At 40.6% G+C, this 72,089-nt stretch overlaps 4 protein-coding genes across 4 annotated transcripts; 3 read left to right on the forward strand and 1 right to left on the reverse strand.

Annotated features, from left to right (window-relative positions):
- Positions 1–25,309: 25,309 nt before the first annotated feature.
- Positions 25,310–36,329, forward strand: nexmifb (neurite extension and migration factor b; the record flags this gene model as incomplete). The annotated part of the gene is made up of 2 exons (XM_083890929.1): positions 25,310–25,391; positions 32,113–36,329. 2 exons carry the CDS (start codon positions 25,310–25,312, stop codon positions 36,327–36,329), a joined length of 4,299 nt encoding a protein of 1,432 aa, XP_083747055.1.
- Positions 36,330–42,754: 6,425 nt separating this feature from the next.
- On the forward strand, positions 42,755–49,294 carry rlim (ring finger protein, LIM domain interacting). The gene is made up of 5 exons (XM_083890606.1): positions 42,755–42,857; positions 44,001–44,226; positions 45,516–45,620; positions 45,710–46,453; positions 46,529–49,294. The coding sequence occupies exons 2-5, from the start codon at positions 44,058–44,060 to the stop codon at positions 47,509–47,511; spliced, it is 2,001 nt and encodes a 666-aa protein (XP_083746732.1). The 5' UTR covers positions 42,755–42,857; positions 44,001–44,057; the 3' UTR covers positions 47,512–49,294.
- A 1,760-nt stretch (positions 49,295–51,054) lies between these two features.
- Positions 51,055–55,539, forward strand: glod5 (glyoxalase domain containing 5). Its single transcript, XM_083891808.1, has 4 exons — positions 51,055–51,126; positions 52,356–52,511; positions 54,665–54,820; positions 54,984–55,539. Exons 1-4 carry the CDS (start codon positions 51,070–51,072, stop codon positions 55,125–55,127), a joined length of 513 nt encoding a protein of 170 aa, XP_083747934.1. The 5' UTR covers positions 51,055–51,069; the 3' UTR covers positions 55,128–55,539.
- A 3,696-nt stretch (positions 55,540–59,235) lies between these two features.
- Positions 59,236–62,300, reverse strand: irg1l (immunoresponsive gene 1, like; the record flags this gene model as incomplete). Its single annotated transcript, XM_083891182.1, has 5 exons — positions 62,246–62,300; positions 61,965–62,152; positions 61,590–61,682; positions 61,063–61,268; positions 59,236–60,163 (listed from the first exon to the last, which is right to left on the reverse strand). The coding sequence occupies exons 1-5, from the start codon at positions 62,283–62,285 to the stop codon at positions 59,236–59,238; spliced, it is 1,455 nt and encodes a 484-aa protein (XP_083747308.1). The 5' UTR covers positions 62,286–62,300.
- Positions 62,301–72,089: the final 9,789 nt, after the last annotated feature.

Raw genomic sequence — 72,089 nt, forward strand, 5'->3', positions numbered from 1 at the left:
ATAAATATCACCTTCTCTTAACATTGATTTTCTGACACTGACACAGACACTGGTTAATATAGTTAACTAATGAATAAAAGTATATTTTTAAATAAACTATAACTAACTGAAACTGAATCAAAACTAAGCATTTACAAAAAATAAAAACTGAAACTGAAACTAAAACTAATGAAAAATCCCAAACTATTATAACCTTGAGAGAGAGAGAGCGATAAAACCTGTATTCATGTGAGTTATTTAATGTTATGAAACACCTCGTGCCACAGCAGCAGCCTAACACATGCTGGACCGTTCAGTGGTTGGCAAAGGACCAGGCAGATGACAAATATGGACGGGTCAACAAAACATCACGGGATGCATTTATTTCATGCTTTTTAATCTACTAAAGGCTTTGTGACCTGCTGATGAGTGAGACTCATCAGAGAACGGCAGTATCTTGACCCATCCAACCACTTCGCCATCCAACTCTTGTTGTTCATATGATGTCACCAGACTTTCCCGATCGCTACAGCCGATAAAAAGTCACATAACTGTAAAATATCATTTTAGGTTGTTATGACCTGCAGTCCACGGATCTTTTCTCTCAGTTGGACTCTTTCGAATAGACATTCAGTGTGTTTATATGCACGTTTAAAGTCAGATTGGAGTCAGACTAAGACAATAATTGGGTTTTCTTAATGTCATGTAAAAACCTTAGTCTGACTTAAATGGAGCTAGTCTTAGTCGGACTAACATACGACGAGGTATGTTAGTCCACAAGAGCCCAAGAGCCATGCTCCATCTAATTTGTACATTTTTGCACGTGAAGGTCAACAGGAAACTAAGTCAATACGCACTAACTTATATAAAGATACAGCGCCACCTAAAGAGGCGGAGTCGGACATACTCGGCCAATAAATCGATTTTCTCCTTTCGAATGTATACTTGTCCAGTTGTCTGTCTTAGTGGGACTAGGGCCTTAGCTTGACTGTAAATGGACTAAGGCTGAACGATTTTGAATAAATATCTAATTGCGATTGCGATACGATTTGCGATATCCGTTTATAGTCTGATATTTGTGCAGATCTGTAATAAACAAACATGTTCTCTTCAGTCTGTAGAGTAAGATGTGCATAGATCGAGACAATAATGAATCTAAAGTGATATTTTGGCACACATTTTGGCTTTAACAGGTATCGCGCCCCCTGCGATTTGAAAATGGCAGTATTGCAATCTCAATATAATTTCGATTAATGGTGTCATTGCTTTTCCTCTTGAGGTTAAAATGGAGATGCATGAAAATGACTATTTTGGACACAAACATATATTGAGCGTAAGTAATGTGATCAGGAGATTGAACTGTTCCTGAGCGGAGCGTTCAGAAATTGTCCGTCATCCCAGCTGTCATTTCCTCCACATCTCTATCACCGTCTCTGAGCATGAGGAGAGAGAAAGTGAAATGGGATGTGTCCCTGTACGTACAGCCATTAATCACAGGCGCAAAGGTAATAAACACTCTTTGGTGGTCATTAGAAAACAGTTCTATTACAGAGGTTACCGTGTCTAGCAGTTAACCTTCTCTTCTTTGATGTATAGAAGCGTGGGGTTTTTTGTGTGGGGGAGGGGAGGGAGGGGGGGGCATCCTCACCTAGGCTGGAATGTCCCCTTTAGCAGCTTTTGAATCGTTGTGCAATGATTGTGCAACCTTTTGTTTCCCTCCCCTTAATGCTCTTGCACTGCCCCCCCACCCCCCCCTCCATCATTCCTCTTTTCCTCCCTCCCCCTTGTCATCTGAAATGTGCCCTGCATAAGTGGAGGCAGCTGCTTAAGTGCTGAGAGAGGGAGGAAAAGGGGAGAGTGGAAGTGGAGGGAGCGAGGTAAGGGCCGAAGAGAGAAAGAGAGAGTCTGACTCACAGTTAGATTTGCTTTCCCTCCCTGAATGCTGCAGCATCTACTCCTCCCATTGCTCTCAAGGTCTCTCTCTTTCTCTCTCTGTGTGTGTGTGTCTCGTTCTTTCTCTCTCTTACACAGACACATGTGCTCATGTATGCAGGCGCACTCACTTTTGCAAGCATAAATAAGCTGGGTTCAGTGTTTTGCTTCAAGTTGCTGTTGTTGTTGAAAATCTTTTTTTTTTTGGTATTCTGCTGCCTTGGTGCATTATTGACTAGAGAGACGTTATTGTCTTCTCTCTTTTTTTTATATGAAATTTTAATGCGGAGCTTCATAATTTTGCCCACTGTATTCGACCCAGTGTCGTGAGTCAGCAGCGATGGTATGCACGGGGCTACTGATGCAATAATGCACGCTTACAATAGTGACTATTGTCTCTGTCAGTAGAATGTCAGTATGAAATGTCTCTGGATCTTAAGGGCAATTTGGTGAGTTTGTGCCTTTGTCTTTAGTGCTCTTGTGGCACTGGGCTTCATAGCTAAAAGCACACTCCCCTGTAGTGGAATTACACTGTGGCTGCAACGCTAGCAAAAGCCTAAAGGCTTTTATCAGCTGTCATTCACACAGGAGGAGAAGGTGAATACAGGCGTCAAGGCCACCGCAGCATGGCACAGGACAAAAGCCGAATGCTGGGCTGTAATTGTCAGGGAAAAAAAAAAAAAAAAAAAGAGGCATCTTACAAGGTCAGAGAGGCACAGTGATGAAGTCGATGTTCCAATGACAAAATTGTACCGTAGCCTTGATTTGGATCAACAAAATGCACTCTCAGAGGAAATGCTGACGTTAACCTCACATCCATCACGTCCCTTGGACGATAATATGTGGAAACGCTTTAAAAAAAAATAAAAAATCCATTTCAGGCACTTTGAGATCCCTGCATAGCCTCATGCTCACTCTACATACACATGTTTTTTTTGGGGGGGAAATAACGTGTAAAATACAAAAAAAGGAAAGTAAATGTTTTGGGAAACAGGGGGAAATTAATAGCATCTGATTTAATATTGTTTGGCTTTTGTAATTCTCGTATAATAATGTTTATTTATGTATTGTGTAGGGAATTGTGGACATTTCGGGATGTCTCTTTCTCAATATGCTCAACTGGATACAGTTTCTCTCTCTGCTCTTACCCTGATTCATTGTCAGCGTTCATTGTTTTCACCACGTAGAAAACCTGTTGGAGTAAATGTGTAGAAATGACTCCTTCATTTGCCCTGAGGTTTATTTATCAGAAGAAAGGTTGTTTTTTTTAGTCATCATATAATATTCTGGTGTATTTGAAAACAGATCAGTCTGAGACCAGCATCGTGGATGTGACTGTGACTGATACGGAGTCAGTGAATCGTGTTAATGTACTGGTGAGGCATCGCTGTGCTCTGGAAGTGGCAATGTTGTTGATGTACATGTATTTTTTCTCTTTTTTGACCACACAAACATAAATTAAACATAGTGATGATTCATTTTGTTGCTGTGCTTTTAGCCCGTGTTGATTTTTCGGGGCTCGAGCTGAATTTAAATTGACATTAACATGAATATTTTGACCCCGTATTGATGAGGGTCAAGGTTTCTGACTTTGCATAAACTGAGAGGCTCTGATTGATATTACTGAACACGTCTTTAGGTCAGTGAGGTCTGTGAGGAAAATTCATAAAACAGACGGAGAAAACTGTAAATATACATTTGTTCTTTAATATTTTTACATGGCGTGGCCTGTGGCGTACATACACATGACATATTTTTATTTAAATTGAATGCCTGGTGGCATGAGCCAGGTTTCCATTAAAAATGTATTGCAGATCTTAATAGAATGTTCACAAAATGTGCACATTTATGTGTATTTCTATTCACAAATTCTGGGTCAACATATGTGGATGTGAAGCTGCATTGTGACCTAAATAAAGAGCGCCAGTCACTGTTGCATGGTGGCATTTTGTGGATGCTCCTGTCTGTTAGAAGTTAAGTAATGTTGTTGTGGTTTCCACAAAGCTCCTCTCAGCTGTTTCCTCTGTTATGCTATTTTTTCAGGAGCTGGAGGGACATCAACTTTTCTACCGCTCTTAAGCTTAAAAGATTTTTATGCAATATTTCAAGACTTTTTCAAAAATGTCTGTATCCGCTCAGTCTGTTTTTATGCACTGATTAAGTGCTTATTTTATAGAAAACGTAGTCTGCTTCAGATAGACCTGACATTTTAGAGTCCAAACAACGCAGACGTTTTCATTTCCAGACTCAAGCAGTCAAGTTTTACTCTTGATGGGCAAAAAACATAGACCTTTGAAAAAAGATGAAGCAGTTACCTTAAGGGTTCTTATCGGCCACAACTCGACTCTCAGCTCAGGAACCAAAATCTCTGTTAACACGAGTTTCATCCTGTTGTTGGTGTCATAACAGAAATCCTTGCTCTTACTTTTAACCGTAGTTGTTTCTCAAGCAAACAACTGTAGAGAAGAGAATTCCTCTTTATGCTGTGGCCGCACGTGCCACTTTGCGCCTGAATGGTCACATGACTCATGTTTTCAAAGGCTCATCTAGATGCAGATTGTTATTCAATGAAAACACCGTTTTCAAATGAAGATGCAGACGCGTGGTTGTAACCTCAGTTTGGAATAATTTATCAGCAAAACAGCTTCAACACTGCCAATCAAATCCCCAAAACTCATCCCAGTCAAGAGCAGATGATCATTTCCTGATATGGTTCGTGAACAGCACATATTCTCCTACAAGGAATAATATGTAGACAGGGGGATTCTATCACAGTGGTTGTCTGGATTTATTTATTTTAAATGCTAAGATGATTAATAAGCAGTTTGCATTTCGTTACTGGCATAATACTGTTATGTTTGTGTTTTTTAGATCTCATCAGCTGTTGTATCACATAATTAACAGCACTTTACACAAAACCTCATCATGACTCATTGTCCAACACTCGACAACGATGCCCATTACCTGCTGGAAAGCAGATACCTATTTTACTCTCCTTTTTTTTTTGCATTTCTGCAATTCCCATACACGTCCAAATATTTCTATATTTTTGTCATTTTGGAAAAGCTTTATGGTCAGAAAAAATGGTGGAAATGTGTATCACTGTGGTGCTGTAAAAGAAAATGTCCACATATAGCCGACCAGCTTTTGTGCCATAATAGTAGATATATAGGTACTAAATTAAAGCTTTCTAACAGTCACATATATATACATATATATATATATATATATATATATATATATATATATATGTATATATATATGCAGCGAAGGTGTCAAGTGAAACACTTCTCATTCACTTTGAATAGAGCAGTGTTACCGAACTGCACTGTGGGTGCTTTGCATCACTTTGCTCTCATTTACAGTTGGGCTACCAACTGTTCCCTAACATGAGGATTTGTTCCGTATTTGAAAGATAAAAGATGAGTTTCAGTATCGAACAGATAAGGAACACACTTTTTTTTTTTTTTTTTTTAAATAATCAAGTCAGTGCAAAACCATGACAGAAAAATGACAGATTAGTCCACTAATGAAGATTGTGCGATTTGTATGAGGGGGGAAATAAAATCCTCCTCCTGCTGCTGTCAGGCCCTTTCCATTACGATCCAACAGAAAATGGGCACTTTTAATTGGTCGATGCCAATTCATTGTGAGTCCTGTGTATCGTAGTAGATGCAAAGGATGTAAAGATAAAATGGCGATAGGAGGACACAGGACACAGTAAAATGCTTATGTCAATCTTTACTCACGCTTGATTGATAGAATGTTACGTACATAGAAATACTGGGTAACACTTTAAATTAGGGAACATATTCACCACTAGGTGCTTACTAACACGGATAGACGTCGCATACTAGCCCTTTATTAGTAAATATTAAGCATTTATTAACACCTTATGTAGGAAAAATCTTAATTCATGTCGTAATCGAGGTAGAATAAGGTGTTAATACGTGCTTAATGATTACTAATAAAGGGCTAGTATACTACTTATATGTTAATAAACACCTAGTTAATGGTGAATATGTCTTCCCTAATCTAAAGTGTTCCCAAAGACTGTTGTAAAACGATGCAACTGCATCTTTTACTCAACGGTGAAAGTGTCCAGTTGCTACCTCCAGCATCAAACCCGAGACCCGCCCACTGTCGAGCGTTAAAGCGCTGCATACAGTACATGTGTGCAGTAAATAGATGTGAGGGTCAGAGTGTGTCACTTGCTGTACAGACTGTGAAGCCCTTCGAGCTGTCAGACCGCATAAATAAAAACTTACTTGACTTGACTTGGGTGTGCCGCCCTCTAGTTAACCACAGCCGTGAAAGTGTGAAAGAATGACATGAAAGTACATAACTACGCCTGCACTAAAGTCCAAATCATTACCCAGGTATACACAGACGATTACCTGTCCACAGACATTATCGATTTACATACAGAATGCTTGATTATTGTCATTTTTAGAGAATACATTATTTCACAAGGAAGCGGTTTTAAAAACACCTTCTCTTCTCTCATGGTTTTTTCTTACATCTGCTTACAAAACAGCACAAAACACATAAACTCTTATTATAATAATAGCTAAGTACAGTTTCATGTCACAGTTGCTCGACATTGCTCACCTGACCATGTGTCACTGCTGCTTTGTGGTTTCCACTGATCTGTGACGTTATGAGTCGAGATGCTTCAGGATGAACTAGTGCTTTTATTTGACTCTTAGTCCATGCAGTCGTCACTCGTGCCACAGATTTGATTTACAAGGCTGTTGACCGTCTTCGACGGTGACTACATTTGTAAGAACTAAGATGTCTTGGGAAACAGTGGAATCAAAGTGTGATGCTCGGAGAAACTCCCATGACATTTAGAACATTCACATGTGGAAAAATGTTGATGTAGGCCCCGTCCCATTTCTCCCCCCTTAAAATTTCCACTTGGTCTGGAGTGCCCTCAACTGTAAATTCCCCTTGTTGAGGGAAGTGGCTTCGCTATGGAAACGGGACACCACTATATGCAAATTAGCGTAACGAACGTGCCAACCTAAGTCATATGTTGACAACTCTAGAGTTGGAGCGTGCTACTATTTTCATTCAGGAAAAAAAACAGCGGCAATAACTCGGCAAATAGCCGCTAGCTAGCTAGTTAGCTAGTTAGCTGCTTTCATAAATCGTCAGTTTTTTTTTGATATCAGTGTTCAAAGCTCAACGGCCCTTTGGATGTATATCAAACCAACATATTCCAACACATTTCAACATTGTAACATGCTTATTTTGTGAAAATACTCACAACAGAATGTGGCCGCCATCTTTTTTTTAATCAGCCAGCTTGCTGAATTCGCAAAGCATCATGGGTCATTTAATCTTCCACTTCGTTTTTAGCCCGCATCAGAGCTCACTACATTTTGAGGGTTGATTATAAGGGCAGAATTGCACTCCCCCTTACAAGAACGCACAAAATTTAGGGTTAGGGCAAAAATTGAGGGTTAGGGGAGGTATTTGGAAAGGGCCTTTTATTTCAGGAAAAGATTTATTCCCTGATCTGAGTTAAGTAAGAGATTGTTTGTTTGACTTCTATCCTGTATATTCTGTGCTTGTTGTTAAGTTCCAGGCCTTGGGTCAGTTTCTTACACCACAGCTAAGTTACTACTATTACCACGACTATTATTAGAATAGAGAATAGATGAGCACGTACTATTTTTTGGCAGGTAGTTAACAAACGGAAGGTGAGACACAAAAACACCATTTCACATAATGCTGACACATGCATCGTGGATAACACTATTTATATTACTACCTGCCAGAACTTCAAACACCACATACTGTTGTTACCACAACATTATCTCTACATTACTGGTGTATTAACACTGCCCCAGTCTGTTGTACCTGGCTGACACTGTATCACTGCACCTGCTTACCAAATACATTCAAAATAGAACAAAAGTCTGCATATTCATGCACAAATAACTGAAATACACTGTGTTCACCTTGATCCTTTTCTGGGTGCCGCCTCTCTCTCTCTATGTCAGTGTTCATGCATAGAAAGTCACTTTAACATTCGTCTTCAGAATTTAAACACAGACAGCGGTTTAACTAAGCCGCATTATGTGACAGTAATTTACAAGATTGACTACCGATCTGGGTTAATCAGGTTATTCCTACCTTAATTTGACAAACATGAGCCTGGATGTCAACGTGACAGTTGAGGTAATTGCAGTATTGCCTTAATCTGGTTATAATGATAATGGAAGGAGGCTACAGAGGTGTAATTACCTACTACCCTACATTTTAACATTAGAAAGAATAATAGCAAAAACACTGTATCTTACAATAGAAAAGACAGTTGCTCTAAAAGGGGTCTGCCTCTAATGAAATATAATGTCGCGGTGATGAAAACCATGAGCCTCCTTGACTTTATTTACTCTGCGTGGTTTTAAAAGGGCTCGTCGGCAGTGCTGCTGTTCTCGTGCAGGACCTGTGTGAGTTTATGCTGTGCTGTTACTGGGGGGGCGGGGGGGGGGGGGGGGGGGGGGACGTCTCTGAATGGCTGTCCAGGGCTTCGAGGCAAAAACAACGCAACACAGAGTGAGCTGCTGCTGCAAGCTGGTCTGGAAAAACAGCAACACTAGCAGTCACAGAACATTGTGTGTACATCTGTAATCTTACCTACCCCCTGGGTTCACAGCAGAACCCCCCCCACCACCAACACCACCCGCCCCCTTCCCTTTCTCTGCCATCATCACCATGTTCTCTCTGCCTCTCATTTGCTCTCAGTCCACATGTCCATTTCCCCCCCCCCGTTCTCTCCTTTTCACTCATTCACTCACTCACTCACTCACAGTCTCATCATCACGTCATTCCCCTTTTTTCTTTTACACAAAGATATAGTCAGGCAAATACACCCACACACTTTCTCACATTGACACCCATACACAAACACACCAAGGGCCTTGAAGACACATGCATGTGTGAAGATCACAGTCTTAATGTGTCACAGCCACTACAGCCTGCTCGAGATTTTCCTATTAATTAAAATGTGGCAATGATGTAAATAAAAATGTTTTCCATTTTTGGGGTCATCTGCGGCACCGTCTTCATATATATATATATATATATATATATATATAATTTAGATGTTTGTACTGTGTTGAGAAAGCATGCATTTTTTGTTGAATTGAAGCAGAGTTGCGAGTGTTTAAATATACATGAAGCAGAGGCTACATGAATGTGATCCTGTCCTGGATAGTGAGCAGTTATGAGCTGTGTCATGTGTCGGTGCTTTCGACTGCTCTGTGCAGGGCTTTCATCAGCCTCTGCCTCTGTCACTGAGACGTTCCCTCTTCCCTCCCTGCTCACAGCTCCACTTTACACGCAGTTATAAGGCATTCATACTCTCTCTCTCTCTCTCTCTTTCTGTTGCCTCGAATGTTTTGCCGCACCACTACATTGCAGTCCAAGTGTGAAAGCCTGCTTGTGTCAGTGAATGTGAACGTGTGCAGCTCTTTGATGTGCACCGATGTTGTTTTAGCCTCAATCTCTCTCTCTCTCTGTGTGTGTGTAGGGTATTTAAAAACTATGTGAATTTTAATGATTTAAGGAAATGAAAGCTAATTTAGCTTTGTTTATCTCTCACTCCCTTGTCTTTTCTCTGACACTCCAGCTGTGCAGAGTGATCACCTTGTAGCAACAAGGATATCTTGTGCATTGACATGTTGTGATAATCCACGTGATATATTGTCAATTGCCGGTTAATGCCTGCCGCAGTTTCTTTGGGGATTAGACATGGCTGTCATGCTCCACTTGAAGATATCACGAGAGCAAGCTGTCGTCTGAACTTTAATAAATCTTTATTGTTTCCATCGCATTACCAATCAATCATCCTTTGATGCAATTACAATTTCACTGTTAACTGTTTGTCTGGTTTCAAGAGTTCTGTGTTAGACCTCTAATGGAAGGCATTATAAAACACATCTTTCAAGCTCCCACAGAGTTCAAAACAACAGGAATGTATTTTTCTCACTTCTTTTTCTTTTCTCCGAGAGCAGCAGCTTTCACAATTGAATTTGAATGCCATGCTTTTAGCACCAGGGTTGTTTGATTATCTACAGACAGGGAGCTGTGCTGGATTCCATTCCTTTCATCATGCTTTAACCAGTGTGAGCCGGCTCCCCTGTTGTATTTTATGAGAGGTGATTTTAGTGCCTCTCCCTTATGTAGATGATTTTGGCTGCCTCTCCTCACTCCAGTCTTCAAGACACGGATATTGGTTTTGACAAGAGAGCTAACCCTGCTACCTTCGCTCTCACTAGTCTGTCTTCCTGACTGGATATCATGGGCCACATGCTAATGGGAGCTACACAGATTCGAGGATGCTGGGTGTTTTAAGAATGAGGCTCAGTGACAGGAACACTGGAAACCTCATTGACCCCTCACGTTCCCACGGGGTATATGGTCTGTAATATTCTCAGTTAATATCCACATCCGATGACAGCGGTCCAATATATTCATTGAAATAATATGAATTACAGGAGGGAAAAGAGCCTCAAGCTCTGTTTACAGTAGCGCAAGGCACCTCAGCCTGGACTTCACGCAGATGACGTGTGTGAGCAGGCACAGTGTGCATCAATGTGGCATACAAAGAACCTAATCTGCAGATTAGCTAAATTACAGCTTACAATGTGTAGAGGTTACATTATCTTGGCTGCTTGGCTGTAAAGATTATTTTCGTAATTGATTAATCTATCGATTTTTTTCTCAATTAATCGCTTGGTCCATAAAATGTCAGAAAATGCTAAAAAAAAACGTAGATCAGTGTTTATCAAACCTGGAAATTACGATGTCGTCGAACATCTTGTTTTTTTCCACAAACCAAAATAATTCAGTTTTAATGATTTCTTTGCTATGTGGAGCAAAGAAACGAAGAAAATATTCACATTTAAAAAGCTAAAACAAAAAGAAATCTTGTGCTCTCGCTCTGTGCGGTGTTTATCATTTTACCTGCTGGTCAGTAGAAAATAAAGCAGTAAAAGGAATGTTTGATTAATGTGGGTAAGTCCCTGTATCTGACTTATAGTGCTTTCATACGGCAAGCACCTGCATGGTTCCCGTTCAGACTCTAGTTCCATTCAGAACCTGGATATTCCACGTTCACTCTATTTAATCGATTTAATCAGAACTAAGTAAACAACACAGAGGTAACATTGTTGACTGTATTCAGCCACTTCTTTCTGTTAATTCAGATATTTGGAGATATTTTTGGAGACCACTGCATGTGCTTTGTTTCCATCACCAGCTTGCATTGACACATACGCTGATGACATAATGATTTGCTAGGTATTTCCTGCTGGGAACCAACTTTTCAAGTTCCAAAACAATTTATTTTCAGTGTGAACACGGCGGATGGTTACAAATTTGGTTCGGAAATACAAGGAGCTGTGCTGGTGTGAAAGCCTGAGCAGTGTTTGATGCGGGTTACATTTGACTCTTTTCCCTCTTTGACTTAATTACGCCATTAAAAGTTCCTCTCCAAGAATCCAGAACCATGTGATTATCTCTCTGGCCCAGTAGAGCTGCCTAAAAGCTCGGCCAGTTTTCCCTTGGACGTGTCCATTGCATGCGCAGTGCTAGCATAGTTACAAATATTTAAGAGGTCTGCGTCCAAGTGCCACCTCACCTTTTGGAGCTCTTGCACCAGTGCCATCATTTCTGGCGCTCTCACGTTCATTCATACTTCCTTCCACTGGATGTGCGCATACACTACAAAGCTTTGACAAAGCACCAACATGGGCAAAGACATGTTTTTTTCTACAGAGACCAAACTAAAGTACATTTTCATTCATTCGTCTCTAATTCAGACTGCACCCCCCCCCCCCCCCCCCCAAGAATAGGTGGCATTCCCACAGGAGAGCAATCATGTTGCTGAGATGATGCTGAAGTTTGAACTGTGAAGTCAGTCATACAGCGTGTGATAATCATGCCTCTTTCCTCCCCTCTCTCACCTGTGCCACTGACTAAGTCGAGGGCTTTGCATGATTGCACGGATGAGTGTTTCCCCTCAACGCTGCATTGCTGTTGTCCACTTGTCCCTCCTTCAACTGTGTAATTGTATGCATGAAATTTCCAACTGTACATCGCAACTACAGGCAGGTTGTCTGCTCCTGCAGAAAACCATTCACCGAGATCTATTTTTTTTTTTTTATTATTATTTATTTAGTCTGTAAAACGTCACGAAAGTTTACACAAAGAGTTACTAGGTAGGCTGGGTTTTTCTTGTGTCTCCAGGCAAATAGATTGATAAGAAATGCAGGCTGCATTTGTCTCTGCTCCCGTGCTGAAACCGATAAAGTAGCTGAGTAGAATAAAGGAGATGCTTCTCTCTGTATCACACTCCATCAGCATTATTTAGCAGACCTGCCAGTTGCTTTGTACGGCACTTCTCCCTGCCAAGTAGGCGACTGGCGTACGACCAGGGGCTAGTGACAACAGGCTACAGTGTAAAGCAAGGAGAGCTGTGTGGACGAGCCAAGTCTATTCATTCCCCTAGGCTGCTGAGTGAAGCACAGAACTCGTATCTGCTCTCACTGCGGTGAACATGAGCATTTATGGATTTCTTTTTTATCATAGGCTGTCCTGAAAATTATAATAAACCTGGCTTATCTTTTTTTTTTTTAATCATAGTAGAAATGCCACTGAGTGCATTGTTGCATCGCTAATAGGTTTGTAATAATAGCAGACATTTGTTAACCCCAAAGTTAAAAGCGTCACAATAAGCGCGAGGCGTTGAGCTCGTTTACGTATAGACTGGAGACTGTGCTGGACATGAGTCATACGTGTCAGCGAGGATGTAATGAATACATGTTGTGTTTGACATCCATCAGCCCCCCTCACACAAACCTATGGAAACATCAGCAGTTGGAGCCTGGAAACAGAAAAGTGATTTTTTTCTCTCTCTCTGCTGTGTGTCACAGATGGTGGGAAAGCCTTTGTAATGCTAATATAATATCACACTGTGTCGGCCTATCTCTGCAGTTTGCTCTGTGCACTATGCAGCCCCGACTGTGGAGTGATTTACCAGTATGCAGAGAAAAAGACCTCCCTCGGTTCACACTGAAAAGGCTGCGTGCTTGGCTGGTCCTGCCGCTTGGCCTGCTGTGACTGGGCCCGCCCTGACTTTATTGATTCCATGGTATGTCCAGCGCTGCATACTTCTTATTTACTCACACACTGACACATTATGTAAGCGTATGAAGAAGGCTCATTCTCAAATGCGTTAAAACAGCAGGGAGGACATTGTGGTGGGTTATTTAAAGAAAATCGAGGGCAAAAAAAGGAAAAGTTGTCTCTCTCCTAACGAAAGCAGGTGCCGGCAGTTAAAAAAGCACCTGGCCTTCTCATATTGAGCCTCTTAACGCCACAGTTTTGCCACCTCCCTAGCACATGAGCCAATGACAGGCTACTTCCTTTGGTAGGTGAACCAATGACTCTGTGCGTCTTACCGTGGAAGCAAGTCAGCCGCCAGAGGGAAGGAGACGGGGACATTGATGTCTTTCTCTGGCTGCGCCACGTCACATTGTTGTCTATTCGATTTCCAGCCCTCTATTTGAATCACAAGGGGGAGCGTTTCATATCCTTGCTGGGAGAAGAAGGGGGATCTTGTCTATCTGAAAGAGCATGCTGGATTAAGGGGGTTATTTCCCCAGAGGGGGGGATATGAGAGTGAGTGTCACTCAGACAGCACTCACTCTCAACCTCCTCTGCCGCTGCATGTTGCCGGGGAGCCCCGGCTTTGACTTCTTCCCTCTCCTCCTATTTCTCTGCTTCATCATGTAATCCTTAGCTTTTTTTTTTTTGCTCTCTTCTTCCTCTCCTTCTCTCTCTCTCTCTTCCTCCATCTCGCATACATCCGCTGTTATTGTCTTCTATCTTGTCACACTTCCTTCCTCCTTCCCCTGCTGGTTAAACGCTACCCTACAGGGAATGGAGAATTGTGTGATTTGGAGGATGGTTGTTATTCCAATCACACCTCCGATGCAGCGAGGGTCCAGTAAAATACAGAATAATTGGCAGGTTCCAGCCACTACAGCCAGCAGTTCTATTCTTATGCATGTGTGTATGTGTGTGTGTATGCATGTGTGTGTGGCTGTGATGTGAGGTAGCTATTGTAGGTGCAGCATTCAGAGGTCATTTCATTAATTACTAGCTCTTGTGTTCTGTTTGTGAGTCTGCGGTGATTACATGTACGTGCCGTCAAAAGTGTTTGCTGCAAATAGAAAAAGAAACGACGACAAATCCCCGCCGATGTAACAATAATTAAAGGCACATTTTCACAAATCATCAGCTAATCCCAAAACATATTTGTTACCAGAGCGCTGACTCGGGTTTGTGTTGGTTTTTTTAAAGTCTTACTCAATATTTTGACTTCTTCATCATAACCCACTCATATTGTTTGTGTCTGCGATGATATAGTAATTCTATATTTCAGACAGCAGAGTAATGGCGCAAATGGTGCCAACGTTTGGCAAATACACACACACCTAATTAGCTGAGGGTCATCCTGGGGCAGAGGGCAGAGGGCAGAGGTTGCATGTGTTCACCCTCTGCCTTCAGTGAGTGGCTGACCGATCGGACTCTGGGGGTGACCACTGATACACATCAATGAAGTCAAGCAGGGCAGCTAATCAAGCATGTGGGGTATAGGGCTGGGGACAAGCATCAGGAGAAAACAGTGCTATCTGCTGGCAAACACATTGACCCACAGACTTAATGGTACATGTCTCCCATAGGTGCACTGCTCTATTGATTGGCCATTGATGGCTGTTGTAGCCAACACAGATATTGAGTGTGATTTTGTTTTGTTTTCCCATCAGCTCCACTGCAGGCAGGTCAGTTCTTGCTGGGGTTGAATTAAAATGGATACAGCATAGCTCTGTGTCACTGCATGTGCTTTTTTTTTTTTTTTTTTTTTCCCTCTACTCAAGTGTGATTGGCTTCCACGGAGGCCAGCACCATAGCGACCATCATCACTTCTTGTTCTGATGCCCTTTTCCCTGTGATAGAGCCTCACCTCTAAGGGCTTCTCATTTTGTGGGACCACTACTTTTAAGTTCTTACACAAACAGAGAAGTGTGGCACATACACACACAAGTATATCCACACCTTTGAAAAACACATATACATGCACAGTCAAACACATCACTGTATAATAAAGCCCCAGAGCCACAATTCTGCCACATGTTCATTTAAAGTAAGGCGCACACACACACACACACATATATGTTCACTTGTGAGGAAAAGAAAGGCGGTGGCCCTGAAAATTGCATAAATGTCAATTATTCTCGAGCGAGTGTGAGAGAGCTATAGAACAAAGTGGTGGTAATAAAAAATATTGATCACTTCAACCCATAATGTGTCTGACAGGCATTGTTGTGGCAGAAACAGGCATTGACAGAGTGGCTTTGCAGGCGTCTAAACCTGCACGTTATGACACTGTATTCACACTGATCACTGCAGTATAATGTGTGTGTGTGTGTGTGTCCCCTCCCCCGGCCTGATTAGGATTTGGCGAAGCAAACGAAGCGTAGCTCTAATAAAAGCACCTGTTGGAATTAAGATAATTATATCTCTGACGGCTTTTTTTCCCGCTGTTGCTGTTAAGATTATCTGGTGTGTGTGCCTCAGTCAGGAGTCCGTAGGGTTGGTCATGATCAGTAGTTTTGGCTCTGTTTCGGAGGGGCATCTTCTCTATTTATCACCACTTACTCATACATCAGCATCTTTTTGACTGTACTGAGTGGGAGCTGTGTATGTGATGAGGCTATGTGTGTGTGTGTGTGTGTGTACGTGCTGGTGCGCTGAGCTGCAGAAACTCATTAAATACGCAACGGTTTCATAAGACTGACCCTCTATGTGCAGTGGGAGGAACAAACAGAATTGCACAAATGAGCATATGAATCTGTGTAGCGTAAAAGGTTTTTTGCGGGCGTGTGTTCGCCGCAGTGTGTGTCAGCAGACGCAAACCTGGCCTCCATTTTCCAATATCTGTGATCAAATTGTGTAGCTTGACGTGCCTTGACTTGATTCCCTCTGTTTCCGTGTGTTCCGTGGCTTGTTACAGCAACCTCAGGCGAGTTAAGATGTGTTTTTGTTAATGTCATCACATTGTCTGGGTTCTGTCCTGCGCTCCCATGTACCACCACGACTAGACTGCCGTACACGGGGAGCATGGATATATCCATGTGTTAGTGAGGATGCCATTGCTTCTGTCTCATTAGCAGCAAAGCTGAGGCCCTGAGCTGCTTCTTGTGCTCCATCGGGACAGCTGATGAGGCCTGACTATGTGACCTTTAACAACCTAATCAACTTTTAACACCTCGCCTACTGCCTGCCTTATTGCCATTCTTCTCTGTGTCATTCAGAGGTGGGGCCCATCCCTATTTAGAATCTCTTTTTTTTTTTGTTTTAAGCAGGAGTGTTGTTCTGATTCATCATCTGTACACGTAAGAATGAAGCAGCATTTTAAACACATGCAGCAGCAGCAGCAGCAGCAGCAGCAGCCTCTGGAGATACAGCGTGTTGTATTGTAATCTTCTGTCTCCCCCCTTGCTCTCATTCTTGACCTTCCCACTGCTTATTTCTCTCCTCTCCTTATCTCTTCCTGTCCTCTTTTCCTCGCTGTTGAAGAGCTCAGCTTGCGCCGGTGATGAGCGGTGAACCTGACGTATTTATCTGTTAATATACAGAAATTTAAAAGTTTGATGCCACACAGCATGTGGCTGTTCATGCACCAGACAAGAGTAACAAATGACATGGTTATTATTTACTAAATGCTGTGCCTGCACTTACAGTAAAGACAATTTTGAGAAGAACAAATTACCTGCTTTCCTCTCCTGTTAGGGAATGTATATCTTCCAAGAATACACGTATCGCCACAGCAGCATACATATGATATATGCATTATCTTTAATCTGAAGAGTATTATTTATTAGTGTTCAAAGGCACAGTAATGATCTACCTTTAATGATAGACACAATTTCAGTTATTGCGATAAACACAAACCTTTGTGAAGAGCAGTATCATTAACGATGCTATGGCGACTGACAAAAAAAACATGTTTTAATGTAATTTCTTTCAGATTGTTAAACAGGTGCAGCCTTCCCTCTGCACTGCATTGTTTCACTGAAAAGTAATTTGATAAGATCATACAGCAGATGATGAATAAATGAACGTATAAGAAGTCATGAGGGACGATGCAGCTCCCCATAGGCACGTTAACAAATAGATCACAACAAGCACAGTATGCTGCTGAGTTAGACAGGATTTTCTAGGTGAAATATTGATTGTTTTTTCTTCATTCACGATTAACACGATAATAGAAATTCACCATAATTAACTTATTGTAAGTGATTTTAATCCAGATAAGCGATAAAACTAGTCCAGGGTGGATCATTTGAATGAAAACCCTGCAGAATTTGCAAAAAAAAAATAGTATTGAATGTTTGTAGATGTTGAAGTTAGTGTTGATGAAAGAAAAATCCTCAACATGTTTAGAAGCCTATTTGTAAGTTTAATCAAGTAGCTCATACATGCCAGTATAATCTTAACACGTCAATCTCCCCACGAGCCGTGACTCACTTCTAATTTAATAAAAATAGAACAACATTATGAGGAGGAGGAAGATTCCATAATGCCTTCTTCTTGTTGTTTGTCCTAATTTTCAACAGCAAAAAAAAACCGCACATAAACTATTACCTTAGCATAGAACGGCAGTTTCAATTTGTGTTGTTGAATCTCAAAGCAACCACAGCTATTTTCTTCCCTCTGTTTTCGAAAATAACTTCGTGCAGACATCATAGTTTTCAAAAAGGTCTCCGTTTATATTAACCCTGCATAAATATGCTGTGGAGAGCCATCATAACTACGCCAAACCTGTGGGCGTCAGTGTAGAAAAAATCAGAAAGCCATACAAGCCAAACAACTTCCTGCTCCTTTCAAAACAAAAAATTTTGCGCGACGCGGTCTGGCTCATGACAGAAGAAGTTCCGAAATTGCTGAGCTCTCTGAGCCCTAATACGTCTCCGCTCCTCTACGTAAATATAGGAGCTGTATTTGCAAATGCAAACATGTAAAAGTGCTAAAAACTGCTTCCATGATCATAACCAAATGTAAAAAGGTTGCACTTTTGGAGCAAGTTTTTAGAAATAATCATTTTCAGAGGCAAAATCGCAGTTTGTGTGTAAACAAAAGGCACAAACGAAGGGGAAAGTCTCCATTTTTATGTGTAAACGGGCCTTAATGGTCTTAGGGATCTTATTGCAATATTGACGCACTGGATTTTCCTTCAAGTTGAAGGTTTATTGTTAACCTTATAAACAGCAGCCTGTTTCCTGTAAAAAACCTGATTAAAATGACTTATTTGCATCAAGATTAATTCAAAAGGACAAATATTGTTGATCAATGCCAATATTGGAAAAACAGAAAGCAGATGAGATGGTTAAGCCACATACTGAGCCGTTTAAGTCCTGAATCACTCACATGTTAAGACGTCTGCAATCTCATTAACTGCAAAAACACTTAATAGACTGGGTTGTGGCCTGCACCTGCATTCTCAGGCAGACGCGAGGCCTCAAATGTAACAGTAGTGATAATTGTCTCGGTCTGGTTCTGCAGGTTGTACTGTGCTGATAAGAATCCAGTGCTATAATCCTGATTTATACCGAATCTCTTCCTATTAGATGCTTCCTGGGCTCTCCGGGCCGCACCGTGATTGACAATGATTATCTCCAGCAGATACCATATCTTTGTCATCACTCGGGCCATGTCAGGGATTTTAGGCGAGGACGTTTTGATCAAAGACAGCACCAAACATGTGGCTGAGAAGGTGCTCAGTGACAGGAGTCAGATGTAGAAGCACCATTGAATTAAGACACACAGATAAGGACGATGGGGTTTTTCCTCTTTTTCTCTGGTTTTAATGGGTCAGAGACAAACTCTTCAGCGGTGGCACAGATATGACCTGAGAGATAATCTTCTCAGAAAAAGTCAGCTGAAGCTTTGTGTTGAGAAAGCAAAACACATCTCATATTCTTAAAATATTTATTGTGTGTATGTGTGTAATAAATAAAGGTTGAACTAATATAATTTAATATAATTGCTTATAATATAATTGTCACTGTTATTGTTTGGATGCTGTTTGATTGTATGGAATTATTATTATTATATTATCTGAGCAAACTAAATATAAGATAATCATTCAAAGCTGCTATAACCACTATATAAAACAAGTAAACACAAAATATAAATAAATAAATAAAAAAGAATTGAGATTAACCAAAACTAAAACTCTGCATCAAAGTCAACATTAAAATAAAGGCTTGCAAAAAACAATGTCTAGAAGCACAAAGACATTATATTTAGCTGTTGTTGTTTTGTTTAGTATAAATGTCAATGTCAAATCACCTTGTGGACACAAGTGCAACTTCAAATAAATGACAAACTTGCTCTGTCAACACAATTAAAAAAAAGTGTTGAATATATCAACCGTGTAAAAACCGATCGTGCTTACAAATAGTTACACTGCCTTTAAAGGTGCATTATGTAATAAATCTAAAGCTGGCCATAAAATCCTCCTAATATGTCACAAGAATAATGTTCATGTAACAAACTGAACTCACCACCAACAACAACAGTACAGACAAAATATTTGCATTAAAAAAACATTTTGCAGACTGCAAATCATGTTTATGTTTTGAAATCATGTTTTGGCATGTGGCGCCACCTACCGCCGTCTACCATTCATTGCAGTCAGTAGAGTCTCAGCTGCCGAGCAACCACGGGTTGCCAGTTACGTCAGAAAACGAAACCTAAAAGACCTCGGTATTTTGAATTTGAATGTAGTAACCGTTTTTGGCCACATTCTTACATATGGCACCTTTAAAGTTTGTGTTTGACCTGTGTGAATGTTTAGCCCCATGTATGACTACACTCAATGTTTTGGTTTAAAAATGTGTCAATTCTGAAACTAATATCTGACATTTTGGAATAGTTTTTTTTTTTTTTTTTTAATTGCCGCTTTCACTGTTTTACTGTTCACTCATTTTCTTAAGCCAATTTAACAACTGGAGAGTCAGGTGTCAGGTGTGAATTAGGGCAGAACAATTTATCAAAAGTCACAATATTTGTTAGAGCCAAAATATCATTCTAGATTAATTACTGTTTTGATCTATACACGTCTTATTCTACAGACTGAAGCGAACATGTTTGTTTCTAACTGCGCAAATATCAGACAGTAATAATTTTAAATATGTTTTTCTAATGAGAATAATGATGTAAAAATGACTGCGAATCATATTGCGATCGCAGTTCCTGTCAAAATAATCACAATGAGATATTTATTCAAAGAACGTATGGCGTTTTTTAAAATGAAAGCAAAATAACGTTGATGGAGCCGAAATTGTCTGTAGGTGTGAATGTGTGTGTGTGTGTGTGTTGTGGTTTGACACTTTATAGACTGGTGACCTGTCCACGGTTTAGCCCTGCCTTTGTCAGCTGGGATTGGCCGCAGCTTCACCACCACCCTTAGTTGATGAGTATAGATAATCAATGAATGGATGGAGTTATAGTATATTAACTTCATATACAAGAAAATATCATGACTTGTTTGTATCAGTGAGCATTTTGTTCACATCTCGTTCTTCTTTTCCAGCGATGCAGGTACAGAACATGTGTTTCGTTCGGAGCGATGGTCAAAACTCAGTCGGTTCAGGTCTCTGATGTGATGTGAAGAAACATTTAGAATAGGGAGTCACGCAGCATGCGGCGAGGCGAATCGTTTGATCCGCCATTGACAGTGCTGCGTCTTTGAGGTCGGCCTGGGGAGTCAGAAGAGGAGAGAATTGACATATGTGAGAGATATTGTCCTGTCGTGACCTGTTGAGCAGAGCAATGTCAACAGATGTCACATATTTGTGACACAGAGAAACGCAGAGGAGGTGCTAATCACTCTATTAGACTATATATATATATAACACTATAGAAGGAACAAAAAAAATCCTATTGTGATTATTTTGTGAATGCAATAACATTCATAATTGGTATGACTGATAGTTTTTGCATCATAATTGTCAATTTCCTTATAAAAGAAAAACAGAATCATACAGCGCTGAGATTTTTTGAGTCTGTCAACAAACGTATTTTCACACACGAAGAGAAAATTAATCACGAGGCTGTTTTATCACCCGTTTTATCGTCGCCAAATAATTGCGGTTGTCTCTCGTGTTTGGACGTCGCACTTGATTGTGTTGTGATTTATATTTATATTTCCAAGAGGACACACGTCACCGAGCTCCTTTCTGTCAACTGTCTTTTATAAGTTTCTGGTTTCATTTGGAGGTGAATACAACGACATCAGGAGTCATAGTCTGTAGTTTTCCTTTCTCTGACTATATTACTTATTGTTTTTTTTCCCCGTTTGTTTGTTTGTTTTCTTTTACATTTATTATTACCTCAGTCAAGGAGGTTTATGTTTTCATTGCTGTTTGTCTTTTTTTTTGAGTAGATTCAATTCAGTGGGTGTATAAACGCAGTGTTGGCAGATATATTTGCTCTCCAGGCATATTCTAGTTATTATTATTATTATTCCTAATAGTAATAATAATAGCATTATAATTAGCATTAATTTGCTCCTTATATGTCACTCTTTGGCTCTTTCTTAACTACCCATAAACATCTAATCAGCCACATTACAGTAACAATGCATGTAGACATGGTCAAGATGAGCTGCTTCAGTTCAAACCAAGCATCACACTTAGGATGAAAGGTGATTTAAGTGACTTGGTGCCAGACTGACAGCAGTGAGTATTTCAGAATCTGCTTTTCACATACAATCTTTAGGTTTTATAAAAAATGGTCCAAAAAAAATAAAAATAAATATCCAGCAAGCTGCATTTCTATGAGTGGAAATGCTGAGGATAATAACCAGACTTTCAATTACAGAAAGGCAACAGTAGCTCAAATAACACCTTGTTACACCCAATATATGTAAAAGACCGTCTCTGAACACACAAGGCCTTGAAACAGATGCAGACTACAGTAAAGAAGTAGCTGGTTTGTTTTTCTTTTTCTAATAGTCCTGCAAAGCGTGCATAAGTTAGCAGGAGGTTTGATATTCGCTGGATATTCGTTTTCAAAAGGCATTTTCTCAATCAACAAATAGATATTTTCTCATTCTGATTGCTGTAGTAGTTGCCAATGGTAGACAGCTACTTACTACAGGTGACGTTTTGTTGATATATGCCATTATTGTGAAACAGTATGTAATTAAATATTTAAAATATTAACCAAAAATCAACAAATACACATTTTCCCATTCTGATTACTGTAGTAGTTGCCAATGGTAGGCGGCTACTTACTACAGGAAAAGTGTCGTTGTTGAATATTTAATTTCATACTGTTAACAAAACTTCACCTGTAGTAAGTAGCTGTCTACCATTGGCAACTACTACAGCAATCAGAATGAGAAAATATCTATTTGTTGATTGAGAAAATGTCTTTCGAAAACGAATATCCAGCGAATATCAAACCTCCTGCTAACTTATGCACGCTGTCCTGCGAGCTCCCAAGATGAAAAGCATTGCTATGAGTTACATACAAGGAGGACCACTCTAGTGTGCCTGCTCTGAAATGTAATACCTGTGCTAAAATGTGGACTCACCATGTCAGCGCTTTCTGTTTGGACCAGTGTTCCGTGTGGGCACTGTGTCCTCTTTGAGGGCTCCTCTGTCGGGGATTGATTCCCTTGCCCCTGCCTCTCTCTCCCTATGTTGATACAATGAGCCTTTTGTAACTACACACACTACTGCTGTGCGACCGTGCCGTGTATTTTCAGCAATTATACTTGATCCTACTCCAGCCATCCTTCCTGTTGCTGCTTCATTGGAGAAAAGTGCAATCGAATCGAAGAGAAATGCAGTGAAACGAGGACCCGCGAAGAGGCTTGCAGGAATTTGATTGTGGTGCTTATAAGTTCCATATAGTGCGAGTAAACATGTCCTTATCTTGTTATCCAGCTTGCACATTAACGCATGGTGTTTGGAGGAGGGTTTTAAAGAATAAATCAAATCCTAATCATTCTGTTTGGCTTTCTCATTGCCTGCTCTTTGTCTCTATTTCTGTTTCGCGTCGTGCAAAGAACCCCCGTGCACATGCAAGAACAATTGAGAGGTCAGAAGTACTCGCCGTTTTCCTACACCTGCTGAATGCTTCAGAAATGAGTGCACAGTGATTACGTGCCCTAATGTGTGGTGTTTAAAGAGCAGTTTCCTGCAGCAGAGTTAAATGGTGGTGCCCTCTGTGAAGTATTAATGATGTGGATGGATGAATCAGGTCAGCACAAACCCATTGATGGCAGCCGCGGCGCTCCCTTAAAGCTGCACCAAGACATCAGGCTTAACCGCTTGGCAAATTGGACATGCTTGTTGGCTGTAGCTCCAATTTATGTGCACTCCCTATTGCAGTTAGTCCATCTTCATTATTGAAATGGCCTCTCGTCAGGTCTTGACAGAGTGGTAGAAATGGTAAAGGGAGGGAAAAGTGGGGGAGCATGCAGGAGAATCGTGAATAATGTGGGAAATAAACACATTTGAGGCACTGGTGCCGGCTGGCATGAGGGGTATTGGAAGTGTTTTGTTTTCTCTTGCTGTCTCTCTCCATCTCTTTCTTCATGAGATTGTATACGCAGCATAAACACACACACACACACACATGCACACACAGCTCTAGGCATTCAGCTCCAGCAGGACTTCTGTAGCTCAACCTGCATCTCAGCTGTGTGTTGTGTCACTGCCACTCTAGTGACATACTGCTCAGTTGCTACAGCCTATTTTTAATAGGGTGCTGCTGCTTTTTCCTGGGGATTGTTGCATTGATAAGGCAGGGCTTAGCTCATCTGGGTGAACAAGTTCAGGAGGAGGTAGCCAATTCCTGCTCATGCTTTGTCAAAACAGATGTGCTCATTGTCAGAATTCGAATTTCACTTTGGTACAGCATGACCTCAAAAGCCTCTCTTTGCCGGACTTCGGGTCTCGGGGTAATATCGCTTCTCTGTGAAGAGAAAAGCAGGTTTCTGAACAGGTCTGTTTACAAGGACCCTGTACCTGCTACACACATGAGCAGATGCGATGGCTCAAAAGGTAATTACCCACTGAGCCAGTGTGTCTGCATCTATAAGCTAAAGCAGGGGTTCTCTTCAGGTAGCTCTCACGCACAGGTCAGTGAACAGCTAATGGCATTTAGAAGCAATAGGATGAAAGAGATGGCACTTGTTTGTAGTCAGCCGCATACTACCGTTGTCTTATTGTCTGCCGTCTGTCTTAATCTCCCAGCCACCCTTTTCACACACCGCAAGGAGATCATGTTATTACATCCCCTCCCCTGGCTCATTTGTCATCCTGCAGCACAACTCCTCCAGAGAAGGACTGCGGCAGCTGAAAGAAAGAAACAATATAAGCAGGCAGGAGGCCACAACATCAAATGATCATCATTTTACCGACCCATAGTCTCTCATGCTTAAATTTTTCTTTCTGGAATCACGCAAGGTTAAAATGCATTTCCTTCTTTGTGCCACCTCGCTCAATTTCAACAGGCTGACAAACTCTCTCCCACCTTGTCGCTTTACCTTAAACACACTGTTTTGTACGACATAGTACCTTGTGCACTGCATCCTGCTGCATATACACTCAGTCATCCCCCGTTCCCTACTTTCACAATCACTTGCGACAGTAAAAAAGTATTGTTAGTTTTCACAGTTTGCTGTCACCGCCTCTGTCACGTCTCTTTAATCGCTCTTCTTTGAGCCGAGTTGGTTTTCTTGCTGCCGAGGCGCACAGAAGGGAGGGAGCCTGCTAATTACAATAAACAAATATGCTCAGAGCCGCCTATGTAAGGTTCGCATAGGTTAACAACTCTGCTATAAATGTTAAATGAAGCTTAAAATAGGAGAGTATGGCATACAGTTGCCATAGCGACCTCAGATGTGAATCTGTGTGTACTCTACTTGACAAAGTTTAAATTAATTTTAGACACAGATCTGTGATACGGAGAAGAAACGAGTGATTGTGTGGTTCCGCAGGGGCCTGTTTGATGTCTCTGTCATGTTTAGAGCTTTTTCCACAATTACTGCAACTGTGTGTGTTTTTTGTCTGTTCCTGGTGTCAGGCATTGTTCTAATGAAATCTAATACCATTAATGTTTTGTTTTTTTTTGTTTTTTTTTCTGCATAGACACATGGTTGTCACCCTTTAACAATTCATACTCACATCTCTTCTCTCTCTGCCCCCATCTTCTCTGTTTCTCTCTGGCTGTCTCTTTCAACAGGTGGGACAGTCAAAATGATGCGTAGGAGGTGCAGTGTTGAGTCGTATTGATGGATGTGTTAACAGACAGCAGTCTCACATTGATTGTGAAGACTTCCGAACCAGAGAATGCAAATATAATGGAGACCACAGGTGAATATTTACTGTTGTATATATATATGTATGTGTGAGTGTTTGTTTGTTTTTATAGCATGTAAACAAAATATCCATTCAATTTCAACAGTGCAATGAAGATGAAATCATAAATCTTTTTTCTATTTAATTCTTTAAAAACTATTTCTTAAAATGCTTAGAGATACTGGACCATCGACCCTTTTTGACCTTTTCTTTAAAAAAAATAATACATTTAAGCTTTATTACAACAGCTTGAAGACACAATTGTTAGAAGCTTTCTTGAATTAGCCTTTCACCCTCAGTTTGAAGCTCTTTCTGGAAAGGTAAAACACATCATTTCTTTTCATACGAAAGGTGACAGAGAAACATTGGATAAAGCTTTTTAAGCTATTGTTAATCCCCTCTCCCGATGCTTCCACAACTCAAAAATCTAGCTTTTGACATAAAAATGTGCAGATGTGAAAGAGAATGCCGCCATTATTCTTTCTCATTCACTCATGCACTCACCCAATCACTCGCTCACCACACACTCATTCACTTACTCACTCAGATTCATTAGCATTGACAATTAAAGTAATACCTCACTGATTTGCATGTGGCTTTGTATTGCTAGAATAGCAATATAACTATTATTATTATTATTATTTTTTAAATTGTGCTTCCCTCCCTCAGTTTTCCCCTGATTTCTAAAAAATATTATTTGTGTTTGCCACCGATGATGTCGGTGTCAAACGTTAATTCAAGATTTGAACTACATCACTCGTTCCGCACTTTTTAGACTCACCCATAGGGGGACGAGGCTTCATTCCCAGAATGTAAACACAGTGTCAGAATGTAGTTTCAAACTGCTATGGCTACACTCTTAGAAATAAAAGTGCTAAGTAGAACCATATAAGGTTCTGCGGCTTGTCCACATAGGAGAACTCTTTTGGAGGGTTCCACCAAGAACCCTTTTAAAACCCTTTATTCAGGAAAGGGGTTTTAAAGGGTTCTCTGGATCAAAATGGTTCTAACTGGAACCATTAGTGTTACCAAGAACTCTTGAAAAACCCTTTCTTCGGGAAAGGGTTTTTCAGAAGCAAATGGTTCTAGGTAGAACCTCAACCCTTGTAGAAGAACCCTTTTGGAACCCTTATTTCTAAGAGTGTATGAGGGAAAAGACCTGCTGTTTCGGCAATACATTTTTCTGCCTTTCTCAGCCAAGAAGGCACTTTCTTCAAATACTATTTCACATTTCTACTATATAAATGACCCAGTTTTAATAGACATTCATCTTTTAAACGGTGAAATATCCCATTTATGTAATTTAATTCTCAGTAACATAAACCATACATCTTAATATTTCCTTGACGTAAGCATTTTGACAAACCATTTAGCCTATTTGCAGTGCAGTCCCTTTAATGGATTAAAAGACTCACTGTTGTCGTGCATTTTCAAAAACTCATTCAGCCACTACCTACTGCCCCCTATAGTTTACCTTTGCCAAGCACTGCTGATGCTTACATGAGCTTTATCTTCATCTTTCAGCTCTGGACAGACTCAGTGGGGACTGACCGGCCCCCACTGTGAGAATCACACAGATTATCCCCAGCACTAGTCTGCTCCTAGTGAGGAAAATAGAGAGAAAAGCGGGGGGGAGAGCGATGGAGAATGAGTGTGTAGAGGAAAGGGTGAACACGGCTCCACTGAGCAGGAGCAGGGCAGCTCTCTGAAGAGGGTGGCCATGAATCACGCTGCAGTTACTCACCACTTATTATGAGCATTCTGTACTGGCTGTATTGAATTCCCCCAACCGCCATTCACAAAGTCTCATAACGTGAAGATGGAGCAGAAAGGTAGCAAGTGGCTTCTGTGGTTGGCCTACCAGTCGGATGGATGAGTGAATGCCCCGGGTGGCTGAGCCGCAGAACGGCTAGCTTGGCATTTTACCACTGTAAACGGGGATGAGCAGCAGGGACGCTGCAAAAGGAGGGAGCTGGTGAGCAGAATAGACAGGGTGAGAAAGGGGGGTGGGAGGATGTGAATGAGAAGCGATTTCAAAAAGCCGTTTAAAGGAGAAAAAAGGCCACATCAGCTGTTTTCCTTTGCAATGAACTTCATATTGTGATATTTGAGCTATTTTTATTACTTCCGTCACATAGAATGATATATGAATTTAATCAGGGCAGATGGTTGTCATATAGACTTCATCTTAGCCCTCTAAGTGTATGTAAAGTGATGGAGAGGAGAGTGAGGAGAGAATATGACGTACTGTATGTTAGTATGTCCATATCTGTCTGTGAGTGAATGTGTGCCATCTGACACACTAATAGATGAGGCCACAAGCGCCAACTTGCCCTGATGCTTGTATCCATGACCATGTCCCCTCTGCATGGACTCATGCCCCCACAGTGCCGACTGGCACAGGGCACTTCAAGCTACCCCTCAGGTGAACCAAGCCCTGAATGTCATGGCTATAAGGCAAGAGGAGAATCTGAGAGTCGTAAACTGGTCTGGTCTGGTCTAGTTTGGCTGCGGTGAGGCTGTCTAGCATGCCTGGACTTGGCAGTGCTGGAGATCAGCAGATCACCACCACCTGCCAGCAGTTGGGGTCCTTCCATATGTTCAGCGGTGAATATCGATGTCTGCCTGCATGAGCTGTGACACATCCAGGGTCAGTTTCTATTCAAGGAGCACTCCTCCTGATAAAATAGTCATAAAACTACACCAGAGTCAGAATGATGACAGTGTCCTTGTTGTTGTTTTTTTAATAGCATATGAGCTGATCTTTCTGTCAGCTAAGATATTGAATTGTGGCAGCAGTGAGAATTTTGTTCATCTTGTGTGAATTTACTCGCCTTAGATGCCGTAGTAATCGTATCACTTAATATGGGGCTGCCGATCCCCCTTTGACCTCTAATGTCAGACTCAATTCGTCAGCTACAGTCACTGTGCATGTGCATGTGCGTGTGCGTGTGCACATGCGTGTGCGAGCGTGTGTGTGTACCTGTCTGACTGACTGATCTGTGGCACATTCTGAACAGCTGAAGAGCTAATGGTCCAGCTGGAGACAGATGGCCTCTCGATAACACTATACCCCCAAGCCAATACTCGCACACGCACACACACACACACACACACACACACACACACACACACACACACACACACACACACACACACACACACACACACACACACACACACACACACACACACACACACACAGACGTTAGCGCAACATTCGAAGTGAGGACCCTCATAGACATAATGCATTCCCTGGCACCTTACCCTAACCTTAACCATCACGACTAAACGCCTTATCCTAACCCTAATCTAATCCCAACTCTAACCCTAACCCTAAAACAAGTTCGAAACCCTGAAAAATTCCTTTAAAGATTAAAAAAAATGTCCCCACTTTCCCAAAACTGTCCTCATGCTGTATGATTTATACGATGGTCCTCACAAAGCTACAAATACACACACACTCGCACACACACACACAGGATAGGATCGTTAATCCGCGATAAACCCTCAGGAAACACATTTCTCAATATGAGTTTAATGTTTCCGAGCAATTTTGAACAATCTTTTGGCAATATTAGGTGGCAGCTTATGGTTTTATTCAAGCATGGGGCAAGAAAGCAAGTTAGTTTCTGCTAATTTTTGTCATTTCTCTTTCTGTGGCCTTGCTTTTTGTTGATGAAAGAGACAAGTAATCATTCCTATTTGAAAATGATGTGGTCGATGTCAAATACTGGGACTGTTTTTTTTTTATGTGACACTTAAAAGAATCCAAATGAATTGCGGCAGTGCAATTGAAGTCGTGTTCTGCCCCTTTCCTGACATAAAATAATAATGTGGCTGGTAGCGTAACACTAAATGTAGAAAAGGATGTGTCCTCCTGACTCACCACTGAGAACATGTGTCAATAGCATGCTCTTGCTCTGAAGTCATTCTGGCTTTCACAGATTGAAGAGAACTGATGGCAAACGCCTCGCTGCGTTGCTTCTGCAGCCTCTGACAAGTTGCTGCTGTAACAGTTTTTTTTTTTTATTGTGAGAGGGATAGAGAAGATGCATATTTCTCCTGAGGTTTTCTTCATTAAGGATGACACTAGCAAAGTTTTTGCTTTTAGTAGGCGTTCTGGTTGCTCTCGTGTGTCTGCAGGCCACAAACCCAGAGAGACCTGCCTCAGATATTTCATTACCTCGTTAGATCACTCGCAACTCATACCCATATCCAAAGATTTACTCACCACCAATACAGCTCCGTTGAATGCTGTTTGTGAAGCAGTTTTCCCCTCAAGCATTTATAGCTACCTCAGTGATGATTAGGTGCATCCATTCTAAAATAGGAATGTTGCTAGTTAACCTCTGTGAACATATTAATTGCTGTGGTGGTATGTTTTTCAATTTGGTTCCTTTTCTGGCACGATTTTAAAGAATATGTGCGAGGCAGCAGCTTACAGTAGGAGGCAGATCGAGATGATATTGGTTATACAGTCTCCAGCATATGGGCCTGTCGTGTCCCATGTGTGCGTACCTGCCTCCTCTGCTGTAATCTAATTATGCAGAGCAAACAAAGCTACCTGCCTGCTGCTACACACTCACTTCTGTGGGTTTTGATTGTTACTACTCATCAGATGGATTTCTGCAACCGATTAAGACATTGTCACAATCAACCATTAGAAAACCGCCATTCAGTTTAGCCACTCCTGCTCATTGCTGGGAATCTGTGTAATTTTGTCATCTAATGTTCCTTAAGAACTAAGTTGTATCTTTATAGATGAAATTAGAGCTGCAGATAACAATTATTTTCATGATCGATTAATCAATGAATCGTTTGGTCCATTAAATGTCATAAAATGTTAAAAAAAACATTCATCAGTGTTTGGCCAACCTGGAAATTATGATGTTCTCGAATGTCTTGTTTTTTTCCACAAACCAAATTATTCAGTTTTAAAGGTGCATTATGTAATAAATCTAAAGCAACAGGACATAAAATCCTCTTAATATTTCACAAAGACTGAGGAATAATATTCATATAACAAACTGAACTCATCAACAACAACAGTACAGCCAAAATATTTGCATTTAAGAAAATATTTTGCAGACTGCAAATCAAGTTTATGTTTTGAAATCATGTTTTGGCATGTGGCGCCACCTACCGCAATCTACCAATCATTGCAGTCAGTAGAGTCTCAGCTGCCGAGCAACCACGGGTTGCCAGTTACGTCAGAAAGTGAAACCTAAAAGACCTCGGTATTTTGAATTTGAATGTAGTAACCGTTTTTGGCCACATTCTTACATATGGCACCTTTAATGATTTCTTTGTTATGTGAAGCAAAGAAACAAAGAAATTATTCACATTTTAGAAGCTGAAACAATCAGAAATCTTGTATCAATCATGAAAAAAAGCTGCAAACCGATTATCAAAATAGTAGACAGTTAATTTAGTAATCTATTAATAATCGATTAACTGTTTCAGCTCTAGATGAAATACAAAAAGGGAGGGAAGTAAAGCAATGTCACTACATTATTTTAATTTCATATGTTGCTCTTGGTATCGCCTTATTAGAGTTCAGATTCTCGGCCAATATTTCCTGCCACTATCCTCGGACTGGGCCGGGTCGGGCCCTTGATCAAGCATTTGTGTTTCTTCTCCCTCGTCGTGTTTGCGTGGTATGTTATAGCACGTCATATTGTGTGAAGGTGTAAAAACCTGCGGCCATGAACGCATCATTTAGAAACCAGGAAGCGTATCGTCATTAGCAACATATGCGTTCATGGAAGCGGATCTCAGCGGCTCTGTTATTGTTGTAAATCAGACCGTGGCAGCAGGTACAACAAGCTCCCCGCTGTGGGGAGGACGTGGACGTACGTGTACATTTACGGCATTCACGTATTAAAAATAATGTTGGGTTTAAATCGGGCTCGGGCTCGTAATTACAGTTATTGTGTCGGGCCGGGTCGGGCTCGGACACATCGTTCACGGGGTCGGGTCAGGCTTGATGTTTTGGGCCCGATCTAAGCTCTGCGCCCTATGTCAGCTGAGATTGGCACATCGCCCCCTGCAGCCCTCCTGTGATAGAAGCGATAGAAGATGGAAGGATGGATGTTGCTCTTGGGCTGGAAAAGTAAAAATAAAGACTTACTGTACTGTTGTTGTGTAGTATATTGTTTCTCTAAAGTAGATGATTTCTGAACTATTAGTTTTAGTAATGTAGATTTTCAGTCATTCCATTGGTCACTAATCAACCACTGTCCCTGTAAGTGAGAGATTTTGTTTCTGTAAAATGCTTCAGCCCCCCGTGAACATTTAATAAATCTGATCATTTTGTTCTTGAAATTTATTTTTCTAGCAGCTCTTAACTTTCATTTTCACATGTTCCCATGGTGTTGGAGATTCCTTTATGTGTTCTTGTGTGTGATTGGTGTGAATTTAGCATGGCTGTGTCTGGTCTTGTCTGTTACAGACTTTAATTCAAATATTAAGCAGTAATGGGTAAGAAGTTGTCATTATCCAACTTGACATTGTTAATACCTTTTAGTGAATAGTACCAAAACTAACAGATTCATGTTAAAAGCTGGAATCATCAAGTGACATTCCCAGCTCTAGGGGGTTAATTTACACTAATTGCATTTCAGCAACCCAGAAGAAATGTCAGTGTAACTACAGAACAAAAACAATCTAATTTAACTTCTGACTCATGGTTCAAAGAAGTGAAGGAACTGAAATCTTTTCTTTTTTCCCTCAGGAGTATGTGAGCCGAGTGGTGATCTGAGTCTGTGCGGGCTCATTGATGCTGCTCTCCCGCCATCCTCACCTCATCCTGATGCAGAGACTCCACAGCAGCCTTGCCTAACACACCAGAGGACCACAGCTACATCGCCAACCCTACCCCTGCCCATTGGCACTGACCCATCTTTGGGCCTGTCGGCAGCCTCTTGCCCTTCCTCTGATGACTCTTCCACTGTAGTCCCCCAGCTCCACCACACTCCGACACCCACACCACTCGCCACCCCAGCTATAAACTCCTGGAGCTCAGGTGGAAACACCCAGAAGACTCCACCTACTCTACCCATTGCCCTCCCGCTGTCGGCTACAATGATGGAGCCTGGCACCATGTCTGCCCTGACAGAGGAGTGCCTTCTTCAGCCTTCCCGCACATGCCTGGGCTGCTTCATTGAAACCAATGACGCCACTGACCCCAGTTCCATACAGAACCCACCCCATGACTCTAACGCCAGCCCCGACACAGAGACTGGGCTAAGTGTGAGGATAGGGGATGTGACCAGAGAGGACTTTTCTGACATCAACAACATCAGCATCCAGTGCCTGAGCCATGCAGGGGAAACAGTGAGTCACTATGGAGAGCAGCTCCTCTCTGACCAGTTACTTAGCTTTCCTATGCCAAAAGCCCCAGATGAGGGCAAACGAGTGGATGGAAACAAAACAACAGAAGATTGTGATGACCCAGAGGATGATGCAACAGCTAAGAACTTGTATGAGGGGCTGCTACTTGACAAAGTGAGTGGAGAAGAGGTTCTGTTGGCGAATGCTGGCCAGGACTGGGGCTACTTTGAGTCCTTTATCAGTGAGAGTAAGATGGAACTGCTTGACCTTTGCTCTAAGAATGAACTGTCAGTCAACCTCTTCTCTGAGGAAGATGTTGACAATCTTTTTGATGATGAAGATGATGATTCAACACTAAGCAGTGATGTGTGTTCACTTAAGATTCGATATGAGTCTTTCCAGGACAACATGAGGGAAAAAACTAATGTGCTCCAGGAGGAGACACAATTTAACTTTTTCCCCAGTGTCCTGGCCAATTGTGCCAAGAAAGAGGATGGAGTGGGAGTCTTGAGGAGGAGTACTGAGGAGCTGCAGCCCAAAACAGATGAGCTCATCCTGGACACAGGGCCGGAGGGAAAGGCTGGGGACTGCAGCGGTGCAAGCCCCGCTGATGGCTCCCAAGGTTCACCCATGTCTACTCCCAAAGTCAGTTACTTAATAGACTTCACTTCCACAGAAGAGTCAGGAGAATTCAGCGATGACAGCTCCTGTACTGGATCCTCCTCAGATACCCTGCAGGAGGGCAAATTTAGAAAGGGCCATTCAAAGAGATTTCTCAGCCCCTCCAACCCTCTCAACTATGGCTTACGCTCCAAGAGAAAGGTTCGATACAGCGATGATTACTTATATGACGTTGACTCACTTGAAAGTGAAAAGAATGCAGAGAAAAAAGAGAAAGCTCCTGCTGGTCAAAAAGAGGAGGAGGATGTAGACTGGTGCCCCAAAAAGCGCCGGAAATCATGTCGTAAAGAGCCACCTGTGGTCATCAAGTACATTATAATCAACAGGTTTAAAGGAGAGAGACTCATGTCAGTGAAACTGGGCAAGTTAGATCCTGTGGATGCTAGTGTGAGTTTAAATGCAGACACAGTAAGCAAATATGAGACATTGGCTCCTCTGAAAGATTTCTGGCAAGAGAGGCAAAGGGAGAGACAGGAGCAGCTTAAGCTGGTTGCCAGAGATAAACAACGCAGTTTTCATCTAAATGGACGCCACCATCGCCCTTTTAATTCAAGTCATCCCAAAAGGAAATACAAGATTGCAAACAGGCTTAAGGTTCAGAGGATTCACGCTGTGGAACAATCGGCAACAGTGCAGGGCTCGCCTCTCTCTGATCTGGGCCAGGGAGGTGTCACTAAAGAGGAGGCCACCCCCATGGCAGGGGGAATAATAGATCCAGGACTCCCAGTCACATTAGACACAAACTCCATCACGCACTTGGTCACAGCCAAGAGCCGCTCCCAGGAGAGGGAAGAGAGGGAGGGGAGAAGACTGGGAGGGAATAAAACAGTCAGAATAAGGAAATTCAAAAGCGAAGCGAGGCTGAGGAGCCAAAAAATGAAACAGGCAGAAAGAGAGGAGGGGAAGAGTGTGACAAATGAAACTGATGCCTGTGTTGCTGCAGCACAGATTGAGGACCCTACCACTGGGCTAGAACCGGCAGGCAGTAGCTCAAGTGCAGTCAAACCCCATTTCCCTGACAATACCACCACTGCGCACACATCTGAGGAGAAATTCCCTTTTGTTTCTTCCACCTGCTCGTCTGAAAAAGCTTCCTCCTCAGAGGAGGTGGAGGCAGGTGTCCCTGTCATCCCGGGGGGCTACCTGCAGACCCTGTTAGATGCTACAGACTCTTCTGGTGGAGCAGCTATCCCATATTTCCCCCAGCAGCCCTCTAGGCAGCAGTATCCTGTGGGGTTATCTCTAGAGGAGAAACAGTTCTCTTCTCTGCAGCTCGCTCAGAGCTGTGTCCTCTCGCCTCCCTCTGAGTCCGAGCTCCAGCAGTCTCCCCAGAACTGCCCCAGTTTCCCCCAGATGTGGCACCCACAGCTCTGTGCAAGTCACAGCCAGAGCTTTGGGCCAGAGACCCCTGAGACTCCAATCTTACCCAACAACTTCTCAGGTGCTGTGCCCCTGAACGACAACCTGTCAGTGTCTAACTACAGCCAGCTGAGCCCTGAGGCTGACAGGCTGCTTTATGAGAAGAGCTACCTGAATGAGGCTGGGCTGCAGCCTGGGGCAGATCTGCAAGTGTGTCAGGCTGCTGGTGTGGATGGCCAGGTGCAATACCAGAGAGGGTCCTTGTGCACAGACAACGGCAGGCTCATCAGCTATGACTCAGTGGGCTCTCTGTCAGCCTCCTCCAGCAATTACAGCTCCCTCAGCCTCAAGTCCTGTGAACGAGAGGGAGAGGAGGAAGGCCGAGACAGTTTCTTAGCTCACTGCAGTCCAAAAGTGGTGATTCAGCAGAGTGTGGATGCCCTCACTCCACTCAGGGAGTCCTCAGACCTGCTGGATATCTCTAACTTCACCCCTGACAAGTTTAGACACTCATCACTGTCAGAGCTCTCCCCTCCCGAGACCCCCAACCTGTCCCCGCAGGTGGTGGGGCGTGAAATAAAGATGGCGGGAAATGTGGGAGAATACCAGGATGTGAATGATATAACTATTGACTGCAATAGGGAGGTAAAGTGGAACTGTGACGTTTTGCAGCAACAAGAGCACACAGCGAATGCATTCACAGTGGAAGACGGCCAATTTCCACTGCACAACTTCAACAATCAGGATGTGTTATGTTTAGATAAGAAGGAGTTGGGAGCTACAGAATTTGATGAACAGGCTGGTGAGATGTTGGCTGGTGCGAAAAGCATCAAATCAAAGCGGAAAGGCAATTGCAAACAAACTGCTGCAGGACAGAGCGCAAAGAAAGCCCGGGCTCCACGAGCTCCCAAGTCAGAAAAGGTCAAGTTGCCAAAACAGAACTCACGTTCCACTAAAAAGATAAAGGCCATGTTAGAGGGTAAGGCAGCAAAGAACCAGGCAGCTGGTTGTGGTTCAGGCCTGACTGACAGTAGCAGTACAGGGGACTGGTCTGGCACTGGCTGGTCAGAGAGCAACAATCTGGTAGGGGATGACCAGAGAGAATTTGAGGAGCCCTCCAATATTCTGTCCAACATTGTCTCTGGCATGGCTGAGGTCCAAAGGTTCATGATGGCCTCCATTGAGCCACTGTGGAATCCCATGTCAGAGGCCTGTACGCCCTCTGAGGCCAATAGCCTCAACCTAAAGACCCTCAAAATCTTGGCAGGTACCGAGGCTGACCTGAAGAAAAAAGGAGCCGGGCTCACAGGGGCGGGGAGAGGCAGGAAGGCTGGAGGAAAGGGAGGCAAAAACCAGGCCAAATTCAACCCCTCTCATCCCTTGTTCCCTCAACTCGCACTGGGCTGTAACATGTTTGATAAACCCAACTTTATTAACCCCGGGCCTGCACACAAAAAGCTGTACCGCCACAAGACCAGTGCAAAGTTCCCTCGGATTGAGACACTGAAGGGGAAGCGAGGTGAGAGAGACCAAAATAAGGACATAGCACTGATGACCTCTTTTGAGAAACTGAGGTAATATTTTGTTATCAGCTGCTGTTGCACCCCTTTCTCACTCCCCCCCCCCACTACCTGCTCAGTCCTCCCTCCCCAGCATACCTACACTGACGCTATGCCAGAGCTGCATGAGTACTACGTTCCCCTCTGACTGCTCCCAATTCCTTTTAACCCCCCGACGAGGAAATTAATATCTGCATGAAAAAAAATTCTTGTACTTTGCAAACTACCTATTGAGTGATTGTGTCAAGCTTGATTGAGATTTGAAACGACCATGGCTGCATTTTTCTTGCTTTTGTTGTTTCTGCTTTGTTTGTTCTTCTTATAGTCGTTTCTGTTTTATTTTTGTCTGAAAAAAAGAAGAATAAGCCTTGAAAACAATTCTGTCGCTTTTTTGAGCAATTTTGTTTTTGTATTTTCTCAGCAGAACGAGCGTCCCTGAATTATGTATTTATTCCCTATTTTCCCTAAAGATGTAGCTATTTACACAAATGCATTGAGTGACATCTGCGCACCCCTCCTCATCTGTTTTTGTATGCAGAATATGGATGTCCTGTTGTTGCTGTCCTTCATACACTGCCTGGCTCATTTCAAGAGGGAAACCTTCAGTTAATGAGCCCTATTTAAGCCCAAGACATCTTGAAAACTCAAGATGGGACCATTTTGTATCGACGACATATCAGACATTGTCATTTTTTCCCCTTCAAAGTTGGAATGACTCCCCATTTCCTTTTATTAAGCGTTTCTGTTTTTTCTTCTGGAGTTTAGAGGAACTTGTTATCTAAATTTACATTTTTACACCTTGAAAATTCATAAAAGCTCCACCCTCAGAGTATTTTTGTCAATGTTATTGTACAGGGACATGCAATATTTGCAAAAAAAAGATGATTATACTCTTAAAATCAATGTGCCAAAAGTAACAATGCTGTGTAAATGACCTCTTATATATGTGTGAATATTGGCTGTTCCGCTTTTCTATCCATTGGAATATTGGTTGCTCGGGTTGGAGAGTCCTTAAGAGATTTGCCACTACAGGAATTCTTTATTTGGGACTACTTTTGTCTATTCTCCGATGAAAGGCACCATCAGCTGGCAGTGGTACACCACCACTCACTAAACCAAATCAGAAAGACTGGATTTTCCTCGTTTTCCCCCCACTTTGTTTGCCAAATTCAATTTACCTCAACATCGCCTGGCACTGAGAAGCAACAAAAGAGAGGCAAAAGGGAGATGTGCTCTGAAGGCTACTGTAGAGGAAGAAGATGAAAAAAAAGAGATGTTCATATGAGCGTTCTCTGGACCAAGGAGAGTGTAGTGCAGATGTTTGAGGGTAAGCAAGGAAATTATTTGTCATCTGTCAGAGGCTGTGCCTCACTGAATAGCTGTTTTGTACAGGAAGGTTCAAGGCGGTTTATTACTCATTGAGATTCTGATGCACGCGTCAGTTGTGAATGGATATTACGTTTCTGCAGTTAGATTTAATCTGAATGTGAAAGCAGTTTTCAGTACAAATTGAATCAGTAATCTTGTAAATGAAGGAAAGCATGTCTGTGCATTGGCTCCACATACTTCTGTTTTACCTGTAACAGTATTTTTCTTGACACTCTCATGTAATTTATTTCTCAACACTGCCAAACTTAACACATTTCTCACTGGTGTATTCAGCCTTTAATTGCTTTGGACCATTTTCCATATAATGTTGAAATTCAATTCCTTTTTTCCTTTTTTTTTTTTTATACTGTACTATTTTATAAGTTGCCATTATCATCTCAGTGTAACTGGTCGGTATCTTTGGCAGAAAATATAGTGAAAATCAAGGCCAAATAAGGGCAGGAATTAGAAAAACGCACTGGCACGATCTGATCCAGTGTATTCCCAGGACATTAATAATAATTCATGTAGATTCACTTCTCCAGTGCCCTGAAATAAACTACTTTAAAATGGACCTTCTAATAATGTCTCATCTGCTAGATTTTTTTACTCAGGAGAAATTCAGAGCCTCTTCAAATAAATGCCCAAACAATAGACCTATATTTTATCTGTTGAACATTAAATCATTTTATAGAATGAGATGAGTGCTGTAAAATGAAGTTAATTTAAAAACAGGCCTTGTCACACTGGATATGGGTTATTCCAACGAGCCAGTTATTGATCACTTGTATTTGACCAGATTCACGATCAATCTTAGTGTCTTCGTTCTCTCCTCTCTGCCATGATCCTTTGTTTCTTTTCTCCAGTGTATCAGGGTTAGGACCAAGACAAGCTGCTGATGGGAAGCTCCACATGGGCCACAAAGCCTATTTAGTCTGCCTTCTCTCATTTCTGCCTATTGTCAAATTGAATGTACTTCTCTGAGTTCATCGTTTTTTCCTTTTCTTTGTTTTTAAAATGTGCCACTGTTGAGCTGCCTCATGTTAATGGTGCTAAGAAAGCTGACAAACCTTTTTCTTTCTTTCTTTCTTTCTTTCTGTCTGTCTTCTCCTTTCTTTTTGTTCCCTTTCTTTGTGTTTTGTTTGTTTATTTGTTTGTTTGTTTACCCAGAGTTAACAAAAAAGAAATGCAAAATAGATTAGGTACCTAACCCTCTTTATGAATGTATATTATAATGTTATGTTTGATGTATTCACTTCATGATTCTTTGACAATGATTGGAATTACTTTTGCTCTTTTCATTAAAAGATTACCGAGCTTTATATATACTGTCTAGAGTTGTTACCAGAAGGAATCTTAATGAACTCTTGACACTACAAAATCTTGTATATTTTTTGTGTGCCAATTTGTAACATATTTTGTAAGTGTATATTTTTCTTAGAAAGTGCTGTGAAGTATTTGTGTGTGTGAGTAACCTTTTATGCGCCTCTATGGGCAGTGGAAAGGATATACGATGACACGTTTCTGGTTTTAAAAACCAAAATATGAAAGTATCAACAGAAAACTAGAAATATTTACATTTTGTTGGGAGTTTTGTAATAAGACCATGATCTTGTTGTGAGAGTGTTGTGTTACTGTGCAAAACACAAATAAGCAAAGAAAAAAAAAACAGAAAACATGGGAAAAAATATAATTTGTGAACAATTTGCTGTTTTATAGATTTTCATGTAAATTATTTGAGTATTATTTTGTTTTTGTTTTGTTGTAATTGTTGCAAAGGTTTTAAATATTTGTGATCAAGCCTGTATGGTGATAATGTAATATTGGTAACTTGCTGAGTTTTGTAATAATGTTTATGGAGTAAATATACAAATTAAAATAAGATTTTGAATGCTGCTTTCTGAAGAGCGTTGGGTTGTGTTTTTTACCTCCCGCCCTTTACTGTAACTGCAGCATACGCTTTCATATGATTAGCTTCTTATTTAGTCCATTTAAAATAATAGTGGCAAATGACTTTAATAATATACGACTAATATTACAAGAGCCTAACAGATGTCTGGAGTGAAGTGTAAGTAGCATAGCTGTTAACCAGCTTACCCCCCCTACCCCTGCGACAGTAATCATAATATGGGCAAATATGATCTGCTATATTCAATGCTTGGTCTTTTCACAAAATGTGTACGTATAAATACGACCTTAACAAGTCCAATTAGTGTGTCCCTGTTCGTTAAGATTCGTAGGCGAAAGGCATTTTAGTTTCTACACAACTCAGGCTTTGGCTCATGTTATTTTAATGTCATATCTAATTAGCACTCAGGGCCAGGCATTGCTAAAGTGACTGCTCATCCATAACTCTGAGCTGGTGCTGCAGTGGTCCACGCTGCAGTCACTCTGGCATGCTTAATTGGAGCTGGAGATACTGTCTGAGACCATAAACAGATCCTGTGATGTATGCCTCCAAAAATTGTCAGGTGGTATTAGCATTGTTTTTGTTCTTTATTCACCCATAGCAGATAAGAGAGCAAGCAAATAATAAGATGGATTGTCTAATGTAATGGATAAGGGGCACCTGTGGTTATTATATTTATGCCTGTGTGTGTTCCAGCACTGCATAGCTGTTTGTTATTATTATTGTTATTGTTATTATCATCATCATTAGAAGTAGTAGTGTTATTATTATTATTATTATTATTACGACACTTTCAGTGCGTTTATTTTGGCACACTTTTTGGTTTTGCCTGTCAGATTTGTTCCAAAAGAAAGAATTCTAATGACCAATATGGTGAGAAAATTTCCGTATGAAGTTTCAAATCCAGTAAAATGACAACAGTAATATAATCCTAGGTAAACCACTGACCATTTGCTCATTAGAAAAAGTTGTGTGTTCAGTAAAGTGGGACTGCTGCCACTTTCCCAAAACAAACTATCTTTGATCGCTGCAACTGTGGTCGCTAACTAGTTTCTCTGTGCGTTTCTTTTTAAAGGTGGCCTTTAAGCAGGTGCCCCAATTGTCCAAGGGTCACCTGCTGCATCTTTACGAGCACACTGATGCATCTACACGGTCCCACCTCTGCCCACACAAAAGTTTTTAATAATTTTAATGATGTATGGAAATACACACTACATCTGAGACTAAGTGAGATAATGTTCTTCCACAGAACATCTATTTTGACCTGACCTAGGTCATATGTTCTATTATATTAGTCTTGTGTGCAAAAATAATTTCTCAATGTGTCAGCGTGGCCGTTAGTGTGACAATGAATCCAACAAATGTGCCTAACATGTTACTGGACTGTAAACTTTGATTTAATGGTAATACACTAATGACACAACAGGGTATTTTATAGAACAATTTGAATTTTGCAATTGATTGATGATGCAGCATTAATCCTAAAAGAAAATACCAGGCGTGATTATGCAGCCTACATGAGACAGATGGCTGCTTACAAATGATGATATATGTTTCCCATTTAAAGACACTGGTGTTCACACGTGTGCAGTCAGGATTCCACTGAAGGTAAGAGCATCTGCATTCACAACCACATGGTGGTGCTGTAGCTGAACAGCAGCACACTGTCCAAAACAAACATCCCTTTTTCTAAAGCTCTGCTCAGAACAGTCATGGTGACTTTGTTGCCCTAAGCTGAGTCTGTCAGGCAGACCCACTGCTGTGGCTCATGGTGGCTCATGGCTGCCCAGGGCCACAGCTCACCCCACCAGCCTCCTGTGCCACCATTAGCAGCAGCTGTCGAGTCAAACGATTGAACTTGTGTTAGTGGCCCACGGTGCAGATAGCATTAATGCAGGCCGGATGTCCTTTATGACAATCTACATCGAATGATTTGGCTGGAAACTAAAGTACACTTTTTATAGGTAACCAGCACAGGTGGGGCATCATGGGAAATTAGATGTGGATGGTCTTACCAAAAGGATAATAAAGGAAGACATTTATATTGGTGAGGGAAAGCTGTAGGGGAATAAAAGGGGACAAGAATGCATGATCAACAGAATAAATCTGGGACAAACAAATCTACAAATCATCAGGAAACATTCATCAGGTTTTTTTTTTCTAACACAAAGCAGTTAGATAATGAACTGGGATGTAAAATAAATTGACCACATAGACTAGAAAACATGTTTTGCAAATGACTGTGGGAACTCTGACTTACATCTCTTATCTGTATATACAAACTATGGTTTTGACTAAAAGGATTTGAAGAATTACATATTACCAGTGGGCCACATGGCAGAGTATAGTGGCTCACACTGTTGCCTTGCAGCATATAGACTCCGGGTCATGTTCTCCCTGTGTGTATGTAGGTTTTCTCCAGGTTCTCCACAGTCCAAAAACGTGCTGAGGTTATTGGACACTATAAATTGACCTCATGGTTGCTCGTCTCTGTATGTTGGCTCTGCGATGGGCTGTTGACCTGTCCATTGTGTATGCACCACCTTTTGTGGAGGATAAAGTGGTAAACAATATGTTAATAAATCAGCAGTTGATAGCAATCATGCTCCAAATGAGATCAATTCACCAATAAAGTGGCCCCTGTGGCAAATAATGTTAACATTTAATATATAGTCTTGTTATGTGTTACAGGCATAGTATGTTATAAAATGTACATAAATATCCACAATGTGTGCATTTAAATATGACTATCTATAATTTCCAGTCTGAGTAACATTTATACATTTCTAAATACAGCGAAAATGATATACAATATTTCACATAATGACATTTTTCCTAACCACAATTGTCATTTCACATAATCCACTTCATTCTCCCTTCACTTGGTTAGGTTGTAGATATCCACAATGTTTACATGCAATATGACTTTCCTAAATACCAGTTTTAGAACCTACAATGTAATTCCGACGAAATGATGAAATATATGAAATATATATATGTATAATGCTGATATATGTGGTGTTGATTCCGGTAAATAAGCCCTTATGTGTTAAAACGGCTTGCGGTAGGCACCGATGTGTCTGCCTTGCAGACTAAACTCAGGGTCTACGTCGGCACTTCCTCAGTTTCCGGAAGATCACAGACGTTTTCCTAAAAGAAAGAAAATGGAATCCTGAAATCGCACTTAGCTTAATAGTGAAGCGTTTTTCTGACAGTATTTCAAGAACGACTGGGTTGTACGATAGCATAGTGACTAACATCGGCGAAGAGGTAATGTATCAGTTGTTTGTTGACAGATGTTTTTTCGATTGTCTTTCTTTGCACAAGGCAGCTACTTTTAGCTGTTTGTTGAGGCACTGGTTGGTTGTAACGTCATTGATTGACGTCGTTTGCTCAGTTAGCTTGCGGTAATGCTAACAGTAATGTATTTTTAATGACGCCTTTGTGTTTAATTTGTGAGATTTTGGTACCGCTCAACAGCAGACTCAGCTCTTGTTTACCAGTGGCATTTGCGCTTAATGTGCGTATGCGTCATGTCTTTATAACTGAGGATTGTTTATCAAGAAGTTATTGGCTACGTTAGCACTAGCTGTTAGCTTTCTCGTTGGTTGTGTATGTAGTTAGCCACTCGGCTACTTAACGTGGAAGCTAACTAGCTTTATCCTAGCGTAACACAGCTGGGATTGTTTAGTCCTTTGAGTAAGTCTGACATAAATCGCATCACAACATACACTTCTGCGCTGGCTGTTGGTTTTGTTTCATACGCTTAAAATACACTGTTTTTCGTGTCTAGTAGTGTTTGTTGTCGGTGTACGATGCTAATTGCTGGATAAGGTAAGCTAAGCTAGTTGATGCCATTTTGTTTTTATCTCGACTTTGACCAACATACTGCTTTCCCGTGGGATTTTGAAATGGTTAAACCATCGGATAATTGACCGCTATTTACAGCTATTGAACGTCAACATCCTCCAACATGTTATTGTAAAGTCAGTCACGGTAAAGGATGGTTTATAGTGCATCGACAGCGGCTCGTCTCTCCGTCTTGTAACCAGGAGACATGAAACCTGTTCACTGACGACCGGCTCCATGTTTCCCTCAGACATGTAGTTTTGTTGCATTGTGATTTGTATTTTGACCCGAGTTTTCTCTTGATTTCAATTTCCAATGCAGGTCGACAATATCTGATTTGATAGTGTATCAATCATAGACAAGTGTACAGTGTAAATGTATGAAGTTGTGTAATATGATTTTCTTCATGATATTTGGTAATTAATCATTTTTGCATGATACCTATTTCAGTCAAATAAGTTCTTACTGCGTAAATTCATGAAAATTAGACATAGATTCAGCTAGTTGGGCTAAAACGTCTGTTATTCAACTGTTTCATCTGAACTGTTTTGTCCCCTGCTGCAGCATTTGGGTCTTGCTGAAGTTTGGAGAACAGCCTTGGTCTCCTTCCCTTCTGAATCAATGGAAGGGTCTGACAGTATGGAGCAGGGTGGCAGTGGCCAATCAGAGTCACAGCGTAGAAGGCAGTTGGACCGCCTGGACAGGGAGGAGGCCTTCTACCAGTTTGTCAACAATCTCAGTGATGAGGACTATCGTCTCATGAGAGACAACAATCTCTTAGGAACCCCCGGTAATAAACCTCTAATATGATTTCACTAGTGATTCGTTTTGTGAAAGTAATGTGGCTGTGGAAAACATAGTGTAGGGGTGACATATATTATTTGAAGAAATTAAATGGTTGTTAGTTTTAATATGAAAGCATGGCTGAGTATCAGTACCTGGCATGTTGCTGGAATCTCAAGCTCAAAGCTTCGCCAAGGCTGCTCACTTCCCCACAATGTCGACACACACCTCTATCTCACACAGTTTACAATTGCTTTAAAGCATTGCATTGCACAATCTAATGTGCAAACACCAGATACACAGTGAACTTTTGATATTATTTGGTACAACCCCAACAGCTGACTTCATGATTTATGAAATGGGGTTTCAACAATTAATGAATTATGATATAAAATGAAATAAATACATGTTAGGTATCTGTCTGGATTGTCATTAAGTTTGAAACATTTCTTCATTAGGCCTTAACCCAAGTCCATTTTTTTAATGTAAATCTTAGTTCGAGTGTCAGATTTTTACCTAACATTTATTTATTTCATTATATATCATAATTCATTAATTGTTGAAACCCTATTCATAAATCATGAAGTCAGCTGTTGAGGTTGTACCAAATAATATCAAAAGCTCACTGTGTATCTGGTGTTGCACATTAGATGTCACCCAGCAGGGTTAATCTGTAGGTTCCAGCGTTTTGACAAACTGCTGGCATGTCCTTGCAAACTTTCAGATTTAGTTGATAAATATGGTTTTTGTGAGCTTTTGGTAACTCAATGTCCTCTTTCATCTTCACACATTTCTACGTGCTCAGTATGTAAAAGTATTATAAACGTTAACAGCCTACTGAAGAAGGACAATCCCTTTCAGTCCCAGGACAGTCAGAGGGGGAATGTAAATTTGGAGCGTCCTTTAGTGGAGCATCCTGCAAGGAGAGGGCATTGAATGGACAGTGTCATGCCCTGGTAAGTCTGGAGGTTTTCAGTATTGTCCTGTTTGAAGACAGATTTATGGGCCTTCTCTTTATTGACATACTTTTTACGATAGTCACACATTTTACACTTCTACCTGCCAGATGTGTAGTTGTTACTTGTCAATCTACAGTTAGTGCATTTAATAAGAAATTGTGTGTTGTTGTTAAAACCATCAATCCCTGCCTGCTACCTGCAGTGTTTCTTTCTCATCTAATGCTGGTGGTCAGACTTGTGAAGAGGAACAAAACTCTTTATATCCCCTGGGAAAGAAATGTGTGATTTTTTTTTTTTCTTTTCTTATTTTAATATCTGTGATTCATTTTTCTTTCAGGAGAGGTAACAGAGGATGAGTTGTTTAACAGACTTCAGCAAATCAAAGATGGTCCAGAACAGCAGAATAACACTCCTAGCACAGAAACTGGAGAAGAGCCAGTCGGTATGTTTGCCAATTCTTCTCTTTATTTCTGTAATCATTCTATGACATTGAGATATGATTTGTCACCTTTTACTTCTGCTGAATTTCAGTGCAACCAGAAAACTCGGAGGATCCTGCTAACGGTGATAGTCTACTTGACTGGCTGAACACAGTGAGGCGCACAGGCAACACAACCAGAACTGGTCATCGTGGAAATCAGTCATGGCGGGCTGTAAGCCAGACCAACCCAAACAGTGGTGATTTTCGCTTTAGCCTGGAAATCAGTGTTAACCGTAACCTGGCAGAACAACAGGCAGCTGCTGAAGGGGAGCAGGAGTCTCCAGAGGGTCAAGAAGTGGCTGCAAATGCTGAACCACCGGTCCCCATGGAGACTGAGGTGGTGGAAGAACCAGTGGTCGAGGAGTTGGCTGTCATAGTAGAAACAGAGCCTGAACTAGAAGAGGTTGTTTCACAAGAGATTTTAGAAGAAACTCCCAGCTCACCTGCTCCCGTGCCGATACAACCCCCGCTCTCTCCTTCTCCACGCAGAGGACAAAGGAGACCCCGAAGCCACAGTCCAGAACCCCGCAGGACCAGAACTCGTGCAGCCAGGAGCCGCTCCCCTCTCAGCTTGGATCAGCTGGATGGTCTTGCAAATGCTCGTCAGGCTCACAACACACAAGGCTCTAACACTGCTACCACGTCTCCCCCTGTGCCTCAAATGGAGGGCAGTTCACGGACTCGACAGCATGTTCTTTCCAGGCAAAGCACAACTGACAGTGACGTTCAGCCACCTAGGGCCAGTTCAGAATCTGTCCCAGAGGTCCATAATGTTGAACCTCAGGAAGGAGAAGGTGGTGGAGGAGAAGGCGGTGGCGAAGGCGGTGGCGAAGGCGGTGGAGAAGGTGGTGGCGAAGGCGGTGGAGAAGGTGGTGGTGAAGGTGGTGCAGCAGGGCGGCGCCCCCCAACTATAATGTTTGATCTTCAGGTGCGCCGTGTACATCCAGGTGAATATTGGCAAAGAGACAGCATTGCCAGCCGCACACGCTCACGTTCCCAGAACTCAAACAACACATTTCTTTACGAGAGTGAACGAGGTGGATTTCGTAGGACTTTTTCACGCTCTGAGCGAGCTGGTGTGAGGACCTATGTCAGCACCATTCGCATCCCTATCCGAAGAATTTCCGATGCAGGTTTGGGAGAGGCAACATCAATTGCTCTCCAATCAATGATTAGACAGATTATGACTGGTTTTGGTGAACTAGGCTACCTCATGGATTCACACTCAGATTCTTCAGATTCAAATCGCGGAGCTAGCACACCTACAGATCTCGGTGACACCCTAAGCAACCCCGATGCTGTTGCTGCTGCTGCTGCACCTGCACCCGCACCCGCTGCTGCTGCACCTGTTGCTACTGCACCTGCTCCTGCAGCACCCGCTGCACCTGCTGCTCCCACACCTGTTGCTGATGTTGGTGGATCACCTGTGGTTGCTGGAGTAACAGCAAGGACAGTTGAGCCTGATGTGGTTGAGGCCCTTGCCACCGGACCACCTGCCTCTGGTGGCAGGGCTCGATCTCGACCACCAGTAAGTCTAGAGGAGCCCAGCTCACTACCCTTCCTGCGGCTTGCCCACTTCTTTCTCCTAAATGATGATGACGACGATCAGCCTCAAGGGCTCACTAAAGAGCAGATCGACAACCTCTCCATGCGCAACTTTGGTGAGAACGATGCCTTGAAAACCTGCAGTGTCTGCATAACCGAGTATGCAGAAGGTAACAAGCTACGTAAGCTTCCCTGTTCTCATGAGTACCATGTGCACTGCATTGATCGCTGGCTGTCTGAAAACTCCACCTGCCCCATCTGCCGCAGAGCTGTACTGGTCTCAGCCAATCGCGAAAGTGTGGTGTAGATGTATACAGACTGCAGGCCTTTTGTCTCAGCTTAAATAATCTTATATCCCGAGTCCATGAGATTCTTTTGAGGAAAAGTGTCTCCAAATGTATTTCTTTCATACCATTTGTGAGTTTGATCATAATGCATTTGCAGGTTTGATATGAGGTGCTCCATACAGCGATGTCAGGACATATTCTTTCTCTAGCAAGACTCATATTAATGCAGTCCAAAGTTATACACAAGCATTGCATGCTGTTTGAATCAACATTTAGTGACCAAGCAGTTTCTTTTGCACTGTACCTAACCATGTGCACAAGCAGATCTGTACTAAATAAAGAATCCCTGGTTATAAATTCTGCACACCTGCAGGTAGTTCAGGCACTTCAATTTCTTTTGTATTAGCTCCCAACTGGCACCTTTTGTATACCATAAGTTGAGTATTGGTACAATACTAGTTTCACCAGTTCAAAGTATTAGCTGTAAATAAGCTTGTAAAAAATAATTTTGAATCATACTTTGTATCATCAAATTGGTTTTTGGATTGTAAATTATCTCATGAAGATTAGGTTAGTGTTGGTCTCAATCAATCTGTCATGACATCTAAATTTGTTGTTTAACAAGTTGGTGGCATTGGTGTACACAGCAGAATTATTTAGAGATTGTGATGTCCAATGAATGTTAATTGGTTTGCCATTTACAATGTGACTTGTACTTCTTTGTTTGGTTACCTGAAAAGAACAAAGCATTTTGGAGGGGCATATATTATACTCTGAAAATTCCCAGTCCATACTGAATTATGAAAAAACAGAACGTTACTATATGTATAATGTACTATAATAAAGGGAAAGACGAATTCAGCGAGGTTACTTTTGGATAGCACACCTTTAATTTGGAATCTCGACAACTTGATTAATACAACAAATGAGCCATATTCATCGCAGAATTGATGGTTGTCTTAATATTGGTTGTAGATATTGGATTTGATATCAAGTTGTTGGCATGTGAATAATCCTAATTGCAAAACTATACTTGCAGGCATGATGAATCATCAGACATTTAAACTTTTGCTTTTCTTCCTCCACTTTTTCCACCAAGAAGTTTACTTTTTCTTTTTTTAATCGCATGTGGATTTTTACAATAATTTTGTGCTGACATCCATTAGCTACCTGTCTGTTTCTTAATTTTGCCACCTTCAGAAAAGATTGGCTTCATTTATCAACCTATAATAAAGTCTCTTTAGGTAATTCAGTAAAAGGACCAGAAATTCACTTTAACTGCTATGTCAACTCGACCTCAATTAACAGGTGATGATTTTTCATTGTTTGGATGTTGGACATTAACCAAGTCAGAGGGAAAAAAAAATATTTTCCCCAATATCCTTGTAAGGTTCCATTGGAAAGTCAGGATGCTTGGTTTACTGTGCTTTCCCTCATGTCAGTGTGCAATACCTGCAAAAATGAAAGTAGCGGATTTTAAACCATGACATAAACACATGCTATTCTTTACAACTTGTTAATGGCTAAAATCTTAATTGAGGACTTATATTTTAAGATGTGTTGAAGTTCATTTAATTTTATGTAGAATTTGTATAGATTTTAATAGCACTGTTGCTGAACAGAAACACTGGCGGAAGGAAGGAGTAGTGCATCACAGTTAATGCCACCCTGTCATGTTTCTTGTTTCACTGTTTGATGTCTATACCACGATGAATGCAAGACGTTGTCATTCTTGAAATCCATAAACATGTAAATGAATTGTATGTTCCCTCTCAGGCCACGCTTTAGATCTGGCCTTGTTCTGTGACCTACCCAGTGCAGTATGTTAACTGGGTGTTAAACGAAACTAACCTCTGAATTAAAGTTGTTATGCTACAAACCTTCCACCATGTATTCTGTACCCAAGCCATGATGCACATATTTTTAGTTACTGCTTTTACCTCTCGTAGCAAAATTTGCTGTCATTTCTCATTTAATGAGAGTGGTGTACACATACTTATTTCCATGTTGACTGATATTTTTGGTGCCTGTTTGTATTTTGTATTTTGGCGTTTTCTTTTTTTTGTCTTTATCAGGATTCTAACATAATGAAACAACAATGGCATGTGGTGTTCCCTTCTCTGCAGTGACATTGTACTCAACTGTTGAATACTAAATACACATTGTACCCATTTTAGTAGGAACACCTAATCAACAAAACATAAACTGTAAAATATTCTTAATGTTCTTTCAACTCTAACATGATCTTACAGCAGAAACAAAACAAATTGTTTCTTGGAACAAGGCATTACTGTGAACTCTTCATCCCTATACTGAGCAAGGCCCTCCGTGCCTCCAAATCCTAGCAGTGGTTCTCCAGAGTGGCCTGTTTATACATTGAAACAACGCACCTGGAAAGGTAGTTTATACGTTCATTTTGGGTTGCACTGTTCATATGGTAATATAAGCTCTAATAATGTTTCAGTGACATCACGTCAAATCGCCATCACGAGCCAAGACGGGCAAACGCGTTGATGAAGAGGACGGATTGTGATGGTGTTTCAGGATCCATGCTAACTAACCTGACAAGAGCTATTGTGTGATCAGTAACACCTGTGCTTCTGCAACAACAGGTCAATATAGCTGCAAAGAGCCTGTTTCATTGGATCACATTATACTGACAACACCTACAGTAAGAAGTCACTGTTATGTACCTGAACAAGGATTGATGCTGCAGGTATGTGGATTTTTGAAAACAGTCATTTACAAGACAATAGAAGTTAATTTAAACAAAATATAATCAAGTTTTTTGTACTTTATCACAAACTGCAGTCATTTTTCTTCCTTTTTAAATTCTTATTGCATATTGCGATATATTCACGCAAAAACTCTTGTGAGAGTGAACACTTGGCACCATCTAGTGGACTGAAATGTCTTTTTTTTTTAAAGTTTAACAGTTGAATGCTTATTTGCAACATAAGTTAAAAAAAATATCATATTCTAAAAAAAACTCATGATATATCGCCACATAAAATATCATGATATTTCACTGCCAATTTTCCCCGGCCTAGTTTTTTTTAATACTTTTTTCCTTATTATTGTTATTTTTATTATTATTATCATTGTTAATAATTCAGTGATTACTATTTATTTTACAAATGCTGACTTCCAATGCACTCATACTGTCTGCAATGTACGGAAGAGGATTAGGACCATGGAGGAAAAGAATATTTGAGTCCTGTCTTTAGAATCTTTAGAATTAGAATTCTGACTTTAAACTCAGAATTCTAATATGTTTTTCCTCCATGGCCCTAATCCTCTTCCGTAGCAATGAATCTTGATTCACATGGGAACAGAAAACATAACACACGAGTTCCCTCAGAAATAAAGTTAAGTTTTTGTGTATCTGGAATGTTTTCTACAGCTTTTTTGGTTGTTTAAAAAAAAAAAAAAAAAAAAACGTATTTCAACTGAGTGAATACAAAAACAATGTCACATAACTGACTTGGACATTGGTTTTGATTTCGCTGATAATAACTAACTAAGTCACGTGCAGTGGAACACGGAAGTGCGTGTGTGTCAGTTCTCTGTGGTTAAGAATGTCGCTCCGCACCGTCGTTCACCGTCTGTCACTTTTACAGAGACACTCTTTCAAGGTAGCTTTTTTCATTATCTGCTCATTTGCTGTAATATGTCATGTGTTACTGCGTGTTTCCTGTGGTGAGCGAGTTCGTCAGGACACTAACAGTCCACACTTTCGTGTACAGTGGCTAAAGTGTCGTCTGTAACGTCCCTGTTTGCTTCATTTCACCATTTAACTCATTATTTTGGAATAAAACATTCGCAACATCATTGAAAAGCATTTAACGTTCTGTTGTTCGCCATAACAGTAAAGACCTTTCAGGCGCAGGGTTACAGTGTGCACTACACAAGTGCACCACACAGCGGCGCTGCTGGTGCAGACATTATCTGTGAAGACGGGGATGGCTGTTGTTTTTATTTCTAATGAGTTTGATTGAAAGAGACAAAATAACATTTGGGAATTATAATTAAAAACACAAATAATTAACTCGTGATTTTCACTTTGGACAAGTTATTAAAAAAAAAAAAACAATAGAATAATTCCAATGTAATTGGAACTATTATTTTCTATTATTATTTTCATTTGTATTATTCATTTAAATTATATTTTATGACATTATGCCAGGAGCCAAGATTGTATGATATCCTGAAAGACTTTCTTTACTGAATGATTTAATGAAATACAACTGATCTATCTATCTATCTTAGAAAATGTGTTGTTTCTGGAGGCTCTTTTTTGGTTATAAGTATTTAGTACTTAATTCAAGTTTTCAATTTCATTTTTTTTTCTAAAGTGAATTATTAAATGTTTCACGAGTAATAAATTATGTGCTATGTTCAAATGATCTGACCGTTATCATATACTGTATCAGCATGTGTCTTTGTCACCGGTTGACCTATGTTGATGGAACAGTTGATTATGTGCTAACATACATAATAGAAATGCTATGGAAGCTTTTGTATTATGGAAACTTAATTAATGTCACTATGGTGTTGTGGGTGTGTTCGTGTGAAGAGAACATGAAACCTACATGGATACATTATTCAATATGTAGCAAGACTCCTGGGATCTGTTTTATTTTTTTCTACCTACTTCTATTCACCTCCCTAAAGTGCTTCATTCTTCCTTTGTGAAACATAAACCTGCAATGCTGAGTTTTTGTCGCTGAATTCCTTCCCTTGTCTTTGTCTTAATTTTCACATTTATAAATACAGTATATACATGTATGTTTAAATTGTATTCTCTGCTGTGAATTATTCTTTTAATCAGCTTTCTTTAATGTGCTTCTTCCCCCTCTGTTAGACTGTCACCATTCAAACACCAGGAGCTTTCAAATTCAAAACAACTTGTCCTGTAGAAGTCAGTCACCTGGACCATTTGGTTCTCACAGTGAAGAGTGTTCCAGACACCATCACATTTTACACCTCAGTCCTTGGCATGGAGGTCATCACGTTCAAGGTATAATAATAATTATTATTATGATTGTTATTGGAACTATTATTATTATTTAGTAGTAGTGTGGGTGATATAGGAAATGCTAATTTCATAGAAATGATTTACTCTTATGTTGAGTAATGGCTGATGCATGAAGTTCAAACGCCCAGAAATTTGCTAAAGATTAAGTCATAATTTCATTAGTAAATGAATGGCTGAGGTTCAAAGTCAGATTGTTCACCCACTGTGCTTTGCCTCTTCCTCAAGAGCAGATTCCACATTATCATTGCACAAAAATATATATATATATTTTTTTAACATATTAAAGAATTCTTCATGTCTTTAGATATATTCATACATCTGAATAGCGTTGAGCCTAAGTGATCTGGTTTTATTTTGGACAATTGCTAATTTATTGCACATCTGTTCTAAAAAAAAAAAAAAAAAATCATTACACTGGTTTACTTGTTTAACTCAAGTTCATGTATCACCACACTTAGTTATTGTCTCGGCCACTTTTGTGATTTTGCTGCCCTCTAAGTTAAAAAAAATAACAACTATAATCAATGCAATTTACAGTGTTACACTGGTATCAATAATAGCCAAGCTCCCAAATCAAATTCAGCTTAGGGCCCCATAAATGCTTGGGTCGGCCCTGAATGGCACCATAATATCAACATATGTGCTTCTGGTGTGAGATAAAATCCACTAGATGGCACTCTTTGATCAAAAGTTCACTCATAGATGAGGAGACCTGGGGTCCGTTTCACAAAGCAGGTTCAACAAACTCTGAGTCTAACCCTGAACTCTGAGTTGATCTACTCTGAGATAGGAAACTCTGAGTTTTCGGTTTCAGAACAGCTGATTTGAGTTAGTTTGTTCAACTCGGAGTAGTTTCACCTCGAGTTAAGCTCTTGCACCACAAGTATAAAAAGACAGCATGAATGGAGCCCCGTTCGACGAGTCACCATGACAACGAGGAAGCGGAGGGTGACGTTCTTCACCCACTGGAGTTGGAAATATTAATGCGTGAGTTTGAGCATGTTTTAGAAGGAAGTGTAACAGCAGCAAAAGAGAGGGAGACGACGTCTGAGAACACTGCTGCTGAAGAGGAAGTTTAAATGTCGTCCTTTGCACAATCACAATAATATTACAGGGGGAAACTGCTTGAGTTATAGATTATTAATTAATTTATTTAGGTGTAATCCTGCGGGGGAGAAGCGCAGTTGGCAGCAGTTTAAGATACATAAAAAAACATAAAACATTGTTCAAACAGGTAAGACCTCGGTATAATCTCATGGGATTACCTCATTTTGATGTTTTACATAAAGTAAATATGAAGGGGCTGTTTGACTGTATAGTTGTTTTATCACCAACATTATGCTGTTTTCACACATAAATAACTTCTCATTCTTTATATCACGTTCAAGTGCTCTGCATCTATGACGTTGTATAAAAGAAAAATTTGTAAATTTGTAAGTAAATTGTTTTGTTTTTTTAAACCGCAGCGCAACACACAATTTCTGCTGTGATGTGAGAGCGTGACTCCGGTTGGTAATGTTGAAATGTAAGGACGGATTAGGTTGTGTATGTAAAAGATGAACTGTGACGTGAAACAGTTCCGCTCAAAAAGAAAAGTGTCTGGAAATGTAAGAACATCTATGAGGTCTGATAATCATATCCTGACGAATATTTAATTCTCTGCGCAGTAATGCTGCACCTTCATCCACGGGATCACTGTCAAAAGTGACATGGTTGTGAAAATAGTCTCCACCTAATTTAACTTCTAATGTAGATGCAGAACAGACACAGAACTATACTACGCTAAAACTCTGCTGACTGAATGAATGAGGAAATCAAATACCGTGTGTGTCTGAAAGAGGGCGGAGACAGAGAGAAACTCAAGGTTTGCGGAGAAAAACCTGGTCCCGACCAGGTTAGTTTCAAAGAGCATGTTACCATGGTAACTGACTGAGAGGTTAAGTTACCTCTCTCTGTGAAACAGGCTAGAGTTACTCCTCTTTCTCTGGTTTGACTTACCTCCCTTTGTGAAACGGAAAACTCAGTTTCCCTCATTTCAGGGTTAACAGACTCAGAGTTTTCACTAAACCTGCTTTGTGAAACGGACCCCTGAGCAATTAAACATTTCTCACACACATCATCTCTGCATTTTCAAGGGAGACCGTAAGGCTCTGTGTTTTGGGCAACAGAAGTTGAACCTTCACCAGCAAGGTCAGGAGTTTGAACCCAAAGCCAAGCGTCCGACCTCAGGCTCTGCAGATCTGTGTCTTATCACCAACACCCCTCTGGGGACAGTTGCTGCACATCTGAAGGTACTTCATGCAACATTATAGACTTGACTGTCAGTCTTAATCCTGTTAGATGACTACCAGTTAAACTACTTTGACGTCTATCTGACTGTGTATGTTACCTTTCTCTGGGGATTAAGATGCCACTGTTCAATGCTCAGTGTCACATTCTGCTGCCTCTCTGCAGGACTGTGGAGTGGAGATAGAAGAGGGTCCTGTGGAGAGGACTGGGGCTGTCTGTACCATCACCTCTCTGTACTTCAGGGATCCAGACCACAATCTAATCGAAGTGTCAAACTATAACCAGTCAACATCAGATGGGTCATCATGAGAACTCTTTGATCATGTTAGTGAACATTAGGAAACACACCCAAAGCCTGCATAAACAAGTTATGTGGGCCATTTTTGCATAATTATTGTTTGATCTGTGTGGTTTAAGGACTAAGTGGTTTGAACACTGATTGCACTGACTGTAGCAATGAGAGATTATACCCACAGCATGTTGAACAACAGTGTGTCATCTCTTTTATTCAGTGAAGAAACATGATTCATTCAGCTCATAATAATATTTCCTGAAACTATTGATTTACTATTTTTATTTTTATTTTTATGATTCAACTCTACTTGGTACTAGCCTTTGACCTTTTCTTATACTATTCCTACTATTTCTTTCATTGTAATTGCGTAAACCATTGTTTAATAAATGGGGGTGTTAAACTGTAGTGTGCAACTTTTAAATAAAAACAAATGCTCATTATACATGCTGATGGGTCCTTATACAAGACACTTAAACCCACGTTGCTCCTGACAGCTGTGGTGGCAACGTGTGAATGGGTATGAGATTTGAGTTGAGCCAAATCATGGAGAAAATATCTATATACTGTAAATACAGACCATTTACCATGTATAGTAAACAACTTAATGCTGATTAAAAGCTCAACATCTCTTGATGTTTCTCAGTATTGGGTTAAGATGTCCTCACAGCATGCAGGAAGTGATTTGATTTATGTCAGGACAGACAGAGGAAAAAGCAACATTGCCTGGCTGTGAACAGGTAAAAACACACAGAAGTGCTCACTAAAAGTTTCAGAAGTGAATTCTACTTTTCTATAAAAATAACCTTTCCCAGTTTGATGGGATACCGTTTTTATTATCCCATCAAACTCCCTCATGTCATGTCTGATAGTATTGCTTGACAGCCTAATTTCAGATGAAAAATACAGGATACAAGTAATATGACATCAAACAGGCATAATAATAACATCATCAACAACAAAAATCACTACCGTTCATGCACTGCAGAGTTAATATAGACTGGTTGGTCGTATTTTAATAGAAAGAATCATTGCTCAACACTATACAATGAAACCCTTGAATTATTAAGATAAACACCATCCACTCTCACACTCACACCTATGGTCAATTGTGTCCAATGTCCAAATCTGCATGTTTAATAATAGTAATTTGTATTTTTGCTTATTGTAAGTTTGAGTTTATTGAATTAGTACAGCGCCCATTAATCAACACACCAGTGTTAATGATGCCAAAATTAGCACAATAACTATCTGTATTCCAAAGGCAGGAAAAATAAAACACAAATAAAATGGAGACATTATAATACAAGTAGTCGAATATATTGTTGTGTTAATGCAGTGTCAATGTTTTCCCTCACCCAAGTGTTTTCTCAGCACTGAGTGTTGTATTCTTCTTAAGTTCACAATTTCCCGTATAACAATTTCCTGAATGCAGAATATTTCCGACAATGCACCGAAGAGCAAGACGGACTTTTCCTTTGATGCCCCAGAAACGACTTCTGTTTCCTTTACCTGAGAAGTTAAGGTTATGCATAGCCAGAGGGAGGAAATATGTGTCCGTTTCCCAGCTGTAAACCAAGCCTGTTGTTTGAAGGGAACTGGATGCTACGTCACAGCTTTGGACGTATACAAAGATTGTCTTGTCTGCAGACATTTGAGATTGTGCTATTATTGGGTTGTGGGTGATCTGCATGCAGTGCTTCATTCTTCCCTTTATGAAATATAAACCTATAATTTAGTGTTAGCTAAATAGCACTGCAGGAAACGCTAATGCCAGGAATAAATTCCACTTTGCTCTCAAGGGTTTCCCCTAATTTCACCTGTGGTTTCCTTATCGCTCTGATATGTTTTTATCACAAAATATATCAATGTTTAATCCCTTTGTATTCATTAAAGGCGTTGCTTTGTTGATGGGAAAGTATCCTGAGAGTGTAAAACATCACTCATGGTCAACCACAAAACTTCTTCCGTTATTTAAACAGTGACCCATGTTAGCCTCTGGTCTAAGAGTATCATTAACTGAAACTGTGTTTGCTAAAGTCAGTGCTGATATGGATACAGATACAGTTGAGCAGCGATACAACACTAATGTCAAGTAGACCATAAAATGTAATCTGTTGTACACTCTTAGAAGTTAGTGTTCCAAAAGTGTTATTCTACAAAGGCTGAGGTTCTACCTGGAACCACTGGTTTTTCAAGGGTCCTTGGTAACACCAATGGTTCCAGTAAGAACCATTTTGATCCAGAGAACCCTTTAAAACCCCTTTCCTGAGTAAAGGGTTTTAAAAGGTTCAAGGTGAAACCTATAAAAGGTTCTAATAGTAAAAGTTTCTACTAGAATGTAGATGTAGTGGTGAGTACCGAGTACTCGTAGCAAATAGAACCCAGGGGTCATGATCCGGTCAATCAAGGGCCTTTCTACAGAGCGTAGCTTGGATGTTTCTCCCCGTGTGTGTGTGGGTTTTCAGCAAGTCCAAAAACATGCAGAGGTTATTGTACGCTCTACATTGACCCTGGGTGTGAATGTGAGAGTGAATGGTTGTTTGTCTTTCTGGAAAAAAAAAGCTTTCAGTTTCTCTGCCCCGCCGCTTGGAATACACTCCAAACTGAACTTAAATTCAAGCTTTTATTTCACTGGGAGCTTTCTGCTCATCTTAAAAGACAGAAAACAGAAATCCATTGAACACACTTAGAAATAAAAGTGCTAAGTAGAACCATATAAGGTTCTTTGGCTTGTCCTCATAGAAGAACCCTTTTGGAGGGTTCCACCGAGAACCCTTTCAAACCCCTTTATTCAGGAAAGGGGTTTTAAAGGGTTCTCTGGATCAACATGGTTCTTACTGGAACCATTAGTGTTGCCAAGAACCCTTTCTTTGGGAAAGGGTTTTTCAGAAGCAAATGGTTCCAGGTAGAACCTCAGCCCTTATTTCCAAGAGTGCAGTGCCTATGTTCTTAAATTGTTATTGCGACCACAACTCATGCATATGTTCATCAAGTTGCACTTTTATATTTTTATGTTTGTTTTGTAAATGTTGCCTTCCTGTTTTTTATTTAACTTTGTGCTGCTGCCTTTCTTGATCAGGTCACCCTTGTGAAAGAGATCTTGATGGGTCTATGGGTCTTTTATCTGGTTAAATAAAGGTTTAATAAATTTTTTTTTTAAAATGCCTCTGTATGTTTGCCCTGCGACGGACTGGCGTCCTGTCCAGTGTGTGCCCTGACTTTCATCCTGTGGCCCCATAAATAATGGCACATGTTTTCACAGTTGGTTGAATGTCTTCTGCTGAAATGTAGCTCTTAAAATGATTAGATCTATGATTGATGATGATGTTTAATCCCCTGAAAGCCTGTTATAAATGTGTGGACCAGCTAAAATGTCTTCACAAGTTCAAAATGATCTCACAAAGACAGGTTTGTTTGACAATTGGTCCACAGCTAATTTAAGACGTGTGTGTAGTTGTGAGCGCTGCTGTGCTTCAGTGTCAAATATTAACTTTTGGACCACTGACTGGAGGAAATGCCCCCTTTTTTCCAGCACTGTTATTTATTGAACACACTCATTTTTGGTTTCAGTACATAGAAAAATGTGAAAAAGAAAAATCCATTTGGAGAGAAAACCGTTGTTTGCATCTCAGTTACTTGTTAACCTGCAAATTCCCTGCTTGTTTCAACTGAAAGAATTAAGTTTTGTTATTAGGTTAAGCCTAACCCAATAACACACAACTACACTACTGAGACGGTGTAATTGTGTACACATAATATCTGATGTGTGTATTTTCTTCACAGTAAAAAAAGAACAGATGACATTTTTCTCAAACCATTTTTAAAATTTTTTTTATTAAAACAAAGACACACAAACACACAAAATGCAACTTGTAATATAGATTTCTTCATTAAATAAAACCACAATAAAATAGTTAAGCAATATACATTTGATAAATAAGTAATCACACAGCTCAATTTCACTGTTTTCCAGCACTGTAATGCAGCACAATTATAAAGTGCATAATTCAGATGAGTGATATTCTTCAGCTTTGGTTTGGATAAATACATCATGAGTAATTTGTTTGGCAGAATATATTTTTGTATATTTATGTACAATATCTTCTTATTTGTATGTTGTTTTTATTGCAGCTGTGACAAAAGAACACCGCAGTCCCCAATTCTGTCCAGCTCCTCCACCACATCGATCAACACCTCAACCTTCTCTGATGGAAGCACCATCCCTGCGTTGTTTCTGAACTTCTTCGCCAAGCTCTCATTGGTCAGTGGGTTGCGCCAGTGGCCGTAGAAGGTGTCACATCGAGCCTTCAGAATGTCTCCTCCAGCGAGCGTCACCTCCACTTCGCCATACATGCGGTTGAAATTAGCCGGATTGTCGTCGGGATGCTCCAAACGAACGCGGCTCAGCAGAGCAAGCAGCTCGGGCCGGCTGATGGCAGCAGGGGTGAAGGACTGTACAGTCACCTCTCCATCAAGGAGAGCGGTGCAGGCATTGAACTGGAAGGAGTGGCGTGCCTCATGCTCAGACTCAGGGAAAGGCCTGTTGATGTACTTTGATTTGGGGACTCTGAGATGGATGTCCTTGATGTCAGCTGGTGAGACGGTGCCGGTGCCCGCTCCCACAATCATCTTATGGAGAGAAGCTGCGGCATCTGCCACCCAGTGCATCCCCAGATGGGCAGGGAAGCGCTTGAAGCCCATGTCCTGCTCTTCTAGCAGGAACACATGGCCGTCATCACTGGGTGATTCTAGAAGCTGTGGCACATAGTCTTCATAAAAAGCACTGAAGCCAGACACTCCTGCGACAGCATCGAGGATTAGGGGACTAGCCTCGAGACCTCGGGAGGCCAGTAGAGCTGCCTCTAGCCCCAAACGGGAGGCATTGGCGATGTGGAGGGGTTTCGACTGAGTGGCAGCATTAGCCATTGGGGCTCCAGACAGAGAAGCAGCTATGGCTATGGCATGACTGCACTGGGAGGCATCCAAGGACAAGAAGCGGGCACAGGCGGCTGCACTACCCATTGTCCCGACCACGCTTGGAGGGTGAAACCTGATGAGAGCAACAGAGAAAAGAGGTCAGTTGATTTACTTAACCCTTGAGACACCGTGGGACAGACTGAGAGAAGGCATGCAGCCAAAGAGGTCAGTGAGCGATGTGTGTCAAAAAGGCCCAAACTGCAAGACAATGTGTTGAGTACAATCCAGGCTTTTCAAAGGAGCCTCCTTTTTCGAAGGAGCATTTCAAATACAGTACGTGCTGCCCATCAGTATAATCACAGCAGACGTTTTGACACGTTGTCTCTTTGTACAAACATCTTCTATTTTACGTCCCTCTCCTTTAACACTATTTCAAGGGTGTCCCAAAGTGTGCATGATAATTAAGTAAATAATGCAGTGGGTCATTTAACTTGCCAAATTGAGTCCTGTGTGGTGTGACATTCTCCTCCACACAGTTAACTGCGCTGACATTACCCACAGAGTCTCTACTGTCCCTGAGATGGACATAATAACACACTTTTCATGGCTCATTGACACCTCTAAGAGACTGTATATATTGGACTTGTCAGACCCTAAACCAGTAATACCCAAAGACTGGGTCGGGACTCAAAGATGGGTCGCACGATATTTATTTGGGTCTTGAAGCTAATTTGTTGATTTCTCCCAACCATTTTTTAAAGATATATGTACTGTATATATGTATTATATAATAACAATGCGTAATTCATTACTCAAACATCTCATGGAAATGATTTGTTTACCAATTCAAAATTATATTATTATAGGTTTTATGAGGAAATTAGTCGCTACATAATTGACACAAAATTAGGGTAATGATAGTTTGCCTTCTTTAAATCCCAATGTTAAGTGCATCACCTGCTGCTGTTAGCCAGTATATTACAGTATAAATCTAGGTATTTAAATAGTACAAGTACACCATGAAGTGCTTACCGTTTGGGGATGTTGTGGGCCTCGTTAGAGAACCTCATCAGTCGCCCCTGGATCTCGATGCCGACATTGAAAGCCAGCAGGAAGTCCAGGCCACTGGGTTTGTGGTTAAACGGCATCATGTCGCTCAGGGCTAACACAGCAGGAAGGACTGCTCCTGACGGATGAGTGGCAGGGTGCCACGTATCATCAAAGTCCATGGAGTGAGTCTGAAGCAGAAAGAGATCAACAATAAAATGCCCGTCCAAATATTTATGCTGAGAATAATTAGATGGTCAGTGATAAAATGTTCCATGCTGCTAACTCTGTTCACTCCCAGTCAACACTCAGTGTACGTTATTCATAAAATCTCTTAAATGCTTAGACTGGATTTCAGCTGCAGTAATTAACTTCACATTGTGATGGACTCTTTCAGGAATGAGGCCAAACAATGTTTGCAGACAATAAGGATGGAAATTCAATTCGAAAGCCAGGTCAATTAAACCTCCCTGTGGTAGCCTGTCCAGACTGTACCACCTATTTATACTCACCGCCACTCCGTTGACAAAAGCTGCCAGTGTCGGGGAGAGTTTGGTGCCCTTGCGTCCGTATACAGAGGAGATGTCGTCAGGAGCATACATGTACTGAGGGGAAAGGACAGAGACAGGTAAACAATGATTCATCACAAGGGTTTAATAATAAAACATTAATCACACGGAATGTGAACTTTTCTTGAAATAGCTTGTGCACCAGACAAAAACACCCCCCCTCTCTGTTCCCAAGTTATATGACTTCATGTTTGTCTTCTTTCCTTAATCTCATTTCTCCTGACATAGAGTTGTACTGACTGTTTATAAAAAGAGGCAGGCCTTCCCCTTTATCTGGCTCATTGCCTCACATAAAAATGTTGCTCTTGACTGAATCACCTGGCAGTGCTGCAGAGCCAGTTCAAACACTTCTGTCGTGCTGCCGATCAGACCAACCCCAATGCTGTCCAGCACCATCCTTTTGCTGCGATGGAGGACTTTGGGGGACAAGTGATGAGGTTTTATTTCACTGATGAACTTTCCAAAACTGGATGTGACTGTTTCCTCCATGGCTGGTTGCTTCAAAACTGCAGGGGAATAGAGTAAGTAATGTTCAGACAAACGATAGTAACTAAGTTTAAAAGAAATGTTACGTTTTTTTGTCAGAAAGTTGAGTTTACCTTCCGTTGCTGACTTGTGCAGCCCTCTGACGGCCCACATTGGTCTAACAGTTTTCTGCAGGGCAGAATAGAAATAATACATTTACTTTAGTCACTTTGTTCTGTAACATTTCCTAGCAGGAAAAATGGTAGAAACAACATAAACTGTTCAGTCTTTCACTGGATAAAGTTTTAGCAATACCTTCTCAGACATGAACTATCTATTTAAATCGATAAATGAAGCTTACCTGCAGTGTGGAGATCATGGTTCAAATGGCTTGCTTCTGTATTGTTGATCTTCTGCTGTCTTTCTCCTCTGGTGCAGTAGTTTTTCACTTCAACGGGTTGCTGAAGTTGCTGATGCCGTTCAGAGGGAGAGGACACCTTATATAGTCTAGGACTCAATGCAAACCGGGAAATAACTTTGATGGGCTGGCATATCAAGAAGAAATGTAATGATGAAAAAATAGGTCGGAAATTCCTTGTTCGTCATCGTCATCATCATCATCATCATCGTCACCGACGTCACAAGCATCACCATCCTCAGAAGAGGTGTGGTACTTTATTGTTTCATTCTTACAAACAATTATGTCACCTCTTAGGTTGCAGGTTACAAGATAGCTTTGGGAATGTTTCACTGACTCCTCCCTGTTACGAGGAAACCTTATTTATGAAAAACGTTCACTCCCTCCACAGAACAACTCAACAGTTCATTTGTCCGAAGATCTTCGACAGGTAAGACTTCATTTAGTTTGTTGCTGCCTAATACGAAGACTTACTCACATGTAACCTTTCAGTGCTATGTAATGGAATGATAGTGAAAACATGCTTTTCACATTAGCTGACTTGTTGCAATTAGTTGAAATTGAATAAGAGAGCACTATAATTATATGTATATTCATGAGCACTAATGAAGTTAGAACTGACAGAATGAGAAATAGTACTTTTCAAATGTTCACTTATGCCCATTTTCACCTGCTGTTTTCCGGAAGTTTAATACATGTATTTCTCACTTTAGTCCCACGTTCAACAGTGGGACAGTGGTTGCTGACCTGCAGTTCAATAAATTCAAACATTAAAAATTCAAACACATTAATGTATCTTTCTGTTTTGTGGGTTTTAATGTTTCAGTGTTACTGCATTCTGACGACAAAGACATAATGGCAACATCAGATGGGTTTCCAGCCAGTTTCTATGGTGAACCTGGGGTGTTGGGCATGTTATCCAATGGGATCAGTGCATTCCTCGTCCTTCTGCAGAACTTTAATACGGCCCGGAGTGGCACTGCACCAGTGGGAGTGGAAAACATACTTGCAGGTACAACAAAAGAAAACTTTTATTTTTCGTCATTGACTTTTCAAAGTGGACACTGTGCATTATCTGCCTTGCACAAAGCAAAACTAGATCAAATTCCTTAACACAGTACAAACCAAAATCCACATCAAAGGCAGACAAGGAGGAAATAATATCTTCCTTGTCTATCTAGTAACCTGAGATAATGACAGCACACAACTGCTTTGGCCACCATCCAGTGAGGGCCTGGATGCAGTTTTAATTATCTTTAAAAAAAAAAATCATTTTAATTCAGTGTGTTTGCATTGCTGCTGCTGTTTTTCTAATTCCAATGCAATATGTTTTATAGGTGTCCATCTCATCCTGATTGGTGGTATATGTCAGCTGGTGGCCGGATTGCTTTCCTTCAGAAAATATGATCATCTGAGTGGCACTGCCTTCATTGGCTATGCTGCTCTGTGGGGCAGTTTCGGTGCCACTCGAATCTTCTTTGGTGCCTTACCAGACACAAACAACACTACAACATCCATGTCTCTGAATTCCACCACAGAGCTCCCTGTGTACAATTTATACCTGTCCACAAAAGAGTCTGCCATTGCTGGTCTGGTCCCCTTTATCCTTCTGTCCTTCCTTCTAGCCTTCTGCTCTGCCACAGTCAACTATATCATGCCTTTTGTTTTTGGGGCTATCACTGCCACCTTAGTTTTTGAAGCAGTAGGTCTAGTTTCAAGCTCCTGGGCTCTGGTCGTCTCGGGGGTTCTTGAGTTGCTCATTTTAACTTTTGCCATCTACGGTTCAGCTGCACTGCTGATCAAAGGCCTGACTCAGCGCCATGTCCTCAAAGGTTTTGGTACCCCCCTCTTTAATGTTCTCTTGCTAGGGACTGCCAACTCAGCGAGCACACAGAGCATTGGTCAAGAGAAGAAGAAAAACACAAAATATGCAGAACCCATGGCCTTAGGTTTCTTCTGTGACACTGTTGCCCCTTTCATCTTTGCGTTCTACAGCTTCGGGTACGTTAAAGCTTTCGGCTTGAGTGTTGTATGGGTTTCCATCATCTCAGTAGCCCAGCTGTTCTCAAGCTACTATGCCCATTTGCGCCAAGATTGCTACCACACAACTAAATTTGGTTTGCATGCTACATATTGGCTAGTGAAAGCATGGGAGGAGTTTGTGATATCTGTCCTGATTGTGAAGGACAGTCACTTGATTACAGGGAGGGAAGCACTAGTGGGGAACTGGTTCTTTGTGGTGGCAGGCTTGGTGTTCTGTGTGGGAAGCCTGAACATGGATGTCCTAGAACTAGTCCACAACATATTCTTTGTCCTGCTCACAGTCTCCACAATCCCCCAGATTCCTCTCCAGGGTTCCTATATTTTCTTTGGTGTAGCTTGCTCCCTCTTCACCGCAGCCTCCCTGTATGGTACCTTCTCACGTCTCATCAACACGATAGCAGAGAAATCGCTCATCCCAATAGGCCCACAGCCCATTTCCACCGAGCAGCTACAAAAGGCTTTCACGTGTGGCAGATCTAAACAGGGAAGACAGCAAGCACTGCCCCAAACAGACCAGGATTCAGATGCCCTGTTCTACATTTCCAATGGACTCGCAGCTCTCTCAGCTCTTCATACACAAGTGTCAAGCTCAAACCCGTCCTTCCTTCATTTGACTGTCCCTTGGGTCCTCATCTCTGGAGCCATTATACAGGCCTATGTCAGCCGCCTGCAAGTTACAGGAGGTGGCCGTTTTGGGTCCGTCATCTCATCCATCTATGTAGCAATATGGGCAACCTGGACCTGGTTTAGATTTGCAGGTATGTTTATATAGTGTGATTAGATGGAGATTTGTTCTGACTGAATTACACACAAAACAAATGAATCCCCTTTTTTCCCTCCAGGTAACCTGCTCCAACATTCCACAGAAGCATCGTATGGTTTTACAGCCGGAGCTATTGCTTTCTTGGTCATTAACACTTTCCTCATGCTAATAGGTATCTGTTTTAATAATTTTAATAATTTTTATTTTTAAATATATCTATTATGAATGCTATTATTAGATGAGCCAGTTTTTATTCTGTCAATTGTTTCTTTCAGCTGCCTACAAGAACCTCGTTTTGCTCTTTCTAACAACAGTCATGGAGGTTGTTCTGGTCTGTTTCCTGCTGTCCACACTGCAGCAGCTACCATACCAACTAGAAAGTAAACATATAGCCTCATTCTGGACATGCACACATTTTATCAGCAGCAAAGTCACCAATCAAATCATCTTTTTTTTCTTTTTTTTTTTTTACAGTTGCCATGCTTGCACTACTTTCAATAATTTGTATATATGGAGCTCTGGGCTCACTGGTCAACTGCATCTTCTCGTGGAGACTACTGCCAATGGGCCCTGCCTTGTTAAAGGTAAATGATCAGAAGACTCATTCCGCTGCTGATTCTGTCATGGGCTTCATTCTTTTTATGTGATGATCATGTTCCTCTCTCACCTGTTTCAGGAGAAAGGGAAGAAGGAAACTTCTGCAGAGCTGCCCTGTCCTGTTGCTGATTCCCGACTCACCAGTGGCCTACAGATGATCGCTGGTCTCCTGGAGGAAGGTGGAGTATGTGGTGCTCCCACAGACACAGTCTATTGCCTGGCTGCCTCCTGCAAGAATCCTCAGGCTATAGAGAAAATCTACAACATTAAAGTAAGCATGAAAGTGAGGCAAAAAATGCCCAGTGTCAGGATCTGGGACAGATCCTGAGATCCTCACTGTGTGCTACCTGTGAAACTTATCTGCCTGATGTCTCCCACTCGCTCCAGGACAGACCAGCAGAGAAGCCTGTGTGTATCTGCATCTCCAACGTCGAGCAGTTGGTAGCAGCTAGGCCTCCCTTCAGTCCTCTGCTTTGGGAGTTTATGAAGAATGTGTATCCTGGTGGAATCAGCTGCATCGTCAGCAAAGGAGACTGGCTTTACAAACTGGGTAAACTGGCCACAGCAGCTGCAGTTAAACATAGAGTATGTGTGCCTTCACCACTGTTTGCCAAACAATTGTTTTCAATTTTGTAGGAGTGGGACCAGCTTATGATCGCGTTGGTACCAACGACAGTATCATGATCCGAGTCCCAGACCACACTGTGATGGCCCACCTATGTGACATGACTGGACCCCTTGCCATTACCTCGGCCAATCCCAGTGGAGAGGCAGACAGCACCCACCACAGCATGGTCATCAAGTAAGTGTCTTCACCAGACTTTACTGTAGTAATGTCCTCAGCTGAATTTCAGTTAACCCACTACACAGTGTGGCACACTGAGTTAGTTACGAGAGGAAACAGGAGCATTTCACTCACCTCCTCTGTTGCCTTTCACTTTACCCATAGTCGACTGGGGCACAAGATCCAAGGAGTTCTATGTGATGGGCACTCAAAGGAAGTTGTTGCATCAACTGTGGTCAACTGCCTGAAGATTGATGAAGGTACAATGCAAGCATGTTCCCATTACATTCTCTGAAATGTGTGTTTTCTCAAAGACTATATATCTCAAGCCTATTTCACTCTTTACAAAGGCACCATCACCATTGTGAGGGAAGGCTGCGTCCCCGCAGTGAAAGTCAGACAGATCTTCGACAGAGTGAAAGCCACAATGCTGTGATCGTCACATCACTGTCTTCCTTTCATGAGAGCCTCTTCACACCCGGTGTCCTACCACTACTGGGTCAAGTGGCACAAATAAACTAGAGGAGTGGTAAATGATTGTATACTTTCAGAATCTATTCAAACTGCTGGGCTGGGCAGGCAGATTTTGATGAGAGGATGGTAAAAGCAAGATGATCCCTCTTTAGTTTGTAGAACACATTCAAAGGCTTGATGGGAGAAGGTTACATCTTAAATGTTATGACTGTTAATTTTAGTGGCCTTGGTATGTGTTTTTATTTCTTTTTCTATTTTCTTTAATAGTAACAAATATAGAGCATTTCTATTATTGTATTAGTGTTCTGCTTTACGATCATTATTGTTTTATACTTGTCATTCAGATGTATGAAATTTACAGAATGCTCATCAAAAGAACTTGAATGAAATCTCAACAATTTATCAACAATATCAGGGACACCTTAAGAAAACAGAGCTGTACATGAATGTGGAGTTGTGTTGTAAAATATTCATTTATACCTCAAGACATTTGTCATACATGTCTTACAGTCACAGCAAAGTATCACAAAGTATTTATTTTTCACATAAGGAATCACACCAACATGAAGCTGTATCACTGTGTGTATAAGAAGTGTGGGAGATGGAATATTTATGTTAGATGTTAAATAATGTCAACACTTTTTTTGTGTGAAATGCAGTCAGTCTGCAAACTTATGTATAGGAAACAGAAAATGTAACTTATGTTGTTTTATGTAGTAAGCGCACTGTACTGTTCATTCAATTCTGTGACAATAAAAAGGTGAATTTTAATGACGTTGTGCTGCACTGGTTTCTTGAACGTGAAATAATAATTTCACCAAGTAAATTATATTTTTTTGAGAGAGTCAAAAAATAAAAGCAGAAATGCACAAGGAAAGGATTGATGCTGTGTAGCCTATGTGTGTCAGATTGCACCTGGTTTTTACTGACAATATGTATGGTACCTTTTCACGTTTCATTAACACATTAGCAGAGAAGTCGCTCATCCCAATAGGCCCACAGCCCATTTCCACTGAACAGCTACAGAAGGCTTTCACGTGTGGCAGATATAAACAGGGAAGTCAGCAAGCACTGCCCCAAACAGACCAGGACTCAGATGCCCTGTTCTACATTTCCAATGGACTTGCAGCTCTCTCAGCTCTTCATACACAAGTGTCAAGCTCAAACCCGTCCTTCCTTCATTTGACTGTCCCTTGGGTCCTCATCTCTGGAGCCATCATACAGGCCTATGTCAGCCACCTGCAATTAATAGGAGGTGACCGTTTTGGGTCTGCCATCTCATCCATGCAATATGGGCAACGTGGACCTGGTTTAGATTTGCAGGTATGTTTATATAATGTGATAAGATGGAGATTTGTTCTGATCTAAATTACACACTAAAATGAATGAATACCTGGAGAGAACATTTTTTCTCTCCAGGTAACATGATCCAACATTCCACAGAAGCATCCTATGGTTTTACAGCCAGAGCTATTGCTTTCTCGCCAAAAAAGTCATACAATATTATGCTGTCCAAATTTTCACCAAAAAGTCATACACTAGCAAGTTGTCCAAAAATTTAACAAAAAGTCATACTACAGCATGTCATCCAAAATTTAACAAAAAAGTCGTAATGTCGTCTACAATTCCACCAAAAAGGCATACTATAGTATGTCGTCCAAAAATGTATGAAAAAGTCATACTATAGTATGTCGACCAAAAATGTATGAAAAAGTCATACTATAGTATGTCGACCAAATTTTCACCAAAAAGTCATACTATAGTATGTCGACCAAATTTTCACCAAAAAGTCATACACTAGCAAGTTGTCCAAAAATTTTACAAAAAGTCATACTACAGCATGTCGTCCAAAATTTAACAAAAAAGTCATAATGTCGTCTACAATTTGACCAAAAAGTCAAACTATAGTATGTCGTCCAAAATTTTATGAAAAAGTCATACTATAGTATGTCGACCAAAATTTGTTGAAAAAGTCATACTATAGTATGTCATCCAAAAATTTATGAAAAAGTCATACTATAGTGTGTCGTCCAAAATTTGTTGAAAAAGTCATACTAAAGTATGTTATCCAAAAATGTATGAAAAAGTCATATTATAGTATGTCGTCCAAAAATTTACAAAAAAGTCATACTATAGCAAGTCATCCAAAATTTAACCAAATTTGACCAAAACCATGTTTGGACGACATACTATAGTATGATGTTTTTTCCCATTTTTGGACGACATACTATACTATGGAGATTTTTCCCAATTTTGACAATTTTTGGACGACATACTATGACGTTTTTGACAATTTTTGGACACCATGCTATACTATGTCGTTTTTGACCAATTTTGACAATTTTTGGACGACATACTATAGTATGACGTTTTTGACCAATTTTGACCATTTTTGAACAACATACTATACTATGACATTTTTGACCATTTTCGGACAACATACTACACTATGAAGTTTTTTGACCATTTTTGGACGACATACTACACTATGATGTTTTTTTTACCAATTTTGGACGACATATTATACTATGACGTTTTTGACCAATTTTGACCATTTTTGGACGACATACAATACTATGACGTTTTTGCCCAATTTTGGATCAACATTTTATTTTCAAAAAAATGGTCCAATTTTGGACGAAATAGTGTAGTATGACATTGAGATCGACGACATAGTATAGTATGACGTTTTGTCACATTTTGGGCCAAAAAAAAAATTTCAAAGATTTTTTCAGGTTTCGGACGACATAGTATAGTATGACGTTTTTGTCAAGTTTTGGAACAATTATTATTATTTTTTTAAATGGTCAGATTTTGGACGAAATAGTGTAGTTTGACATTGAGGTCAACGACATAGTATAGTATGACGTTTTGGTCACATTTTGGGCAAAAAAAAATTTTTCAAAAATAATTTGCGATTTTGGACGACATAGTATAGTATGACGTTTTTGTCAAGTTTTGGACCAAAATCTTTTTTTCAAAAAAATGGTCAGATTTTGGACGAAATAATGTACAATGACATTGAGGTCGACCATACAGTATTGTATGACGTTTGGTCACATTTGGCTCAAAAAATTTTTTTTTTTGAAAATTCCTGATTTTGGATGACATAGTATATAGTATGACGTTTTTGTCAAATTTTGGACCAAAATTTTTTCAGATTTTGGACGTAATAGTGTAGTATGACATTGAGGTCAACAACATTTCATAGTATGACGTTTTGTCACATTTTGGGCAAAAAAAAAGAAATGCTAAGATTTTTTCAGATTTTGCACGACATAGTATAGTATGACTTTTTTGTCAAATTTTGGATCAACATTTTTTTTCAAAAAAATGGTCAGATTTTGGACGAAATAGTGTAGTATGACATATAGGTCGACGGCAGAGTATAGTATTACGTTTTGTCACATGTTGGGCTAAAAAAAATTAATTCAAAGATTTTTTTCAGATTTTGGAAGACATAGTATAGTATGACGTTTTTGTCAAATTTTGGATCAACATTTTTTTTTCAAAAAAATTGTCAGATTTTGGACGAAATAGTGTAGTATGACATTGAGATCGACGACATAGTATAGTATGACGTTTTGTCACATTTTGGGCCAAAAAAAAAATTTCAAAGATTTTTTCAGATTTTGGATGAAATAATGTACAATGACATTGAGGTCGACGATACAGTATTGTATGACGTTTTGGTCACATTTGGCTCAAAATTTTTTTAAAAAAAAGAATTCCTGATTTTGGATGACATAGTATATAGTATGACGTTTTTGTCAAATTTTGGACCAAATTTTTTTCAGATTTTGGACATAATAGTGTAGTATGACATTGAGGTCAACAACATTTCATAGTATGACGTTTTGTCACATTTTGGGCAAAAAAAAAATGCTAAGATTTTTTCAGATTTTGCACGACATAGTATTGTATGACGACCAAAATTTGTTGAAAAAGTCATACTATAGTATGTCATCCAAAAATTCATGAAAAAGTCATACTATAGTGTGTCGTCCAAAATTTGTTGAAAAAGTCATACTAAAGTATGTTATCCAAAAATGTATGAAAAAGTCATATTATAGTATGTCGTCCAAAAATTTACAAAAAAGTCATACTATAGCAAGTCATCCAAAATTTAACCAAATTTGACCAAAACCATGTTTGGACGACATACTATAGTATGACGTTTTTTCCCATTTTTGGACGACATACTATACTATGGAGATTTTTCCCAATTTTGACAATTTTTGGGCGACATACTATGACGTTTTTGACAATTTTTGGACACCATGCTATACTATGTCGTTTTTGACCAATTTTGACAATTTTTGGACGACATACTATAGTATGACGTTTTTGACCAATTTTGACCATTTTTGAACAACATACTATACTATGACATTTTTGACCATTTTCGGACAACATACTACACTATGAAGTTGTTTGACCATTTTTGGACGACATACTACACAATGATGTTTTTTTTCCAATTTTGGACGACATATTATACTATGACGTTTTTGACCAATTTTGACCATTTTTGGACGACATACAATACTATGACGTTTTCGGCAAATTTTGGTCCAAAATATTTTTTTTCACAAAAATTGTCAGATTTTTTGGACATTAATTCAAAGATTTTTTTCAGACTTTGGAAGACATAGTATAGTATGACGTTTTTGTCAAATTTTGGATCAACATTTTTTTTTCAAAAAAATTGTCAGATTTTGGACGAAATAGTGTAGTATGACACTGAGATCGACGACATAGTATAGTATGACGTTTTGTCACATTTTGGGCCAAAAAAAAAATTTCAAAGATTTTTTCAGATTTTGGATGATATAGTATAGTATGACGTTTTTGTCAAGTTTTGGAACAATTATTACTATTTTTTTAAATGGTCAGATT

The sequence above is a fragment of the Microchirus variegatus genome, assembly GCF_963457635.1.
Source record: "Microchirus variegatus genome assembly, chromosome: 6".
NCBI classification, from domain to species: Eukaryota; Metazoa; Chordata; class Actinopteri; order Pleuronectiformes; family Soleidae; genus Microchirus; species Microchirus variegatus.

Coding starts and splice junctions, on each gene's coding strand:
- rlim (XM_083890606.1), top strand. CDS start 44,058: ATGGAAGGGTCTGACAGTATGGAGCAGGGTGGCAGTGGCCAATCAGAG. Junction 45,621..45,709: donor AACTGGAGAAGAGCCAGTCG/GTATGTTTGCCA, acceptor GCTGAATTTCAG/TGCAACCAGAAAACTCGGAG. Junction 46,454..46,528: donor TGAACCTCAGGAAGGAGAAG/GTGGTGGAGGAG, acceptor GCGGTGGAGAAG/GTGGTGGTGAAGGTGGTGCA.
- glod5 (XM_083891808.1), top strand. CDS start 51,070: ATGTCGCTCCGCACCGTCGTTCACCGTCTGTCACTTTTACAGAGACAC. Junction 52,512..54,664: donor TGGAGGTCATCACGTTCAAG/GTATAATAATAA, acceptor TGCATTTTCAAG/GGAGACCGTAAGGCTCTGTG. Junction 54,821..54,983: donor CAGTTGCTGCACATCTGAAG/GTACTTCATGCA, acceptor GCCTCTCTGCAG/GACTGTGGAGTGGAGATAGA.